Below are 72089 nucleotides of genomic sequence, written 5' to 3'. Positions count from 1 at the left end.
ATGAGAAAAGCTCTACTCATTGAATTAACTGTGTTTCAGTGAATGAATCAGTGCAGTTTGATTCATTGAATGAATGAACGCAGTTTGATTGACGAAATAAAAGTCTGGTTTATTTCATTGAATCAAAGAGTAGCGTTTGATTCATTGCATCAGTGATTGAAGTTTGATTTTACAAGGAATGAATGAAGTTTGTTTCATTGAATGGAAGCGTTAAGATCGAGACATTGAATAAATAAGAGAAGCTATACTCATTGAATTCGCAGGTGCAGTTTCATGGATTGAATGAGTTATGTTAGACACATTGAATGAATGAAAAGAGGTCAACTCACTGAATTAATATATGCAGTCTGTTTCAAACAATGAATGTGTGCAGTTTGTTTCATTGAATGAATGCATTAAACTCGTGGCAAGGAATGAATGACAGAAGCTTGAAGTGAACACTTACAGTTTGCTTGTTTGAAAGAATGAGTTAAGCTTGACACATTGAATGAATGAGAGATGTCTACTCTTTGAATTCACACGTAACATTTATTTCATTGAATGAATGTGTGCAGTTTGTTTCAATGAATAAAGGCGCTAAGCTCATAGCATTCAATGATTGGCAGAAACCATACTGTTTAGATTAGCACGTGCAGCGTGTTTCACTGAATGGATAAATGCAGTTTGCTTCATTGAATGAATGAATGTAGTTAGATTCACTAAATAAATGATTTAAGTTTGTTTCATTGAATCAATGATTGAAGTTTTATTCGATGAATGAATGAACGCTCTTTGTTTCATCGAATGAATGAGTTAAGCTGGACACATTGAATGAATCAGAAAAGCTCTACTCATTGAATTATTACGAGCAGTCTGTTTCCAAGAATGAATATGTGCAGTTTGTTCCATTGATTGAATGCGTTAAAGTCGTGGCAACGAATGAATGATAGAAGTTTGAAGTGAACACTTACAGTTTGCTTGATTGAAAGAATGAGTTAACCTTGACACATTGAAAGAATCAGAGATGTCTAGTCTTTGAATTCACACGTTACATTTATTTAATTGAATAAATGTGTGTAGTTTGTTTCATTGAAAAAATGCGTTAAGCTCATGGCATTCAATGATTGGCAGAAACCATACTGTTTACATTAGCACGTGCAGCGTGTTTCACTGAATGGATAAATGCAGTTTGCTTCATTAAATGAATGAATGCAGTCAGATTCACTAAATAAATGATTTAAGTTTGTTTCATTGAATCAATGATTGAAGTTTTGTTCAATGAACGAATGAACGCAGTTTGTTTCATTGACAGACATTTCCAAACATTGCTTCCCACAAGACAGCCACCGCCTGAGATGCAATTCAGGAGCTCATGACATATGATTAAATGTTATCATGTTAGAGGATAGTAAACCTGCTAAGTTGATTAAGGCAATGGAACAACACCGTAAGAGCTTTTAAATATACAATTCAGATGAATGAGATTGCAACTCAGGGTGGGTATTACACGGGCTACGATATCAGAATACAAACCTCTTATTTAACTGGGAAAACAGGAGAAATATCATCGTCAATTCTCAATAACTGTAGAGACTTACCAGGAACACCAATGACAGCAAGGATCATGTAGAAAACTTTCCTGGCTGTTTGAATTGGCAGGTGCATTTTCAGTTGAGATTGATTATCCTTCCATGTTGCAGCGAATACACAAGCATTAAACTCTGAGCTGTTATACTCTGTGTAATCTCCATGGAGACATTGATTGTGCGACATTGTGGGAGATGTTTTCTTTCTAAAACCTTTGAACTAATTGATGATGACAACTTTATGATTCTCAGTTGGTAGATTCTTACCACTGAAATTGAATTGTGAATAGGTCTGACCACAATGAGGAAAAAATCATTGTTAGAAGCTGCGTTGTTGTTGGATGCATTTCTGCAGGTATGTGTCTAGTTTCTATAGATATTTTACAAAAACAATCCGTTCAGAGTTGTAATTACACACCTGCGGAGCAGGTGAAACTTGAACGCAGGGCAATCGGCTCAGAGCCAGGAACACTACCACTGCACCAGTTTCTTCACTATACTTCATGGAACACTGCAACAATGCAACCAGCAACTTCAAGTCCAGATTCTGCAACTTCACGGACGTGGTCCATGTTTCATTAGAAAAATAAATCATGATGCTTGCCACTTTACGAATAAAGAGGCAACTTGTTATTGTGATAAAACTGCCTTATACTAAACATATTGTATTGCTTTCTAGTGTATCGATCTCATTTTTGTTTACTGCATCAGCTGTGGTTCCCTCTTCCTCAATCCACCACGTTATTCTAAGCTTGCTTTCTTACCGGTGTTGGACTTCTGTCCAGCAGCGTGTTGAGGCAACGCACCTCACACTGTATCAGTGATGTCAGTAATAACAGTTGTTCTATGAATCTCTGATATTAGTGAGCCCTCCACCATGGCTCTACCGTAGGCCATCATTAGCTTTGTCTCAAATAAATCATCATACTAGATTACTTGCAGCAAAGCAGTTGACCTTTCATTGGACCATACCCATCCAGCCTCTCTGTAGGAGAAAGTCAAGTCGTCTCATTGTCGCTCCTCTGAGATTGCACTCATTTGCTTTTCTCAGTTGCGAATTCAATACCGTTTTGCCATAACATGGTACCAAGGCAGTCTCAGATGGTTCATTTTAGCTCCTCGCAAAGCAGCCCGTGTGTTTTTGTTTTAATCATCTCATTCTACCATTTCTCCTTTTCACAATAATCAGACGACCCACCATTTTGAGGACACCTGTTAAAAACAATCACTGTCCACCGAAACAGAAATTCCAAACTTCTCGCAGTAATCAACATATTCTTTCATAGAATAATTCTTGGACATATGTGATACACCTGTCCAATGTTGACATGTAGTTTAGAAAGTTGATGATCATATCTAGACATGGCATGATTAGTTCGGCATATCCCCAAAAACTTCAGGATTCTAATTCATAAGCAGTTGCTGGCATCAGTATTGGCTCAGAAATGTTTGGCGGGTCAGGTCATATTGGGTGGGACCTATATGTTGCAAACCAGAAACCGAGAAACCAAAGAGACGGCACAGGGAGAAGCGGATAGCATTCAAACACATGATAAACGTAACAAGAAGGAGAAGCACTTGGTCAACAATTTGCACAGCAATGAGAAAGTTCACATGATTCTGCTTGGGAGACCAATTGGAATGGAGGAAATACCCTTCCACTGGCTCACATTCACATGCAACTGTGGCCTTTCAAGATGGAGACACTGTCAACGGGGCATGTATCTTTCGCCCTGAGTGTCTCCTCTCAAACTGCCATGGACAATATATCATGCTATTTGATATATTCATATCAGTGAGCCACTGCTAATTCTTTGGGAACACCATGAATTCACCCTGACTTTGTCTTAAAGCTGCTCAATATAACACTGTCTCTGTGTAATTAACAGATAACATTATTGTCACTCTGGCCAGAAAAAACCTTACTTTGTTGAAGAATTGTCATGATATGGTCTTCTTAAATTAAACAGTTTCTTTCAGTTCTAACTGTCTGCAGGAGCAGAGGAACTGTTACGACTGAAGGGGAAGTTGAGATTTGCAACAATCCACCTTAATTCAGAATGTTACAATTGTCATGGCACCGACAATGGGCGGCACGGTGGCACAGTGGTTAGCACTGCTACCTCACAGCGCCAGAGACCCGGGTTCAATTCCCGCCTCAGGCGACTGACTGTGTGGAGTTTGCACGTTCTCCCCGTGTCTGCGTGGGTTTCCTCCGGGTACTCCGGTTTCCTCCCACAGTCCAAAGATGTGCAGGTCAGGTGAATTGGCCATGCTAAATTGCCCGTAGTGTTAGGTAAGGGGTTGATTTAGATGTAGGGGTATGGGTGGGTACGCTTCGGCGGGGCGGTGTGGACTTGTTGGGCCGAAGGGCCTGTTTCCACACTGTAAGTAATCTAAATCTAAAATAATTCACACTGTGTTTGCGAAGGCTCAATGCAATGATAACCCGGCTAATTTCACTTCCTACCTTTCACTAAAACGGGAATTACGTCGTTCTAATTCCTGGTGATTTCCAATTTTACTTCCATGAATTAACCATTTTATGCTAAGAAAATTATAATGCAAATGTCACTATCTGACATATTGGGAGACAAATCCTTTTTCCACATTGACATTTTGTTCTTTTGCCAAGCGTGTCACACCAATGGCGTCTTGTTCCTGACGCTCCCCTAATTACAACAGTTTATCTCTCCTTACTCTGAATGAGGAAGGTGTGCCATGTAGGCTAAGATAAAAAGTAAGGAGGAAGGACTTGCGGGAGGGGTGTTGGGAATGCGATAGGTGGAAGTCGTTCTTCCACCTCCTTCCATCTATCGCATTCCCAAGTCCCTCCTCCCTACGTTTTATCTTAGCCTGCTTGGCAAACCTTCCTCATTCCTGAAGAAGGGCTTATGCCCGAATCGTCGATTCTCCTGCTCCTTAGATGTTGCCTGACCTGCTGTGCTTTTCCAGGAACACATTTCTCAGCTCTCCCTACTCTGGTCAAGCTCATCGTAATAGTGAGCATCTCCCTGAATACTCCTGGAAAAATTTGGATTCTCAGAAATTAACACATTTTAGGTTCTCCATTCCACAAAGATAACCGACAACTGACAAACCGGCCTACAATGTGTCCATATATTTTCTCCACCCTGTTTGAAGCATCTTAAACAGCCATGTTTAAACCAGATAACTGGCCTCAAAGAGGCAAAAACAGTATTTTGCGTTGTTTCATCCTTATGTCCTTTTGCTTCTGTTCTGTATCTTCAATTGTACCTACCAGGAGTCGACATGAAATGTAAACTACACAATTGTTCTCACTTGAAATCCCAAGTGATCAAAATGTCTTGGTTAATGTAACAATGAATTTGTTGCAGGGATAGAATTAGCGAATGCTGAAAATCTTGTACGCTTAAGAATGGACAGTGGTTCATATTATAGTCTCCCAGGTTAGTGTTGGAACTTTGCGTTATGAGAGCAAAATTAATGGCGTTCATATGCGTGTGGAATGAACAACTTAAAGAATTTTGGATTTCATGAAGCATAGAAGTGTGACATGGTAATATAATGAAAAAGCAAGAAGGTGTATTGGGGATTCGATAACGTATTCATCGCCACCCACGCCAAACAATATAACAGTGTTGTAGCTCATCTGACATGAGCTCATTTTAGTTTTCAGTTAGTCCTTACAAACTGGGTTGTGTGGTATTTTAACTTACAAATTGGTGTATGGATGAGAGGAAAGACTGGGACAATGTGTGTTACTATTGCAAATAGCAGTTGGCTACAGTTTAACTAGTTGACAGAAATAAAGTGAACTCAGCAAAATCTGCAAATCTTAAATGAAACTAAGTTTTATTGAATAGATCCCAATCACATCTGGTAGCAGTCGTTGAGCTGTGGAAAATATATTTCTATGCAGATTCCCTGATGTTTGTCTCAGATTATTCGTCAGAGGTATGGGCTAATTCGCTGGAACTGGTACAATGCAGTGACTGCATCTCATTTGATATTCCATAACACTCAAAGCACATTGTCCAGGTGACTGCCTCCCACAGATCCTGGCTACAGTTACATTGAGCTACAGTGAGATTATGTTGAGGAGTTCTGTAACTATACAACTGTAAACAGATGCAATTCCTGTTGATATCGGTGCTATCAGCATTTGAGCAGACCCACAGATTATGTGCTGCAAATAAATAGAATACCTGGAATGCACAGAATCCAAGTTTAACAACGTCTTCCTATAGCGAAAACACTAGAATTGAATGCAATATTTCAACAGTGGCCTAACCAATGTCCTATCAGCAACAGCATTACCTCTGAACTCCTGGACTCAATGTACTGAACAATAAAGGCAAACTTACCAAACTCCTTCTCCTCTATGCTGTTTACCTGGAACCTTGTATTGTGTATCAGAGTTATATCCAGTTACTTTCCTACCCCTGGAAATGTAATAGCAGCCGCTCCACACTCTTATTTTTCTCCCTCACACGTTCCGACACAAGCAAAATTTTGTTATTATTGTAATTTGTCTCCATCTCGCTGATCTGGGAACTTCACTGTACCCCAGGTTAGTGACCACTGCTGGCTGAAAGAAGGCACTGCGACCAACCCGGAGAAATGAGCAGAGTCTGTCGGGGCTCATGAGGCAGCGCCACGCTCAATTGGTACACTTTTAGATTGAGAAATAAAACAACCGATTATTTATTATTAATTAAAGTTTTTGGACGTTTGTGAATTTGTCCAGTTGTTATTTTATTCGATATTAGGAAGTATTTCACAAAAAAGTGAGTGAGTTTGAACTAGATGAAATACAGAAAACGTTAATGTAATGTAAGAATGGAATACTCTGGATCTCTGAGTATTTGGAGGCTGGGATTTATTTGAACCTTTTCATGAACCTGAGATGTTAAGCTTCCCTCTCCATCTCTGCAGAAGCTGATGAACCTGCTGAGCACTTGCAGCAACTTCCTGTGACTATTGGAGATGCCCAGTGTGAGCAGTCTCACACTGTCTGACTATGAAAGGAATCCTTGTGTAAGAGTCGATGTTGAGATGGGAAGTAACAGTGGGTAAAATTTCAAATAACACAGATATTCTGAGCATTGATTTCCCGGTTCCACACTGGAATTCTCAGATATCCGTCATTATGAAAAATAAGGAACAATTTGAATGTTCTGTTTTCCACAGAATGAAACCTTCATGCAATTGTAGATCAAGCAAGCAATCAAGTAACTTCAATCAGATTGGAGATTTTCTGGTGGTCGATTTAAAATTGAACCTTGCGATAGCTGGGAATCAACCCCACGTCAACGACCTGGAAAGCAGCTATAGTCCCCATTACATCCTCATCGCTCAGTAAAACTGTTGTGCAATCCCCAGACATTTTCAACCAGCTCCTCATCATAACACATTCAGAAGACCCGAAGGAAAAACAAAAATTGTTGTCAAGATGGAGTAGGACTCACAGCATCAGCTTCAGAATTCTTCAGTTACCAACAACAGACATTGACCTCTGCTTTCTCCCCACAAATGGTGCCAGACCTGCTGAGTTTCTCCAGCAATTTCTGTTTTTGTTGATAAATCCTGACGAAACGTTTGGAACCCAACTTCCCAATCACACAAAGACGAGTCCGTCCTTACTTTTCACCATGATCAATGTAACCTGTCAGTTTTTCTTGTTGAACACACCGTCAGACAGAGCCAGGGACTTGGAGACAGCACGGCAAGAAGCCACACAACGTTTCGAGTTTGTCTCTGTAAAGCCCAATCAACGTTTTGCCCAAAGGATGTTTGAACCAGCTTAGATATTCAGCCCAACCTCTCCTACACGATTTTTTTTTCAGACAAGCATATGCAACAGTATTCCTGTCACGAATTGATCTCCATCGCAAACAGTCCCTCTATCAATCTTATTCCTTCAAGGAAAACCACACAAATTGAGCAACGTGCAACCTTCACTTAAAATCTAAGCTGACTCTTCTGGATTAATCAACCACTCTTGAATAACCATTTACAGAATCTTGCAGAATTTTGCCAGCTCTGGAAGTGTAACAGCAGCTGATATCCCTTCGGAAAAATTGGAAAGTGTCTGAGAGATGAAATTCATTGATTTCATCTTAGAGTTTTCTGTTGAAAATTGTTTCAACAATTGAGAAGAGCGATGACCCAGAACAAGACCCAGGTTAGTTGCTTGGAAGGCAGACATGCTGCCCACTATACCCACATCACCCTGCCAGCTGGGTGCTCGCAATTCTCAAACACACTTAACAAGATCGTCTTCATCACCAATTGAATTGGGGCTGAAATAAAAACAGAAATAGCTGGCGAAGCTCAGCGCAGTTGGATTGGAGAATGTATCCTCTCACAGAAACAGGAACAGGGAGATGTCATTCTCTCCGAAATAAACACAGGTCTTGCTGAGAAATCTGGTAAGGTCACGCAGCTTTTATAGAGAGAAGAGAAAGATTAACACGTGTGTTATGAAGGTGGGGGAATTCAGCAGAGTGGGAGGATGTGAGAAAAGTAATGATTTCTGAGCAATTGGAATGGGGATAAAGCTGAAGAATGAATGAGATACTTTGTAATCGGGTGGAGGCTGGAGAGAGTTTAAGATAAACGGTTTCATGGCACCTCGAGACAAGAGGCATCGTTCTGTCCAAATTCATAACATGCTCAGAAGGGCATCAAAAGGCATCAAAGGGGATTGTGAATAAGCTCAGTGAACCTCTAAGAGCTCAGGAAATTTGAGCAGGAGTCGACTATACAGCCTATTTGAATTGTTCAGACTGTTCTGGCGGTTCAGTCTGGTCTGTTCTCCAAGACCGTGTTAGGGAACTGGAGCTGGAGTTGGATGAACTACGGATCATTCGGGAGGCAGACGTGGTAATAGATCAGTGCTTTAGGGAAGTAGTTACTCCGAAAGTTGTATACAGATGAGTGACAGTGAGGGGGACTGGGAGAAAGCAGCCAGTGCAGGGACCCCCTGTGGTCGTTCCCCTCAATGACAAGTATACCGTTTTGGATAGTTGTGGGGGGGACGACTTACCAGGGGTAAGCAACGAGATTCAGGCCTCTGGCACGGAGCATGTCCCCGTTGCTCAGAAGGGAAGGGCGAAGAAAGGTAGAGCGATAGTTATTGGGGACTCAATAGTGAGGGGCACAGATAGGCAGTTTTGCGGGGTCGACAGAGACTCACGTTTGGTATGTTGCCTCCCAGGTGCAAGGGTACGTGATGTCTCTGCTCGTGTTTTCCGGGTCTTTAAGGGAGAAGGGGAGCAGCCAAGGTCGTGGTCCACGTTGGCACCAACGACATAGGTAGGAAGAGGGGTGGGGATGTTAGGCAGGCTTTCAGGGAGCTAGGTTGGAAGCTCAGAGCTAGAACGAACAGAGTTGTTGTCTCTGGTCTGTTACCCGTGCCACGTGATAGAGAGTCATGGAATAGGGAGAGAGAACAGTTGAATGCGTGGCTACAGGGATGGTGCAGGAGGGAGGGATTCCAGTTTCTGGACAACTGGGGTTCTTTCTGGGGAAGGTGGGACCTCTATAAACAGGATGGTCTCCACCTGAACCTGAGGGGCACCAGCATCCTTGGGGGGAGGTTTGCTAGTGCTCTTTTGGAGGGTTTAAACTAGCTCTGCAGGGGCATGGGAACCTGGACTGTCGCTTTAGGGTACAGGACCTTGAGTGTAGGGAAGTTAGGAACAAGGCATCGAACTCGAAGGAGGGTGCCGGTAAACAGGAATGTGGCTTGAAGTGTGTATACTTCAATGCCAGAAGTATAAGAAATAAGGTAGGTGAAATTGCAGCGTGGGTTGGTACCTGGGAGTTCGATGTTGTGGCCATTACAGAGACGTGGGTAGAACAGGGACAGGAATGGCTATTGCAGGTTCCAGGGTTTAAATGTTTTAGGAGGGTCAGAGGTGGGGTTAAAAGAGGGGGAGGTGTGGCATTGCTTGTCAAGGCTAGTATTACAGCGGTTGAAAGGACGATGGAGGAAGACTTGCCATCTGAGGTAGTTTGGGCTGAGGTAAGAAATAGGAAAGGTGAGGTCACCCTGTCAGGAACATTCTATAGGCCTCCTAATAGTCCGAGAGACGTAGAGGAAAGTATTGCAAGGATGATTCAGGAGAAGAGTGAAAGTAATAGGGTGGTTGTTATGGGAAACTTTAACTTCCCAGATATTGACTGGGAAAGCTACAGCTCAAGTTCGTTAGATGGGTCGGTGTTTGTCCAATGTGAGCAGGAGCGTCTCCTGACACAATATGTAGACCGGCCAACAAGAGATAAGGCCATACTGGATTTGGTTCTAGGTAATGAACCAGGCCAGGTGTTAGACTTGGAGGTAGGTGAGTACTTCGGGGACAGTGACCACAACTCGGTGACTTTTACTCCAGTGATGGAGAGGGATAAGTGAGCACTGCAGGGCAGGAGTTATAGCTGGGGGCAGGGAAATTATGATGCGGTGAGGCATGACTTAGTATGCGTGGACTGGATAAATAGGCTTCAAGGGAAGGACACAAATGATATGTGGAGCTTGTTCAAGGAGCAGCTATTGGGTGTCCTTGATAAGTATGTACCAGTCAGGCAGGGACGAAAGGGTCTTGTGAGGGAGCCGTGGTTTAATAAGGAATTGGAATCCCTTGTAAAAGGAAAGAGGGCGGCCTATGTAAAGATGAGGCGTGAAGGTTCAGTTGGGGCAATTGAGAGTTATAAGGTAGCCAGGAAGGATCTGAAGAGAGAGCTAAGAGCAGCGAGAAGGGGACATGAAAAGTCCTTGGTTGGTAGGATTAGGGAAAACCCGAAGGCTTTCTATAGGTATGTCAGGAATAAAAGGATGACTAGGGTAGGTATCGGTCCAGTCAAGGATAGTAGTGGGAAGTTGTGCTTGGAGGCAGAGGAGATTGGAGACACACTAAATCAATACTTTTCATCAGTATTCACTCAGGAACAGGACGTTGTTGCTGATGTGAATATTGAGTCACAACTGATTAGAATGGATGGCTTTGAGGTATGTAGGGAAGAGGTCCGGGGAATACTGGAAAGGGTGAAAATAGATAAGTCCCCTGGGCCTGATGGCATTTATCCTAGGATCCTCTGGGAAGCTAGGGAAGAGATAGCGGAGCCATTGGCCTTGATTTTTATGTCGTCGTTGTCCACAGGAATAGTGCCAGAGGACTGGAAGATAGCGAATGTGGTCCCCTTGTTCAAGAAGTGGAGTAGGGACAGCCCTAGTAACTATAGGCCAGTGAGTCTCACTTCTGTTGTGGGCAAAGTCTTAGAGAGAATTGTAAGGGATAGGATTTATGAACATCTGGATAGGAATAAGGTGATCAAGGATAGTCAGCATGGTTTTGTGAAGGGCAGGTCGTGCCTCACAAACCTTATTGAGTTCTTTGAGAAGGTGACTAAGGAAGTGGACGAGGGTAAAGCAGGAGATGTGGTGTATATGGATTTTAGCAAGGCGTTCGATAAGGTACCCCATGGTAGGCTACTGCAAAAATTACGGAGGTATGGCATTGAGGGTGCATTAGAGGTTTCGATTAGGAATTGGCTGACTGGACGGAGACAGAGGGTAGTATTTGATGGTAAAGGTTCATCTTGGAGTGCAGTTACTAGCGGTGTTCCACGAGGATCTGTTTTGGGACCATTGTTGTTTGTCATTTTTATAAATGACCTGGAGGAGGGGCTTGAAGTTTGGGTGAGCAAGTTTGCCGATGATATGAAAGTCGGGGGAGTGGTGGACAGCGAAGATGGATGTGGCAGGTTACAGCGGGATATACATAAGTTGCAGAGCTGGGCAGAACGGTGGTAAATGGAGTTCAATGTAGCTAAGTATGAAGTCATTCACTTTGCTAGGAGTAACAAGAAGATGAATTACTGGGCTAATGGTAGGCTACTTGGTAGAGTGGATGAGCAGAGGGATCTTGTGTCCATGTACACAGATCGCTGAAAGTTGCCACCCAGGTAAATAGTGCTGTGAAGAAGGCATATGGCGTACTGGGCTATATTGGTAGAGGAATTGAGTTCCAGAATCCTGAGGTCATGTTGCAGTTGCATATGACTCTGGTGCGGCCTTATCTGGAGTATTGTGTGCAGTTTGGTCGCCATACTATAGGAAGGATGTGGAGGCACTGGAACGGGTGCAGAGGAGGTTTACCAGGATGTTGCCTGGCATGGTAGGAAGATCGTATGAGGAGAGGCTGAGGCACTTGGGGCTGTTCTCATTGGAGAAAAGAAGGTTTAGGGGCGATTTGATAGAGATGTACAAGATTATTAGGGGTTTAGATAGGGTTGACAGTGAGAACCTTTTTCCGCGTATGGATTCAGCTGTTACTAGGGGACACAGCTTTAAATTAAGGGGAGGTTGGTATAGCACAGATGTTAGGGTAGATTCTTTACTCAGCGGGTTGAGTTCATGGAATGCCCTGCCAGTATCAGTGGTGGGCTCTCCCTCTTTATGGTCATTTAAACGGGCATTGGATAAGCATATGGAGGTTATTGGGCTAGTGTAGGTTAGGTCGGCTTCGGTCGGCGCAACATCGAGGGCCGAAGGGCCTGTACTGCGCTGTATTGTTCTATGTTCGATGTTCTATGTCCTATGGTTAATCCAATCATAGCTGATTTTCGATTTCAAATCCGGTTTCCTATCCATTCCCCATATCCCCTGACGCCCTGAGACACCGGCAATCTGTCTATTCCAATCTGAAATGTACTCAGTGAGGGACCACCCACAATCCTCAGGGAGCGAGAATTTTAAAGACTCAGAGGCCTTAGAGGGAAGCGCTGTCTCCTCATTTCAGTCCCAAATAGCCTGCCCCTTACCCTGAGAGGGTGTCAATCAAAACCGAATGAACTGTGGATGCTGGGTAACATTAACACTGATTTCTCTGCACAGATGCTGCTAGACCTGGTGAGCTTTTCCAGCAACTCCTCAGACTGTGTTATCGTGTATCAGATTCACAGAGCCAAAGGATTAATTTCTCAGCATCTACCCTCTCAAGCCTCCTCACAATCTGATACACTCCAATGAAACCGCGTTTCAATTTTTTTGGAATAGAGTGCCAATTTATTCAGAAGCTCAGCATGGGGGCACGTGCGTGCCAAATAATGAGCTTTATTTCGTGATTCATTAATATGTTTGGGTCAGCACCGGCTGGGTCACCATGGATTGCTCAGTAACAATTGCTCTGCTGAGTTATCGTCTTGAACTGCTGCCATTCACTTGGGGCAGATAAACCCACAGTGATGTAAGAGAGGGAGTTCCAGGATTTCCAACCAATGGCACTTGTGGACCATTGCGTTTGGCAATGGGTGATGGTAGTACGGTGGTGAGCATTGCTGCCTTTCAAGCCGTTGACCTGCGTTATTGACAATAGACAATAGGTGCAGGAGTAGGCCATTCTGCCCTTCGAGCCTGCACCACCATTCAATATGATCATGGCTAATCATCCTAAATCAGCATCCTGTTCCTGTCTTAACTCCATAACCCTTGATTCCACTATCCTGGAGAGCTCTATCCAACTCTTTCATAAATGAATTCAGAGACTGGGCCTCCACTGCCCTCTGGGCAGAGCATTCCACACAGCCACCACTCTCTGGGTGAAGAAGTTTCTCCTCATCTCTGTCCTAAATGGTCTACCCCGTATTTTTAAGCTGTGTCCTCTGGTTCGGTACTCACCCATCAGCAGAAACATGTTTCTTGCCTCCAGAGTGTCCAATCCTTTAATAATCTTATATGTCTCAATCAGATCCCCTCTCAGTCTTCTAAACTCAGTGGTATACAAGCCCAGTCGCTCCAGTCTTTCAGCGTAAGATAGTCCCGCCATTCTGGGAATTGACCTCGTGAACCTACGCTGCACTCCCTCAATATCCAGAATGTCTTTCCTCAAATGTGGAGACCCGAACTGCACACCGTACTCCAGGTGTGGTCTCACCAGGGCCCTGCACAGCTGCAGAAGAACCTCTTTGCTTCGATTCTCAACATCACAATATCGTGGTTACAAAACTGACTCTTACTAGAAAGTCCCCGGGATAAAACCAGAACATGAACGTTTCAATTCTGTCGTAAAGAAGGAACGCCCAGATTGCTCCTGGCTTTTCCTGGCGATGGTTTCTGTGAATTGAAGTGTGGAACCGGGCAGCATTGCTCGGCATCTCGGAAACATTCCCCTCTGCTGCTTCCCATTTCTTACTTAAATATTGGTTGCCGCACAAGGATGGTTTGGTTTTGCTCGAAAAGTGAGAGACTGCTATCGTTAGGAACCCGAAATGATTACAGAAGCCGCTGTAAACACTGAACAGTTCCAACACTTTAGGAAATCAAAAATAGGAGTCTTAAAGTAAGGGGTTGGTTTGTTTCATATCATCCCCAATTTCATCAGTCCATGTCCCGACAGTCCTGAACAATAATGTTTACAGATTAGAGAGGGATACACAGACACATGAATCGATATTATCTTGGACAGGAGACATTTGGGAATGATATTCCGCAGACATGCAACTGTCAGCTCAGCCAAGGATAAAGCTCAGGAATCCGACAGAATTGGAAACAGCACATTTCCCGGGAGACTGAGAGATCGCTAACAGAGCGGGAGCTGGAGAGTCAGGAACACAACAACAGGGACAGTCCACTGACCCTTCACAACCTCAGTGAACCCAGTGCCAGGAATGAATGCTATTAGTCAGACTGACAGAATATTATCAGATGCACACTCTGTCCTTCCACATCATCAATCTCGCCCACTCATCTGTTCCTCTGCCAACTTCAGTATTTGAATCGAGGCAGCTTTAAGTGCCGTGCTTTGATCTGAGCTGTCTTAACTTCTCTACCCTCTCTCTAAACGGCTCCAATTCCCCCGATCCCTCTCCGGTTCAAGATGCTCCTTGACATCTGCCCCAATGAATGAGGTAGACTGTCACCTGACCCAATATCCCCTTCGGCTGGTCAACATCTAATGTATTCAAAACAACGAACAGCAGATACTGGAGAATTGACAGATAACACAGAAATTACTGGTGACATTGAGTAAGAGTGTACTCATTTGTGGGAAGAAATTAGACTGAACCTTTAGAGTCCAGGGATTGTTCTTCAGAACTGAAGGGATCTGATGCTAATGCTGTCAGACCTGCTGAGCTTCCCCAGCAGTTTCTGTTTGTATTTCAGTCCCAATCCAATTGATCATGATCTCGGCCTCGGGAATTGCTTGCAAATTACTGGGAAAGGGTTGGACATGTGTCCCCTGCCATCGCAGTGTTCCACTTTTAAAGCAATCTTCAACGGGGAAAACGCCGAGATAGAATGAATGAGATTTGACTCTCAGAAGTTTTCCAAATATGGCCACATCAGGGTAGGTTCGCCTGCTATTACATTCTCAGAGCTGGGAAAACGAGTTTTAAGTTCTCTGGTGGAACATGTAAATAATCATTTTAAGACTGATTGATTAACTCAGGCCAGTTAGCATGGATTTAACCAGGGAAAAGGGTGCCTGATGATCTTCACAGATACCCTTCAAAGAAAGGTGGTGACTGATGCAAAGAGTCCTTGTGATGGAGATCAACTGGATTACAGGATTAGTACTCATGTGCCTGACTGGAATAGTTCAGCTGAGTCAAGATGACTGTGGAAAATCCCCAATTTTCCTTCCAGAGCAGCTTCCAGTCCCACGGCGCTATCATGTGCAACACTGAGCATTGCAGATACATGGGGACACCAGCAGTTGACAATTCCACACCAAGCCGCTCCTCACCCTGGCTTGGAGAAACATCTCAGTTCCACAAGTGCCATTGGTTGAAAATCCTGGATATCCCTCTCTCACATCATTACGGGTTTATCTGCCCAAATTAATGACAGCAGTTCAAGACGATAACTCACCCAGAGCAATTATATCTGAGCAATACATGGTGACCCAGCCAGCAATGACCCAAACACATTAATTATCACTTAAAAGCGTTCACTATTTGGTATCCGCGTGTTCCAATGCTGAGTTTCTGAATAAATTGGGTCGACATTCCAGAAAATTGAAAGGCGATTTCTTTGAAAGGTGTCAGATTGTGAGGAGGCAGAGGCTTGAGAGGGTAGATGCTGAGAAAGTATTCCTGTATGTCTGGAAATCTGAAACACAAGTTCATAATCTCAGGAGTTGCTGAAAAAGCAGGTCTGACAGTATCTGTGAAGGGAAATCAAAGTTAACGTTTCCGGGCCGGGGATTGAAGGGTCACCAGACTCGAAATGTTAAATTTGGTTTATCTCCACAGACTTTGCCAGACCTGCTGAGTTTTTCCAGTGACTTCTGTTTTTGTTTCGGATTTCCAGCATCCGCAGTTCATTCGGTTTTTACTGACACACTCTCAGGGTCAAGGCATGTTATTTAGGACTGAGATGAGGAGACAGCGCTTCACTCTAAAGTCTCTGAGTCTTTAATATTCTCTCTCCCTGAGGATTGCTGATGTTTCTTCACTGAGTATACTTCAGATTGGAATAGACCGATTGCCGGTGTCTCAGGGCGTCACGGGATATGGGGAGTGGATAGGAAATCGGATTTGGAATCTAAAACCAGCTCTGATTGGATTGACTGCGAGAACAGACTGAATAGTTTAAACAGGCTGGATAGTCTCCTCCTGCTCAAATTTCCTGAACTCTTAGCTGTTTAATGAACCAATTGCCAATCCCTTTGGACTTGGTTCAGAAGTGAAGGATTCTGATTAGATTCGATTAGATTCCCTACAGTATAGAAACAGGCAGTTTAGCCCAACTAGTCCAAACCGACCCTCCGAAGGGTAACCCATCCAGCCCCTTTTCCCTCTGACTAATCACTATGGACAATTTAGCAAGGCCAAATCACCTAACCTGCACTTTTTGGACTGTTGAAGGAAACCGGAGCACCCAGAAGTAACCCATGGAAACACGGGGAGAATGTGCAAACTCCACACAGACAGTCGCCAGAAGCTGGAATTGGGACCCTGGTGCTAACCACTGAGCCACCCTCGCAATCTTGTGGTTTCTAAATCGACTTTTAAAGGAAAGCCACCTAGATAGAACTGGATCTGTCAGATGGTTCTTTGCTTTTCCTGGAGATGGTTTCTGTGAATTGCAGTGTCGAACCGGGTAGCATTGCGCGGCATCTCGGAAGCTTTCCCCTCTGCTGCTTCCCGTTTCTTATGTAAATAGTGCTTGCAGCACAAGGATGGTTTGGTTTTGCTCGAAAAGTGAGAGACTGCTCCCGTCAGGAACCTGAAATAATTATTGAGTAAGTGAAGTAAAGGATGCTGGCAGGGTTGGACGATTTGAGCTATAGGGAGAAGCTGAATACACTGGAGCTGTTTTCCCTGGAGCGTCGGAGCCTGCGGGGAGACCAGATCGAGGTTTATAAAATCGGGAGGGGCATGGACAGCATAAATAAACAATGTATTTTCCTGGGGGTGGTGGAGTCTAAAAACAGAGGGCATCCGTCAAAGGGAAAATATTTAAAAAGGACCTAAGGGACAACATTTCCATGCAGAGGGTAGCACGTGTATTGATTGAACTGCTTGCGGAAGTGGTGGAGGCTGATACAATCACGACATTTAAAAGGCATCCGGATGGATATATGAAGAGGAAGTGTTTAGAGGGATATGGGCCAAATCCTTGCAAATGGGACTGGATCAATTTAAGACATTTGATTGGCATGGACATGTTGGACCTAAGGGTTTGTTTCTGAGCTGTTCATCTCTATCACTCTATGACTAGAAGTTGATGCCTTTGGATGCAAAAGTCCCTCGGATGCAGGACAATGGTTCGTAAACTCATTACCTCCTTAAGAACATTGTACAGGAGCTTGGGTGAAGATATGCACTCAATTTAGGAGTCACTGACATGTTATTTTAATTAATCGAATTAGTATTTAATACATATTTTAATTAAATGTGGACACTCTAATGAGGTAATTGGCTTTTTAAAAATGAACTGCCATTATACATGCATGTGAAGCCTTTTAACAAACGAGCAACGTACCTGAAATGGACACCCTCACAAGTCGATAAATTGAAATTGAAAGAGGAAGGCCAGGGCTGATATTGCCGAGCTTGAGGACGTGTTGCACAATCAGGGGATACTGTCTTTTAGCTGAGTTGTTAAACTGGTCCGTGTCTCCCCTTGGATGGGCCTAACCAGTTAGTGGCAATGTTCTGCAGAAGAGCTCCACTCCACCACCCACCCCCGAGCCCGAGCTTAGAGAATCGCTCAAACCCTTCGATCCCTTAAAAATGCGAACCAAGTGCACAGGGTTGTTAAGAAAGAGTTTGGTGTTTTGGCTTTCATTTACAGGGTTATTGAGTTTAAGAGCCGTGAGATCTTCTTGCAGCTCTATAAAAGAACCAAATGTCTGGACGGTAATATTTTTAGGATCTTGCTGTGTACGAGCCAGTGTTTCCTACACAGCGTTAGTGCCTCTCAAAGAAAGGTACCTTATAGTCCTCAGCACATCCGTGATAGACCAGGTGAACGGGCCACACGGTGGCAGATGGAATTCAGTGTTAGCAAATGTGAGGTTATCCGTTACGGACCGATAAAGCATAGATCAGGACACTTTCTGGTTGGTTTGGAACTAAATACTGCAGCTATCCAAAGACACCTGGATGTTCAGGTGTGTTGGTCTTTAAACTGCCTTGAGCATTTGCAGAAAATAATTATGAAAACTAAGGACAGAGGGTGGTGCGTGTATGGAATGAGCTGCCAGAGGAAGTGGTGGAGGCTGGTACAATTGCAACATTTAAAAGGCATCTGGATGGGTGTATGAATAGGAAGGGTTTGGAAGGATATGGGTCGGGTGCTGGCAGGTGATACTACATTGGGTTGGGATCTCTGGTCGACATGGACGGGTTGGACAAAAGGGTCTGTTTCTGTGCTGTACATCTCTATGACTCTAAAACCGTGGTCCTATCACAGCCAGTATTACTGAGCAAGTGAAGTAAATACCTTAACCCTGTCCCAGTCAGTATTACTGAGGGATGCATAAAATAAGTGATGCATTTTGGAAGGTCGAACTTGAAAGCTGAGTACAGGATTAAAGACAGGATTCTTTGGAGGAACAGCGGGATCTTGGTGTGCAGGTACTTCGATCCCTTAAAATTGCCACCCAAGAGGACAGGGTTGTTAAGAAAGCATATGGTGTTTTGGCTTTCATTAACAGGGGGATTGAGTTTAAGGGCCATGAGATCTTTTGCAGCTCTATAAAACCTTGGTTAGATCACACTTGGAATACTGTGTCCTGTTCTGGTTGCCGTATTATACGAAAGATGTGGATGCTTTGGAGAGTGTTCAGAGGAGGTTTACCAGGATGCTGCCGAGAATGGAGGGCTTATCTTATGAGGAGAAATTGACTGAGCTCGGACTTTTTTCATTGGAAAAAAGGAGGAAGAGAGGGGACCTAATTGAGGTGTACAAGATACTGAGAGGCATAGAGACTTTTTCCAGGGCAAAAATTGTTAACAAGAGGGGTCATAGTTTTACGCTGTTTGGCAGAAAGTATGGAGGGGATGTCAGAGGCGGTTCTTTACGCAAAGAGGTGTGAGAGCATGGAATGCGTTGCGAGCAGCAGTTGTGGAAGCGAGGTCATTGGGGATATTTAAGAAACTGCTGGACATGCATATGGTCACAGAAATTTGAGGGTTCGTACATTAGGTTGACCTTACATGAGGATCAATGGTCGGCACAACATCGTGGGCTGAAGGGCCGGTTCTGTGTTGTTCTGTTCTATGTTCTATATTATCTCCCTTTCCCAGTCATTGGTACTGTGCAAGTGACTTAAAGACTGTGTCTCAGTTTCTGTCATCATTACAAACGTATTAAATTAGATACATTGACTCTGTCCTAGTCGGTGTTACTGAGTCAGTGAAAAATAGTGTCCCTGTCCCAGACCGTACTAATGAGTCAGGGAATTAAATGCTGTATCCCTGTCCCAGTCAATATAATACTGATAGAGTGAGTTAAATACTGTGTCCCCCTCCCAGTCAGTATTCCCAAGTTAGTGAATTAAATACTATGTCCCTGTCCCAGTCAGTATCACTCTCACGGAATTAAGTACTTTGTCCTGGTCCTTGTAAATGTTACTGAGTCAATGAATCTAAGACCAGGTCCCGGTGAGTATTACTGAGTTCCACAGATTCAACGCACTCTTTTTGATGAAATTCTCCCTTATCTGAATTCTGATGAGTTTTACCTTTACTCTGAGTCTGCGCCCTCGGCTCTTGGTCACTGTGACTTCTCCACTTCCACTCTATCGAGGCCTCTCAGTATTCTGCACATTTCAATGAAATCCGCCCGCCTCCTCCCCATCCTTCTAAACATCTTTGAGTACAGACTCAGAATCCTCAACCACTCTGATGACATCCTCTTCCTCAGCAGGTTCATCCTTTAGAATCTTCTCTGGATCTCCTACAAGGCCAGCAGTTGCTTTCTGAGGCCTTGAGACCAAATTTATTCACACCACTTCAAGTGTGGTCTGTTCAGAGCCTCAGCAGCCTTAACAGTACACCCCCGCTGTTGTGTAGAAGCCATCTCGAAGCAAATGCTACCACAGCATTTGTGTTCCTTTCTGTCACCTGCACCTGCATGCTAACATTTAGAGAATCCTGACCTAGGAGCCCTAAGTCCCTTTGTGCTTCAGATTTAGAACATAGAACATAGAAGAATACAGCGCAGTACAGGCCCTTCAGCCCTCGATGTTGCGCCGATCAAAGCCCACCTAACCTACACTAACCCACTATCCTCCATATACCTATCCAATGCCCGCTTAAATACCCATAAAGAGGGAGAGTCCACTACTGCTACTGGCAGGGCATTCCATGAACTTACGACTCGCTGAGTGAAGAACCTACCCCTAACATTTCTGAAACCTTTCCCCCTTTTCAAAATAGTTTGCGTCTCTACTCTTCCTCAAATGGTACTTAACATCACACGGCATTTCCAGGCTCTTAGCCTGACCTCCTCCTTCAGTAGCATCCCTGCTTACGCGACGCTATCTTTGTTTCACCTCCAAGCGAGCAGCAGGTTCCTCAGTTCCTTCATCCTCAGGTCAGAGAAATGCTTGTGCAAAATGCCCCCTTTCCCAGAAACGATATTCTCGAATGGAAAAATGGCTTGAAGTTGAACCTTCATTCTGTGGAATCCTTTGTGAGATTTGATTTCTTTTAATTATTTTATTCCAAGTAAATATTGAAGTATTTTCCATGGAGATATTAATACATTTTTCATCTCTTCTCTGAATTTACTCTGAGTCGCTGCATAAATACAAGGATTTTGAAAGCATCTTAAGAACAATAGGAAACGTCCAATTTCGGAAGCAATAAATACAGGACTTGTCTTGTCACCGTAGTAATAATTCGTCTCCGTCAACCTTGTAACCCCTAAGTTCACTGAATGTGTAAACCAAAGCAACATAAAGGTGACTGATACAGAGAACAACAAAGCAATGGATTTCCTTCGATTCTCCACCTCTGGATCTCTTTGATTCTCAGCGCTGTGGTTGTGGAATCGACTGCGGGTTCTATTGGACACCAAAATACGTCGGATGGTTAGGGAATTAAGCAAAAGAATCAGAGTAAAAGGAAGCCAAATGACCCAAACGCTGTAAAGCCAGATATACGCAATACCTAGAGGTGAAGTAAAAAAAGCAGGACTTGACCAGCAGCCCCACTGCACTTGATTAATGATTTGCTGAGGCTCATATGAAAACAAAAGTGGTATTTCCTTTGGAAAACTTAGGACAGTGAGCGTTGTTATAACTTATTGCTGTTCTTTCCGTACAGTATTTTGTTTTAAACTTCTGGCAACAGATCATTATGAATCGGTCAAACGTAAAGGAGACTAAGCACCAAACAGACAAGTCTAAAGCTACAGCACTCAGATATATGATGAGCTTACAAACGGGAGTGTGAGATAGGAATGAAAGTGGAAAGTGACAGGAGAAAATATAAAACACGATTATAGTCGTAATAATGACCAAGAGATCTCTGTTATTGCCATGGCAACCACGTAAACGGAGGTACACTTGGAAAGGCCACAGTTTCTTCGGAAGAGAATCACAACGGTCATCAGGTTTGCTGCATATAGGAGAGAAAGACATTTCAGATAGTTTCAGAATGGGCTGAGAAGTCGCAAGTAATATATGCAACAGACAAATGTTAGGAAATTACCATCCCTAATAAGAGACAACCAAATTATTGCCCATTGATATTCAATGGCATTATCATTCCCAGTATCAATGACCTGGGCGTTACCATTGACTACAAACTGTATTGGACTAGATTCGCCACATTATACAGTGTATAAACGAGGTCTAAAACTAGGAACACTGCAACGAATAATTAGACTCACTAATGTCCAAAACCTGTCCACAAGACACAAATCAGAAGTGTGATGGAATACTCGCCGCAACCACTTCCATCTAGAAGGACAAGAGTAGAAGATACATAGGAACACTTACACCTGCAAGTTCCTCTCCAAGCCACTTACAGTCCTGACTTGGAAATATATTACTGTCGTTTCACTGCTGCTGGGTAAAAATCCCAGAACTTCTTCCTTTCTAGCATTGTGGGTCTGTCTCCAGTGGTTCGAGATGGCAACTCAACACCACCTTCGAAAGGGCAAACTCGGGACATTTGACAAAATGCTGGTCCAGCCAGCAGCATCCACACTCATGGGCAAATTTAAAGGAAATGACAACCTGACTGAAATAGACTTGGAGATACCTGGTGAAAACAGTTGAACGTATTCAAGTGCAATTATCAACACACCCAGTGCTACCAGTGTACAGGAGATCATTCGCTAACTATCCATAATGGGATGCTGACATCAGGGATACACATTAGTAATTCACAGTGAGGTTATGAACAGAAGTTAACATGGAGACAACACATTCAGGTTTCAATGACTTACCTGAACTTTTTTTTTTGAGTGGGAGCAGCGGCCGAGTAAAAGCGAACCCGGGAGACTACTGCTAAGGTAAGACAGTTTGTTTTAAAATTACTTACCTGAAGCGGGCAGCGGTGTTTTTTTTTCTCTCTCTCTTCACAGAAAGAGCGGGAGCAGCAGAGGAAGTGACGGCAAGCAGAGGGGCAGCCGGGAAGGAGAACATTGAGTATAAATACTCACCCTTTAACACCAACGGTCATTTGAGTGGGAGCAGCGGCCGAGTAAAAGCGAACCCGGGAGACATTTCACGGCAAAGAGCGGCGCGAGCTGGGCGGAAGTGAGGTTGGAGCGCAGAGCTGGTCGGGAAGGTAAGTGATTAGTATTTGAGTGGGTGTGTCTAGACCCCAGGCCCTACTTCGTACCGTCCTCCTCTAACCTAACTTTAAAGTCCACAAGTCAGCGACTCAGTGTTATTGACTCAGTGTTCTTGTTTTGGAGACAAAGTGTACAGTCATGGCAGCGCAGGCGGTGGAATGTTCCTCCTGCAGGATGTTTGAGGTAGGGGTGACCACCGATACTCCTGCCGACTTCGTCTGCAGGAAATGTGGTCAGATCCTACTCCTCACCGAACGAGGTAGGGAACTGGAACTGGAACTGGAAAAAAAAAATTTTGGAAGAACAAATAAGAATGCGGAATACAGGGTTAATGGTAGGGTTCTTAGTCAGGTGGAGGAACAGAGGGATCTTGGGGTCTATGTACATAGATCTTTGAAAGTTGCCACTCAGGTGGATAGAGTTTGTAAGAAGGCCTATGGAGTATTAGCGTTCATTTGCAGAGGGATTGAATTCAAGAGTCGTGAAGTGATGTTGCAGCTGTACAGGACTTTGGTTAGGCCACAGTTGGAGTACTGTGTGCAGTTCTGGTCGCCTCACTTTAGGAAAGATGTGGAAGCATTGGAGAGGGTGCAGAGAAGATTTCCCAGGATGTTGCCTGGAATGGAGAATAGGTCGTACGAGGATAGGTTGAGAGTTGTAGGCCCTTTCTCGTTGGAACGGCGAAGGATGAGGGGTCACTTGATAGAGGTTTATAAGATGATCAGGGGAATAGATAGAGTAGACAGTCAGAAACTTTTTCCCCGGGTACAACAGAGTGTTACAAGGGGACATAAATTTAAAGTGAAGGGTGGAAGGTATAGGAGAGATGTCAGGGGTGGGTTCTTTACCCAGAGAGTGGTGGGGGCATGGAATGCGCTGCCCGTGGGAGTGGTAGAGTCAGAATCATTGGCGACTTTTAAGCGGCATTTGGATAGGTACATGGATGGGTGCTTAATCTAGGATAGAAGTTTGGCACAACATCGTGGGCAGAAGGGCCTGTTCTGTGCTGTATTGTTCTATGTTCTCTGTTCTATTTACCGGGAATAGCCACAACCACAAGTATCGGATCGTAAATCTCTTTCACCAGTACAATGACTGCTTCTGACATTTTCTGGGAGAGTGGATCACTTCTGTCGGAGATGAAAGATTTGGACTGCCTCTGAACCTTGCAATGGGTATATTTATTCACGTGCCAAATCACCGGAGGTTCAAGCAGATTAAAGTACCATTGGCATTAATTACAGTCAATTAACAAATTAAACACTCAGACAACTTATTTGATTTTTTTCTGACACTCAAAATTAAAAAAAAACATTAATACAAAACAACTCCATTCATAGAACATAGAACGTGGAACGTGGAACGTGGAACATGGAACATTACAGCACATAACAGGCCCTTCGGCCCACGATGTTGTGCCGAACATTTGGCCTAGCTTAACCACCCATCCATGTACCGATCCAATTGCCGCTTAAAGGTCGCCAATGATTGACTATGCCACTCCCACAGGCAGTGCATTCCATGCCCCCACCACTCTCTGGGTAAAGAACCTACCCCTGACATCCCCCCATACATTCCACCCTAATACACCATAGGCCTTCTTACAAGCTCTATCCACCTGAGTGGCAATTTTCAAAGATCTATGAACATAGACCCCAAGATCCCTCTGCTCCTCCACCTTACGAAGAACCCTACCATTAACCCTGTATTCCGCATTCTTATTTGTCCTTCCAAAATGGACCACCTCACACTTGACAGGGTTGAACTCCATCTGCCACTCCTCAGCCCAGCTCCGCATCATATCTAAGTCCCTTTGCAGCCAACAACAGCCCTCCTCACTATCCACAATTCCACCAATCTTCGTTTCATCTGCAAATTTACTGACCCACCCTTCGACTCCCTCTTCCAAGTCATTAATAAAAATTACAAACAGCAGAGGACTCAGAACTGATCCCTGCAGAACTTTTAGTTTTATTAAATATCTGAACTCTTCTCAGACAAATCGTCAGCTACTTACCAACATTGACAAATTAACTATTGATAAAAGAAGAAACAGCCTTGTCATATCCTTTGTAGTATTAATAGAAATTAACTCAATTTTAAAAATAATCTCGTGTTTAATAGTGTGATAACCTTCTGTGCAGTTTTATAATAAACCCATATCTATTTGTATAATAGATTTTTGACCATTTGTGAAATAAATGTATGTGAATTCGTCACTAAAATACGTTCATTTGTACAATAGATTTGTCTGCAATTGTATTGTCGATTGATCTTCATATCTCAGACTCATTAAAGCAAACTTGCATAATTTACTTGTTCAATTTAACCAAAAGTTCTAATGTGCAAAGGTTTGTGGTCATTTTAGTAGTAACTTGTAATTATTTATATGATAAACAATAATAATCATAAGCAAAATATGGTAAAGGAAAAGGCGTAGACCGTCAGCCACGATCCCATTGAATGATGGAACAGGCTCGAGGGGCTGAATGGCCTCCTCCTGTTCCTATATTCCAAAATAAAGATCCCCCTGCACTGTCCTCATCAAACACTCCCAGGGCAGAGACAGGATGGGTTTAGATACACAGTAAAGCTGCCTTTGCTGTATCCCCATCAACCCCTCGCAGGGCAGGGCCAACAGTGTTAGATGCAGAGTAAAGCTCCTCCACATATCCCGATCAGCTACTCCCGGGACTGTTTAATGGAGCTTTTATATTTGAACATGCTCATGTTATTTTGTCATTCCTTGTCCCTCAGGAACTCTGCGTGTGCGTGTGTGTGTGCGCGCGCGTGCGTGTGTGTGTGCGTGTGCATGACAGAGACCAGGACCCTGCATTATTGGGTCAGGTACTCCTGTACCCCAGTATCTATTCAATATTAAACATTATTTTCCAGATCCTTGTGCACAAATCACAGAAAGCCAATGTGATGGTGTCACCTAATATTAAGATTGTTTGCCAATTGTTACCAGGGAATGGGACGAGGGAAGTGAGAAAGCCAGGGGCGGTGAGTTATCAGGAAGGCAAAGGGCTTGTTGTTTTCATTCGTTCATGGGATGTGAACATCACTGGTTTGGCCCAGCATTTATCCCCCATTCCCATCAGCCCTTTCATAGGTGGGAGGGAGCTGCCTTATTGAACCGCGGCACTCCATCAAATTAATGTTTCTGGAGAAACACAATATAGCGGAAATTAAACCCCAGCATTCTCTGTTCCTGCTCCCAATTTAATATTCAACCCTTTAGTTTATACTGTGTTAGAGACTGGAGATTCACTTATGGTCTCAGCGTGTTTGTGAAGGAATAGGTATTAAAGGTCCAGATGATATTATTGCGTGTGATTTTGCAACAACGTGATACGTCTGACATGTTCGGCAAAATTTAACTGTGTCCTTGTGCAGTCCAAGGCAAAAAAAATGTTTTTGCATTTTAGCTTGAGTTTGCCTCACCCCTAACTGCTCCCCTACTAGAAGTTCATGCACCACTCGTAACGCCTCCTTTCTATAAACAAATGGCAATTCAAATTGATGAACTTTTGCCCATTTCTCATCTGTCTGAATATGTGATAGTCTCAATTTCCTCATTAAGACATTTTTTTTAAAGGTGGTAACATTCAGGGATATATTCAGATTATTTTTCTGTGTATGCCTTTTGATGAATTGCTTCAGATTGTCATCTTTCTGTTTTAACTTAGTTAATTTATCTAAGCTAAAACTGTTTGCTTTGTCATCTATCTGGTCTTGGTCCGTCTCAAACATCTGATCAAACAGAGTTTCTGCAAATTCCACTTCAATGTCCTTATCTGCACCCTTTGATCTCGCCTGTTTCAACTGGTGACTTTGTGACCTAATTACGACACAGTCAGGAAAAATCCCAGGATATGTGTCCTGCAACAGGTTCAGTTGCCTGAGTTTCCAATGGCTTTTCAACCATGGTAGGCAGTGCTCCTGTGAACCAGCTGTACAATTAGCAAGGACAAATTATCTTCCGGGAGCTAAGAGTTTGTCCAATACACCTACACGACTTCCCCACGCTTCACTGGACACTCTAACCTGATTCTACAATATCGACCGCTTCGTCTCTCACCATGAATTCCCGTTACCCTCAGCTTTTCTGGCAGTATTCCTTCAGAGTACATACCACCTCATCTTTCAATATCATAGATTGAGACAATCCTTTATCTCTTAATATTGTAACCCCTTTACCTGCTGCTCCTGGCCTAAATGAGTAAACTTTCCTTTGGTGATATGGTTTAAGAAGATCTGGCCCTTCTTCATTTACCAGCCTCCAACGGGTTGTACATTTTGGTGCAATTTTCTAGCCTCCTCTGTGCTATCTGTTATCACGCCACCAAAATTCACTGGCTTATTCCCACATGTGCCTTCCTATAGCTTTTCCTAACACCTCAACACTCTTATTTCATGTGGCCTACTTTATTCGAGTGAAACAATGGATTTTGAAAAACTTCTTTTTCCCTTCAACAGTTTCCTTTTTTACCCTGTGGTAAGCTATTCCTATAATTATCACAGAGATCCACCTTTCCCTTCCCTCAAGAAGTTCGCTTCTCCCCAATTTCTATTCCTCAAGGAACGAAATTGATTATGAAGCCAAACTTTGATTTATAGGCGATCTCACGATTATCAACCATTTCAGCTGATAATCTTGCAATTTTAACTCTCTGCTCTTCCATATGCGTTCTCGCTGCCTCACCAAGTGATTTTTTGATCTCCTCCAAAATAATTGTCTCTCTACAAGTAACATAGGTTTGCTCTATTTTAATGCTCCTATTCATCAATCAAAATAACTTTGCTTGAGCCTTAAAACTCAAGTTAATTTTGTTCAGGGTCCCTCTTTAGGTTCCTGAAACGTTGTCTGTAGGCTTCTGGCACAATCTCGTATGCATGTAAGGTGGCGTCCTTCACCTCCTCATCCGCCCCAGATATTTCCTCTGATCGTGATGCAAATACCTCACTACCTATACCTGCAAGTTTTGTTTTGATGATCAAAACCCACATAGTCACTGGCCATTGCATTTGTTTAGCCATCTTTTCAAACCTTTTCAAAGGTGAAAAAGCCTTCCACATCCTCCTCATTAAATTTAGGCAATGATTGAATCTCTTTGAAATGATTCTCACTCAGACTTACACTCCCATGGGTTTGCTTATCCTCACTCTCTTCCTCACTGAGCTTCCCTTTAACCTTCATTGCCATCCTTTTAAGATGACTTTCCTGTCTATGCACCAGTTTCTGAAGTTCAAACTCCCTCACTTTCTTCCTTTCCTCTCTCTCTCTCTCTTTCTCTCTCTTCGTTCTCTGTTTTCTCTGTCCATTTCCTCTGCTTTTAATCAGATTTCAAACTGTTTCATTTCTGCCGCCTTTCCTTGTGTTTTGCCTCTAATGTAATCTGTTTCATTTTGAATTGAATTCTAGCCATCTCCAAAGATTCTGATGGCATTTTCAAAAAAGTTTAAATGCTGATCTATCGTTGCAGTTATCTGTCTTTTCCTCACGGAAGGAGACAGTTCCAATCCGAGCTTGCCTGCTAATTTCAGCGGTTTAGCCTTAAGTACGTTTTGCAAAACCCCTAAAGTCACATCTTCTACCCCGAGAAAATGCTTAGTGACTGAAAGAGCCATTGCTATCCCAAAAACTGATTAAGCCAACCGAATTCAATACCTGGAACAAAAGCCACTGTCTTGGAGTCCAACTACCCTGATTCTAATTTGGAACGATAGAATAAATCCCGCAAACAGCCCGTCATCTGTTATGGACCAGGCCAGGTTTTCTTAAAACATTTCAAGAAAGTAGCCCAAACCCCAACTTTGCTTGTCATTTTAAGCAGGTATACAGCGGGTATTCCATGAGGGATGCAGTTGGTCAAACCACTTTACTTTTTCCAAGATTACGAAATGAAACACAAGCGAAAAAGAACAGAGTACAGAATACCAAACTCGCTGAAAACCCACAGACTATCTCAACTTAATAATGCTGTTGCCAATACGTACAACAATCCCCATAAACACGCCTTGGCACAAGGTAAAATCAAACACAGGATCTTACAGAAGAGAGGGTGATGGCACAGATACCGCATGGAACACCTTCTTCCACATTGCTGTTTCTTGGACCACTGGCCTCAAAACTGACTGCCGGCTTTCAGTGAACTGCCAGACTGCTTAAAAAAAATCCAAAGCAAACCAGAGTAAAGCTGAGCTGGGAGATCTGACCTCTCCCCTTTCATTGTACAAGTATTTTTTTAAATTGAAAGCCCTTTGTCTGAGGCAGTATATGTTAACTATAATCAAACAAGCTCTAAAACCCTTCAAACCTAGACTTTTTGGAATCGCTGCTTTTACAGCCTTTCAGAACGAAAATGCCAAGGACAGCATAACCTTATTGAGGGAGCAGCATCACTGAAGATGTCAGGACAGGTCAATCGGGTAGTTAGGTAGGCATGCAGGAGACATGTGTTTATCAGTAGAGGCATGAGTTACAGGAGCAGGGAGGTCTTATTGGTGCTGTACAGGACTTTGTTAGGCTGGAGTTTCAGAGGTGACATCAGGAAAACTCATCTTAAGTAGAGGATACTTGGTGCAAGCCAGAACTGCCAGAGAGGTAACTGAGCTGGGAATCCTCAAAGCCTTTAAAATGTACTCGAATGAGCACTTGAATGTCATTAGACTCAAGACAATGGACTAAGTGCACAGGACTGGTTCAAACATACTTTATAGGCAAATTTGGAGGCAACAACTCCAAATGGCACCCTCTATCAGATTAATCAAGTCTTTGGCGTATTCCGTAAGACCTAACTCGCAATGATATAAACTCACTAAAATAAACAAGCTGTCGTAATCTGTTTGTTCAAAATGATAAAAAAAATTGAAGGTGTAATCACAGCTTCCCCGTGGAGATACCACACAATATAATTTAAAGTCTCTGGAATTGTCCCATCTCCAATTATGAACAAATTATCCAATTCTAACAGTTCTCCAGCAGTAATGTGGCAGAGGTGGTTTTGCAAACAACAAAATGTATTTCACAAGGCAAATGGTCGCTCAAGTATACTATACCATCCTTGCCTTTATTGGTGTTCCTGGTAAGTCTTGTAACATCTTATGATGTGTAAATCTTTGGATCAAATCATACTTACTTCCACTCCATGAATGATAATTATTTTGTTTCTATTTAGCAAGGCAAATCCCAACAGTCGTGCCTTCACTTTCTGAGTTGAAATTGGATGGTTTGTCAATTTGGAGATTCCTCAGTAATGTGCAGCATTGTCTGTTTCTCTATACTGTGCAGAATGGATTTGTGTTCAGCTCTCTCTCTCTCTCTCTCTCCCTCTCTCTCCCTCTCTCTCTCTCTCTCTCCCTCTCCCTCTCCTCTCTCTCTCTCTCTCTCTCTCTCTCTCTCTCTCTCTCTCTCTCTCTCTCTCTCTCTCTCTCTCCCTCTCCCTCTCCCTCTCCCTCTCCCTCTCCCTCTCCCTCTCCCTCTCCCTCTCTCTCTCTCTCTCTCTCTCTCTCTCTCTCTCTCTCTCTCTCTCTCTCTCTCTCTCTCTCTCTGTGGTAGTTCAACGCCTGCTATTGGTCAGATGGATTTTCTAACATCTTAGTGACACTTTATGTTTTCGATCCTTCACATTTTATTTTTAGTATAGATAGTTTAATAATAAAGATATTTTTTATTGCTGGATCTCGCTCAGGCAGCTTGGTCCAAATGGGAGCCCAGATAAAATGTGGGCAATCGGTGGGTTGAGCAGGTCATTATGGTGTTATAAGTGAGGGTCAGCACAGATTTCACCAGTCAATGGTTGTGTGGGGACATGATATTTGTGAGGACAGATCGCTGCGAGGAGTGTTGAGCACTGCTTTCCAATTATAATGTTGAATTATTTAATTGTCAAAAGGATGCGTGAGTTGTGCTATTTGTAAAAAGATGCTCAGTACGGTATTGCAGGGTTTTAAATGAATAAAACAGAGATTGGGACCGTTGCGTCAGAAGCTCCCCCTCATAGGAACAAAACACTTTGCCCAACAGGACGTTTCCCAACCTGCCCTGTGTTGGTGTTATCCTTTGATGTTCCCCAAGTACTCATGGTTCATGTGAAGGTGCTTTTCTCTGTATTTTTTGGGATTGTGATTTTACTTTAGCTATCAATTTGCACCTGTACGTACACATGCTTATTTTATTACTTTATTAATACTAATATTTTTCAAGATGAATACTTTGGTTTAATCAGTAAATGCGCGTCAAACTATTGAGTTTGGCATGTTGCAGTTACCATGTGGTTGTGTTGGAAGGTAAAAGGCTGCAGATCAGAAAACAAGTGACAGACTTTTGATTCCTGGTAGAGTCAGAATTGTATTTCTTTGTCATTATCACAAAAAAAGACAGATGCTCATAATTCGGGAAATTGGATTTGTGAGCTTGTTAGTGACATAGATTATACAGATGCATATAAAAGACTTTGCAATCCAGTAATGAGAGACTCCACAAACTACCATTGATGAATATGGGACAATCATTAAGGTTTAGAGCAAATTGTAATGGGCGAACCTTGTATGGTTGTAATAAAATACCATGCTAAATATTCTGTAATCTTGACTGTTAATTCTATGTAATACTTTCCAACTTAATTCTTAACCACTTAAATTCTTAAAATATTGCAGACTTAGTTACTTGCTGAAACAGATTTTTTAATTCCTCATTAATGCAGTATAGAAAACAAATACAAACAAAGTTGATGCATGGCCATCATCAAAAGCTGTTCCACCCAAGATGGACACATCACAAAGCGAAGACCATTGATTACTGAAAAAAGAATTCTGAAAAGGTAATAAACATTACAGATTAAACAATTTTTCATCCAAATCTAATCAGATACAGACGTAACATAGTGTCAACATTTCCCAATTGATATCCATCCTTAATAATCTTCAGATAATAAATTAGTGCAGTCACATCCTAAGATTGCTGGAAGGTTAATTAGTGCCAAGAAAAAGTTATCATAATACGTCTGGAGGGCATTTTATTGAATTAACATTGGTGCTGTACCATTCCCCTTTTATGGAAAATATTATATCGGTTTATCTTCAGTGAGACAATTCACTTTGTAAATTCAGCATCAATCAGACCAAACCAGCTGCAAAGAAGTTTTGTATATTTACCAACTCCACTGACAGCTCCATCAGTGGACAGACAGAAATGAGGTATGGAATATAAATGAAGCACTGCACGATTCATATCCTTGTGGTCCTTGCTCCCAGTGGGACCGAATATTCCAGTTCATTCAGTTCCCCACAGTAGTGAAATTCTATCAATAGATTTCATCCTACTTACGCAAGACCAGTGGGGTAAGTTGTTCCCCTTTGGCTAGGATCCCACACTCAGTAAACCGCTAATGGAAAGATCCTCAATGAATCATATTAACACTGGAGCCAAGTGTTCCCCTTCGGCTGCTGATACACGGGCAATACAGTTCAATAGTAAAGATATGCCCAGTAACACCCACACTCGGTGTAATTTTGCTTTGAAGTGTAAATCAGAGGGTCCAGCCTGAATTTCATCATCCCCATTCAGTACAATTCCACCATCAGGTAATACCTTCACTCAGAGTGATTCCTGGAGAGATCCGGATCAATAGTACGCAGAATTCCAGTCGATCACTGGATAACGCAGAGTGCCTGTGAGCGAAAGACATAAGATTTTTGATTCTCTCATTTGAAGAATTGCATCATAGAGTTATTTTAGAAATGTTAACTGTGTATATTGATATCACACATGAGGAACTCGTACTGCCCTAGTCCAGTGCTCAGTAAATCAAGGTTTTAAAAACATCCATCATACACAGGACTGGAGCAGTATTCAGACAGCACCCCACCTCAGTGAGTCGGTTGTTCTGGGGAAGTAAAGACTGAACACCAAGAGAGGAATAAAAGATTCCAAGAGAATCCATTACAGAATGCTTGTATCGCAGAGACCTCAGTCTTCTGTGTTCTGCAATATGGCAGGAACAGATGTTCTCTGAATACCAAATTAAATTTTTGTGATATCTTGCCACCCAACATTCTCATCGACTGCATTTTTATTCAAGTCAAGTATTTTAGAATGGAAGAAACACGACGTTATTGTATCACAGAGGCTGATCCACTGTGTTACTCCCCTGATGTAAAACACACTGTGCCAGATGTGTCGCATCCAGCAGTGTCGATGGAGCAGCACTGACATTTACAATATACTGTGGGAATGTTTACCTCGGTATTATCGTTGCTGCAAACATTTATAAACTTCCAAGTGCTAGCTGGCAAAAATAAGCCCCTTCAATACTACCTCATTCCCAATCTGAAGGATGTGCTGCCCCACAATAGCTACAAAACAGCCTCAATGTGACCGCCATTACAGCGACCTGAACAGCATTAAACGAAATATCCAAGCAGGAGCAGCTGAAGACACTGAAATGCACTATGTGGGGTCAATTCCTGAACGGCCATCCTCATCCAGCACAGGGTCTAGTCATGAACACCTTCCCACAAAGTGAGCCCAGGCGATTGGTCATTCCTATTCATCCCACTTTCCAATCATTCAGCGTGCAAGGAAGGTATGAGAACATTTCTAAGAGGCAGATTCACTCAAACTGATCAGCGAGATCTTGAACTACATCGATTTATAACTACAAGTCACAAAATAACTGTAAGAATTTATATTAATCTGCCTCTGTGGTGTAAACTGTTTGGACAGACATCCCGTGTGACAATCAATACAATGATCCACATCATAAGGCAAAGACCATCATGATATCTCAGGATCAAAAAGATAAGAGACATTCTTTTAGCAGTATTCTGCTGATGGAGCATGAATTAACTGGTGTCCCTGATATAGTACCCAAATCACCAAGCCCCTCAATGGTGAACATCATTTCAAATGGAGGGCACAGCTATAGGCTGGAAATTCTTGATCCTGATTGAAGCGTCAGAGCCACACAAACCGTGCATCAGTAACCCCAAACTAACTTGACTTTCATCAGCAAAAAGTCCCTGTTGCACCTTTTAATCTCCACTGTTCTGAGCCGTCTGGACCAGGAACAAGCACAGAGTTTTCATAAAGTTGACGGAGTAACCATGGCGTAACGCTATAACCTTACACTGAATTGTTCTTCTGACTTGGAAACATATTATCATTCCATCACTGTTACTGGATAATAATTCTGAAGCCGTACCGCCCACCCACCTCCCAAAAAAACTGTCGTTTCCGGCATCCCAGGTAATACAGACATTCAGAAAAATCGATCTCCAGTGCCATCACAAAGGCGATCAGAGCTGGCAATGAATACTGGTCACTAAATCTCATGTTCCATGAGTACATTGAAAAATAATCACCATTTCCAAATCTGCAAGAAAATATCTCTGAATGCAAGTATGGGTAGTGTCCAAGGTAATATGGCAGAGAACAGCAGAAGTGCCCAAGGGGAAGGCTGACTGCTTGGTGCTCAGATTCTGCCTAATTCAGGACATCAGCTAACTCAGCAGATAATCGAATTTTAGTTTATTTTTCCAAGGCAAATTAGTTTCCCAATTCTTCATGGTCTCAAGTCAGAATGTGAAGATGCCAGTGTTGGACTGGGTTGGGCAAGGTCAAAACTCACAAGGCACCAGGTTACAGTACAAAAGGTTTTCGAGCTCCACTCCTTCTTCAGGTGCTACAGAGAGGGGGAGATCTTCGGCACAAGAATTTATAAGTGTAAGATCGAAGTGTTATATAATTGATGTGAACAAATTGAACACATACAAGGGCAAACATATAAATAGAAAGCAGGAGACAACAGCTTCGCTTCACTTCGCCACTGATGATGTTACCTAGCCAAGTAATGAAACGTCTGGATATCAAACCTACAGCTCAGCGAGCAAACATACACCATGATCACATACAAGATGGCTGTTAAAATTTTAATCAATTAGAATGGAGTTAAAGGTTTGATGGATTTATATGTAAACCCCGGTCACTGCCCCGATATAACCTAATGCATGACTAGTATAAAAGAGATGATACCTGAGGGCAGTCAATGCATTTCAGGCGCGAGGCCTTGTTTAGAGTCTTTCTGTGTCTTGACCCGGAGTCAGTCTGGTTTTATTTCCCAAGTAGGATTTTATAAAACTTACACCTACAACTTGTGTGCGCATTGTGGCCTAAAAAGGTAGTTGGTTGTGCATGGGGAACTACGTTTTCTTTAATTCATTGAGGTGATGTGAGTGTCGCTGGTTAGAATGTATCTGCAAGTATAAATCTGCAAATACAAATTCACCTCACAGCTTTATACGAGGGAGAGAGCGAGAGAAAGGGCAGTGTGTGTATGTGAGTGAGATAGTGCGCGTGTTGGAGAGATTAAGGGAGTACACGTATCCAAGTGTGTGTGCGTACAGGGAGAAAGAGAATGTGTGAGCGGGAGAGTGTGTGTTGCAGAGTGTCGGATAGGTGAGAGAGAGAGGCGGTGTGTATTTGAGACAGTGTCTGTGACTGTGAGGGGTATATGCATCTGAGAGAGTGAACACGTGAGTTTGTGTGTGTGAGAGCGAGAGGGAGAGGGTGTGTGTATGAAAGAGGGTCTGTGTGAGTGTGTTTGTGCGTAAGAGTGTGTGTATGTGTGAGAATGTATAGTGTGGCGGTACCTATAGAGCGACATGAACCAAAGATCGCGGTTGAGACTGTCCTCATGGCTACTGAACTTAGCTACCAGCCTCTGTTCAGTGACCTGGCGTTGTTGCTTATCCCGAGGTCCGCCTTGGAGGACGTTTAGCCGCAATCCAAGACCGAATATCCTTGACCCCAAAGTGTTTCAACTCTAAATAATTAAAGATTTAACAGTCATCTTAGCTGTGTTCAACTCATTCACATCAGTTATATCTTTTACTTACAAATCCTGAGTCTTGGGGTCTCACTCTCTCACTAGCACCTGAAGAAGGAGCGGAGCTCTGAAAGCTGGTGTATTCAAACAAACAGGTTTAACTGTCACCTCGTGTCACGTGATTTCTGTACTTGTCATATCCGGGACTCAGATCTTTTTGCCTCAGTTGTCTGCGCTGAGTGCTGGTCGATGTGTTGGTGTTCCCTACTCCAGGTAGCTGCACTGAAACAAGTGATAGATGTCTTATCTTCGAATGTGAATCAATTTTGGGAGACTCATGGTTGAGTCAATCGACTCAGTGTGGGAATATTCAAATACCAAGGAGTGGTCTAAAAAGGTAGTTGGTTGTGCATGGGGAACTACGTTTTCTTTAATTCATTGAGGTGATGTGAGTGTCGCTGGTTAGGCCAACGCATACAACCCTAGCCTAATTGCCCAGAGACAGTTAAGCAGCAACCAGGTTGTTGTAAATCGAGAGTCACAAGCAGGCCAGAACAGGTAGAGAAGACATTACACACCCTCACACGCCCAGCAAAAGATATTAGTGAATGAAGTGCGTTTTATTCCCAACAACTGTCATCGTTTGATATTGTAGTTATACCCACATTCACCACTTTATCAATCCACACACGATCCATGCTCAGTGTAAAGAAATTACCTGTTATACCTTGTATAAAATCTCTCTTGACTTGAAATTCCCAAGAAACTTGTCTCGGCGAAAAGACAAATATAAAATTATTAATACCTCTCGTTTTCTAATCTTCTCTCCGGTCACCTCTCAAACTCCTACGCTCCAGTGAAAACATGCACAGCCTATTTAGCCTTTCTTTATAACTCAGAGCTTTCATACACAGCAACATCCTGATAATTCTTTTCTGAACCCTCACCAGCTTAATAATATCCTTCCTATATCTGGGCAAAATGGACACAATATTCCAGAAGAGGCTTTACAAATGTCCTGTACAACCTTAACATAACATCTGATCTTCTTTACTCATAGGCCTGAACAATGAAGGCAAGCGTGCCAAATGCCCTTTTAACCATCTTGACTACGTGTAATGCAAACTTTAAACAACTATGCACCTGCAACTTGAGGGCCCTCTGTTATACATCAATACCTAAGGCTTTATCTTTAATTGCATAAGCTCTACCCTTGAGTGTTTGACAAAATTACAATACATCGCATTTATCCAGATTGAACTCTACTGGCGTGATTGCATCCCATTGACCCATTTGATAAAGATCCTTTTATAATCTTCACTGTCTACTATGATACCAAGTCTGTTTTTTTTATTCCGCAAACTTACTAACCACGCCTTTTATATTCAAACATAGAACAGTACAGCACAGTACAGGCCTTTCAGCCCTCAATGTTGTGCCGGCCTTTTATCCTCCGCTAAGATCAGACTAAACTACATACCATTTCTTGTATTACCATCCATATGCCTACCCAAGAGTTGTTTCAATGTCCCGAATGTATCTGACTGTACTCCTGTTGCTGGCAGTGCAGTCCACAGACCCACCACTCTCTGAGTAGTGCACCAAACTCTGACACCTCCCCTAAACCTTCGTCCAGTCATCTTAAAATTATGCCCTCTTGTGATAGGCATTTCCGCCATGGGAAAAAGTATCTGGATATCCACTCTATCTATGCATCTCACCATCTTGTACTCCTCTATCCTGACACATCTCTCATTCTTCTTCACTCCAAAGACAAAAGCCCGAGCTTCCTCAATCCTTCTTCATAAGACATGCCTTCCAGTCCAGGCAGCATCCTGGTAAATCTCCTTTGCATCCTTGCTAAAACTTCCACATTCTTCCTTTAATAGGGTGACCAGAACAGAACACAATATTCCTAGTGTGGTTTAACCAGGACTCTGTAGAGCTGCAGCATAATCTCACGGCTCTTCAACTCAATGTCCTGGCTAATGAAAGCCAACACACCATACACCTTCTTAACAACCCTATCAACATGGATGGCAACTTTGATGAATTGATGGACATGGACCCCAAGATTCCTCTGTTCCTCACTACAGCCAAGAACCCTGCCTTTAATCCTGTATTCTGCTTCACAATCAACCTTCCAAAGTAAATGATTTGATGCTATTCCAGATTGAACTCCATCTGTCAGCTTTTTGTGTATCCACTCAATGTCTCGTTGCAACCGACAACAGCCATCCACACTGTCCAAAAGTCCACCAACCTTTGTGTCATTGGCAAATCTGCTAACCCCACCGTTCCATTTCCTCATCACACTCATGTATAAAAATTGCAAAGAGCACAGAACAGATCTTTGCAGAACACCAATGGTCACCGAGATCCAGGCTGAATACTTTCCATCTGCCCACACCCAATGTTTTGTATGGGCCAGCCAATTCTGTATCCAGACAGACAGGTTTCCCTGTATCCAATCCCTAATTACTTCCTGAATGAGCCTATCATGAGGAACCGTAGGAAATGCCTTGCTAAAAGCCATATACAACACTATATTGCTCCACTTTCATCAATTTGTTTTGTCACATCCTCAGAAAGTTCAATAAGGTATCTGAGGCATGACCTGCCCCTCACAAAGCCATGCTCTAATCAATCTATGGTGTTCCAAGTAATCATAAATCTTGCCACTCAGAAACCCTAACAATAATTTGCACACCACTGACATAAGGCTGACTGGTCTGCAATTCCCAGGATTATCTCTATTCCCTTTCTTGACAAAGGGAATAACATCCATAACCAATTGGATGCAAATATCATAGCCAAAGGTGCAACAATCTCTTCCCTCTTTTCCTGTAGTAACATTGGGTATATCCCGTCTGGCCCAGGGGACTTATTTATCCTTATGATTTTTCAAAATTTTTAGCACACCCTCCTTCCGAACATCAACCTGTTCCAGCATATCAGTCTGTTTCGAGCTGTCCTCAGAAATGTGAAGGCGCCTCTCAGTAGTGAATACTGAAGCAAAGTAATGACCTGCCTTATCTCCTCTGACTCCAGGTGCATATTGTCTCTACTATCCCTGTTCGGCCCTACCTTCACTCTGGCCATCCTCTTGTTCCTTACGTAAGTGTAGAGTGTCTTTCATGCCCCCTTCTAGCTCTCCTAAGTCCATTATTCAGTTCCTTCCTGGCTACCTTGTAACCCTCAAAACCCTGCCTGATTCCTGAACCTTAAGTAAGCATCCTTCTTCCTCTTGACTAGATGTTCCACATCACTTGTGATCCAAGGTTGCTTCACCCTAGCATCCCGTCCTTGCCTCAGTGGGACAAACCTATCCAGCGCTATCAGCAGGTCTTCCCGAAACAACCTCCACACTTCTGTTGTGCATTTCCCTGAGAACATCTGTTCCCAATCTAGGCTCCCCAGTTCCTGCCTAATAGCATTGCCGTTCCCCCTGCCCCAATGAAATACTTTTCCATGCCATCTGCTCCTATCCCTCTCAATAAGTATAGTAAAGCCATGGAATTGTTGTCACTATCATCGAAATGCTCTCCCACTGAGAGATCTGACAGCTTTCATGTTTTGTTGCCAACCGCCACAGGCGACTGACTGTGTGGAGTTTGTACATTCTCCCCGTGTCTGCGTGGATTTCTTTCGAGTGCTCTGGTTTCCTCCCACAGTCCAAATATGTGCAGGCTAGGTGAATTGGCCATGCTAAATTGACCATAGTGTTAGGTGAAAGGGTAAATGTAGGTGAGAGGGCCTGGGTGGGTTGCACTTCGGAGGTTTGGTGTGGACTTGTTGGGCCGAAGGACCTGTTTACACACTGTAAGTAATCTAATCTAAAGTAATCTAATCTAATCAAACCGCCATATCCAATATGGCCGTTCCTCTAGTCAGCCAATTGCATCAGGAACCCTTCCTGGACACATCTTACAAAAGTTGCTCCATCCAAACCAATTGAACTAAGTAGGTTCCAATTATTATGAGAGAAGTTAAAGTCATCCATGACAACAACACTATTGGTTCTGCACTTTCCCAAAATCTGCCTCCCAATCTGCTCCTCGGTGTCAGTGTTGCTCTTGGGGGGCCTGCAGAAAACTCCTAATAAAGTGACTGCTCCTTTCCCGTTTCTGACTTCCACCGATACTGATTCTGCAGATAAACCTTCCTGGATGATCTCCCTTTCTGCAGCTCTAATACTATCCCTGATTAGCAATGCCACTCCCCCACCTTTTATCTTCTCCCCCATTCCTTTTGAAAAATCTAAACCCCGGATCATCCAACAATCATTCCTGTCCACGTGATATCCAAGTCTCTGTAATTGCCACAACATTGTAGATCCAAGTACTGATCCATGCTCTGAACTCGTCACCCTTATTCCTGATACATCTTGCATTAAAATAGTCACACTTCAACCCATCACACTGCCTGGAGCTTACCCCTATAAAGAGTCTTTTCCTCCTCACAGACTCTCTGTACCCTGTTTCTACCTATCCATCATCTGATCCATAGTTCAGGTTCCCACCCTCATATATCTCATTAATATGAAAGACAAACAAAGACCCAGAGCTAATCCCTGTGGAGCAGTTTTTGGTGCCAGGCCTTTAGTCTGAAAAGCAAACGTCCGTCATTACTCCCTGTCTCCTGCTGTTCAGCCAATTCTGTATCCAATTGGCAAGTTCACACTGAATCTAATCGGCAAGTTCACACCATGTGACCTGACACCATGTTGAAGGCTTCAGTAACATTCAAACTAACAACGTCAACTGCTCTTCTTTTGCTCTTAATATGCTTTTGGTGTCATTTTGGATTATCTTTAAACTTATTTGGCATGGCTATCTTAAGAATGCCCTTACACTCTTTATAGTCTTCACGAGATTCACTTGGTCCCAATTGTTGATATCTAACATATGGTTATTTTTCATTCTTCACTGGAACTTCACTGCCTTTCTTCATCTATTGTTCTGCAATCTTATGAGCCTTGCCTTTAACTCTACCTGGAGCACAATGCTTCTGAACTTTCGCAATCACACAAGCCTCCCAACTGTCAGTTGTCTCTTTATCTGTGCACAGTCTACTCCAAGAAACATTTGAACATTCTTGTTTCATACTCTTAAGACTTGCCTTACTCCAGTTAAGAACTTTAACTTATATGAAACTAATCCTTTCACCATAAACTTTTTTAAAACTACGAGTACTCTGATCACAGGTTCCAAACTTCCCCTACTAAACATTCAGTCACTTTCCCTGCCTTATTTCCCAAAACAATACCAAGTATTGATCCTCCTCGAGTTAAAACATTTACATATTGAGAAAGAAAATTTTCTTGAAATTTAACAAATTCTTCATCACAAACTTTCAACACTATGGAAGTCCCACTCAATGTTTGGAAAATTAGAATTCACAACTATTACACCCTTATTGTTCTTCCTTATATTTGAAGTCACCATATATTTGCTTATCAATTGCCGTCTTCCGATTGGGTGCCTTTAGCACAATCCCATGAAGGTGATTATCCCTTTCTTATTTCTAATTTCAACTGATACATTTTCACTAAATGGTCCCTCAGAAATACCTCCTTTAATAATAGCAGTAATCTTTTCGTTAATCAAAAATACTACTCCCTTTCCTCGCTTGGCCACTCTTTAATTTCTTCTTATGACGTTGAAAAGCCAGAAAATTGAGCTGCCAATCTGTCCATCTCTCAGCCAGGTTTCTGCCAGAGTTCACACATCCCAGTTCCATGTTCCCATAAATAGCCTGAGTCCATAAGACTTTTGGAGTGAAATAAACGTAGTTTCATTCTTCACAGTTACTTTGTTCCCTGACTCAGTCTTATCTATCTTTCAAACTAACTTGCTCTTTTCTGATTCAGAACCAACCTCATCTTTCTGTCTATTTTCACTGTTAATTTGGAACCCCCATCTCTCATCTCTAAAACTTTAGTGTCTCAAAGTAGGAATACCAAATCTCCCCGCCAGGATATTCGTCCGTTTCCACTTCAGGTTAAACCCTTCCTAGTTGAACAGGTTTTTTCTGTTGCAGAAGCGAATGCAATGATTCAAGAAACTCAATCCCTGCACATTCCAGCACGTCTTCAGACATTGATTAATCCGACATATCCTTTTATTACTTCGCTCATTAGAACCTGGCACCGGAAGTAAACCAGATAGTATTAATTGTGATGCTCTGTTTACTAAACCTCCACCTAACCTGTTACACTCTCAATGCAAAGATTTAACCTTTTCCCTGATGAATGTATCCAATTTCCACTTTCTCACGCTCCCTTCTGACAACAGACTTCAAACGTTTGGAGATGTCGTTCACCAGAAAAACACCATCTTATCCGATATTCCCACCCATTGTCACAGAATCTGTCTGTACCCCATACAGGAGACGCTCCAGTAACAGTTTCATTTTACATCTTGACAGAATCTGTTGGCACTCATTACAGGAGAGGCCCCAGTAACAGGTATTATTTTAAATCTTGACAGAATCTGTCTGTGCCCCTTACAGGAGAGGCTCTGTAACAGTTATTAGAACATAAAACATTGAAGCGTACAGCACAGAACAGGCCCTTTTGCCCACAATGTTGTATCTAGTTTAATCCTAATGTAAAATATAATAACTTAACCTACGCACCCCTCAACTCACTGCTCTCCATGTGCCTGTCCAGCAGTCACTTAAATGTCCCTAATGACTCTGCTTCTACCACCACCACTGGCTACGCATTCCATGCATTCACAACACTCTGCATAAACAAGCTACCTCTGATGTCTCCTCTATACATTTCCCCTAATATCTTAAATCTATGACTTTTCGTACCCGTCAATCCTGCCCTAGGGAAAGTCTCTGGCTTATTGACTCTATCTATTCCTCTCATTATCTTGTATACCTCGATCAGGTCTCCTCTCTTCCTCCTTCTCTCCAGAAGAAAGTCCGAGCTCATTGACCATTTCTTCAAAAGGCAAGCCCTCCAGTCCAGGCAGCACTCTCCAAAGCCTCTGTATTTTTCCTATACTAGGTTGGTCAGAGCTGGACACAATATTCCAAGTGTGGTCACACCAGGGACTTGGAGAGCTGTAGCAAAACCTTGCAGCTCTTAAACTTGATCCTCCTGTAAATGAATTCCAAAACGCCATGTGCTTTATTAACAACCCTATCCATTTTGATGGCAACTTTGAGGGATCTACGTACTTGCACACCCAGATCCCTCTGTCCCTCCACACTTTCAAGAATCCTGTCTTTTATCCTAGATTCAGCATTCGAGTTCGACCAACCAAAATGCATCACTTCGCATTCATCCAGGTTGAACTCCATCTGCCATTTCTCAGCCCAGCTCTGCATACTGTCTATGTCATACTGTAGTCTGAAATAGCCCTCGATACTATGGACGGCAAAACCAACCTTTGTGTAATCTGCAAACCTACCAACCTACCCCTCAACCTACTAATACAGTCATTTATAAAAACTACAAAGAGCAAGACCCCAAGAACGGAACCCTGCAGGATCCCTCTCAAACGGACATCCAGACAGAATACATTCCATCATTTTAAATCTTGACAGAATCTGTCTGTACCCCTTACAGGACAGGCCCCACTAACACGTTTTTGCTGTAAATCTTATCAGAATCTGTCTGTACTCATTACAGGCAGTCCCAGTAACAGTTATTATTGCAACTCTTGACGGAATTGGTCTGCACTCCTGACAGGACAGTACCTAGTCATATTTATTATTTTAAATCTTGGCAGAATCTGTCTGTATCACTTACAGGACAGTCCAGAGTAACAGTTATTCTTTTAAATCTTGAGAGAATCTGTCTGTACTCCTAAAAGGATGTGCCCCAGTAACAGTTATTATTGTAAATCTTGACAGATTCTGTCTCTGCCCCTTACAGGACAGTGCCAAGTAACCGTTAGTATTTTAAATCTTGACAGAATCAGTCCGTGCACTTTGCAGAACAGTCCCCAGTAGCAGTTATAATTTTACATCTTGACAGAGTCTGCCTGAGCCCCCTTACAGGAGAACCCGCAGTAACAGTTATTGACAGAATCTGTCTGTTCCCCACATCGGGGACTCCACAGTAACACTTATTGACAGAATCTGTCTGTGCAAAGTACAGGAGATACCCCAGTAATAGTTATTATTCTAAACCTTGTCAGAATCAGTTTGTGCCCCTTACAGGACATTTCGCAGTAACAGTTATTCACAGAATCTGTCTGCACAGCTTACAGATGAGACCCCAGGAACAGTTATTATTTTAAAGCTTGACAAAATCTCTCTGTAATATTTACAGGAGAGGCTGCAGAAACAGTTGTTATTTTAAATTGTGACAGAATCTATCTGTGTCCCTTACAGGAGAGGCCCCAGTAACAGACATTATTTAAAATCTTGATAGAATCAGTCTGTGCCCCTTACAGGACAGGTACCAGTAATAGTTATCATTTTAAATCTTGACAGAATCTGTCTGTGTGCATTACAGTAGCACCCCCAGTAACAGGTAGTGACAAAATCTGTCTGTGCAGCTTCCAAGAGATGCTCCAGTAACAGTTATTATGCCAAATCGTGACAGAATCTGTCAGTGTCCCTTACAGGATAGGCCCCACGAACAGTTATTATTGTAAATGTCGACAGAATCTGTCTGTACTCCTAACAGGACAGTCTCCAGTAAGAATTATTATTTTCAATCTTGACAGAATCTGTCTGTACTCCTTACAGGACATGGCCCAGTAACAGTTATTATTTTAAGTCGTGACAAAATCTGTCTGTACTCTTTAAAGGAGCGGCCGCAGAAACTGGTGGTATTTTAAATCTTGACAGATTCTGTCTGTGTACATTACAGTAGCGCCCCCAGTAACAGGTATTGACAAAATCTGTCTGTGCAGCTTACAAGATATGCTCCAGTAACAGTTATTATGGCAAATCATGTTAATATCTGTCAGTGTCCCTTACAGGAGAGGCCCTGGGAAAAATTATTAATTTAAATCTTAATAGAATGTGCCAGTTCCCCTTATACAACAGTCCACAATAACAGTTTTTATTTTAAATCTTGACAGAATCTGTCTGTACCCCTGACTGGACAGCACCCAGTAACAGTTATTATTTTAAATCTTGACAGAATCTGTCTGTACTCCTTACAGGACATGGCCCAGTAACAGTTATTATTTTAAGTCGTGACAAAATCTTTCTGTACTCTTTAAAGGAGCGGCCGCAGAAACTGGTGGTATTTTAAATCTTGACAGATTCTGTCTGTGTACATTACAGTAGCGCCCCCAGTAACAGGTATTGACAAAATCTGTCTGTGCAGCTTACAAGATATGCTCCAGTAACAGTTATTATGGCAAATCATGTTAATATCTGTCAGTGTCCCTTACAGGAGAGGTCCTGGGAACAATTATTAATTTAAATCTTAATAGAATGTGCCAGTTCCCCTTATACAACAGTCCACAATAACAGTTTTTATTTTAAATCTTGACAGAATCTGTCTGTACCCCTGACTGGACAGCACCCAGTAACAGTTATTATTTTAAATCTTGACAGAATCTGTCTGTACCCCTGACTGGACAGCACCCAGTAACAGTTATTATTTTAAATCTTGACAAAGTCTGTCGGTACCCCTTACAGGAGAGGCACCAGTAACAGGTATTATTTGAAATCGAGACTGAATCTGTCTCTACCCCGAACAGGATAGGCCCCATGAACAGTTATTATTGTAAATCTTTACAGAACCTCTCTGTACTCCTTACAGGACAGTCTCCAGTAAGAATTATTACTTTAAATCTTCACAGAATCTCTCTGTACGGCTGACAGAACAGCACCCAGGAACAGTTATTATTTTAAATCTTGAAAGAATCTGGCTGTACCCCTTGCAGGACAGTGCCCAGTAACTGTTATGTTTTTAAATCTTGACAGAATCTGTCTGTGCACTTGTAGGACAGTCCCCAGTAACAGTTATTATTTTAAACCCTGACAGAAACTGTCTGTCCCTTGCAGGAGTACTCCCAGTAACCGTTATTGACAGTATCTGACAATGCAGCTTACAGAAGGTGGCCCAATAAGAGTTATTATTTTAAATGTCGACAGAATCTGTCTGTTCCCCTTACAGTAGAGGCTCCAGTAACAGTTATTATTTTAAATCTTGACAGAATCTGTCTGTACTCTTTCCAGGAGAAGACTGCAGAAACAGTTAGTCTTTTAAATCTTGACAGAATCTCCCTTTTCCTCTTACAGGAGAGTCCCCAGTAACAGTTATTTTTGTAAACCTTGACAGAATCTGTCTGTGCCCCTTACACGACATTCCCCAATAACAATGACTATTTTAACTCTTCAAAGAATCTGCCTGTACCCTTGACAGGACAGCAACCAGTAACAGTTATGATTTGAAATCTTGAAAGAATCTGTCTGTACCCCATACAGGACAGTACCCAGTAACAAATGTAATTTTCAATCCTGAAATAATCTGTCTCTACCCCATACAGGACAGTCGTCAGTAACAGTTGTTATTTTAAATCTTGACAGAATCGGTCTGTACTCCTTGCAGGACAGGCCCCTTTAATAATTACTACTCTGCAATCTTGACAGAATCTGTCTGTACCCCTTACGGGACAGTGAAAAGTAACAGTTCGTATGTTTAATCTTGACAGAATCAGTCTGTGCACCTTGCAGCAGAGGTCCCAGTAACAGTTCTTATTTTAATTATTGACAGAACATGCCAGTACCCTATGTAGGACAGTCCTCTGCACCCGTTATTATTTAAAATCTTGGCAGAATCTGTCTGTGCCCCTTACGGGAGAGCCCATAGTTACAGTTATTCACAGAATCTGCCTGTGCAGCTGACAGAAGAGACCCCAGTTTATATTTTAAAAACCTGACAGAACCTGGCAGTATCCCTTGCAGAAGCGCCCCCGCCCCTAACATTTAGAACATAGAACATAGAACATAGAACATAGAACAATACAGCACAGAACAGGCCCTTCGGCCCACGATGTTGTGCCGAACTTCTAACCTAGATTAAGCACCCATCCATGTACCTATCCAAATGCCGCTTAAAGGTCGACAATGATTCTAACTCAAACACTCCCACGGGCAGCGCATTCCATGCCCCCACCACTCTCTGGGTAAAGAACCCAACCCTGACATCTCCCCTATACCTTCCACCCTTCACCTTAAATTTATGTCCCGTTGTAACACTCTGTTGTACCCGGGGGAAATGTTTCTGACTGTCTAAACTATCTGTTCCTCTGATCATCTTATAAACCTCTATCAAGTCACCCCTCATCCTTCGCCGTTCCAACGAGAAAAGGCCTATCCTCGTACGACCTACTCTCCATTCCAGGCAACATCCTGGTAAATCTTCTCTGCACCCTCTCCAAAGCTTCCACATCTTTCCTAAAGTGAGGCGACCAGAACTGCACACAGTACTCCAACTGTGGCCGAACCAAAGCCCAGTAAAGCTGCAACATCACTTCACGACTCTTGAATTCAATCCCTCTGCTAATGAACGATAATACTCCATAGGCCCTCTCACAAACTCTATCCACCTGAGTGGCAACCTTCAAAGATCTATGTACATAGACCCCAAGATCCCTCTGTTCCTCCACCTGACTAAGAACCCTACCATTAACCCTGTATTCCGCATTCTTATTTGTTCTTCCAAAATGGACAATCTCACACTTGGCAGGATTGAACTCCATCTGCCACTCCTCAGCCCAGCTCTGCATCATATCTAAGTCCCTCTGCAGTCGACAACAGCCCTCCTCACTGTCCACAACTCCACCTATCTTCGTATCATCTGCAAATTTACTGACCCACCCTTCGACTCCCTCATCGAAGTCATTAATAAAAGTTACAAAGGGCAGAGGACCCAGAACTGATCCCTGCGGAACTCCACTTGTAACTGGGCTCCAGGCTGAATATTTACCATCTACCACCACTCTCTGCCTTCGACCGGTTAGCCAGTTTTCTATCCAATTGTCCAAATTTCCCTCTATCCCATGCCTCCTGACTTTCCGCATAAGCCTACCATGGGGAACCTTATCAAATGCCTTACGAAAATCCATGTACACTACATCCACTGCTCTACCTTCATCCACATGCTTGGTCACCTCCTCGAAGAATTCAATAAGACTTGTAAGGCAAGAACTACCCTTCACAAATCTGTGCTGGCTGTCCCTAATCAAGCAGTGTCTTTCCAGATACTCGTAAATCCTATCCCTCAGTACCCTTTCCATTACTTTGCCTACCACAGAAGTAAGACTAACTGGCCTGTAATTCCCGGGGTTATCCCTATTCCCTTTTTTGAACAGGGGCACAACATTCGCTACTCTCCAGTGCCCTGGTACCACCCCCGTTGCCAGTGAAGACGAGAAGATCTTTGCCAACGGTACTGCAATTTCCTCTCTTGCTTCCCACATAATCCTAGGGTATATCCCGTCAGGCCCGGGGGACTTGTCTATCCTCAAGTTGTTCAAAATGTCCAACACATCTTCCTTCCTAACAGGTATCTCTTCTAGCTTAACAGTCCGTTTCACACTCTCCTCTTCAACAATACGGTCCCTCTCGTTCGTAAACACTGAAGAGAAGTACTTGTTCAAGACCTCTCCTATCTCTTCCGACTCAATACACAGTCTCCCACTACTGTCCTTGATCGGACCTACCCTCGTTCTCGTCATTCTCAGGTTTCTCACATACGCATAAAATGCCTTGGGGTTATCCTTGATCCTATCCGCCAAGGATTTTTCATGCCCTCTCTTAGCTCTCCTAATCCCTTTCTTCAGGTCCCTTCTGGCTATCCTGTATCCCTCCACTGCTCTGTCTGAACCCTGTTTCCTCAACCTTATGTAAGCCTTCTTCTTCCTCTTTACTAGACATTCAACCTCCCTCATCAACCAAGGCTGCATCACACGACCATTTCTTTCCTGCCTGATAGGTACATACATATCATGGACACGTCGTATCTGCTCTTTGAAAAAGTTCTACATTTCCACCACATCCTTCCCTGACAGCCTATGCTCCCAACGTATGCTCCTCAAATCCTGTCTTACAGCATCTTAATTTCCCTTCCCCCAATTATAAAATCTACCTTGTTGTGCGCACCTATCTCTCTCCAAAACCAAGGTGAAAGTCACAGAATTGTGGTCACCATCACCAAAATGTTCACCCACTAACAAGCCCACCACTTGTCCCGGTTCATTACCGAGTACCAAATCCAATATGGCCTCCCCTCTGGTTGGACAATCTACATACTGCGTTCGAAAAGCTTCCTGGACACACTGCACAAACAACGACCCCTCCAATCTACTTGATCTAAAGAGCTTCCAATCAATATTTGGGAAGTTGAAGTCGCCCATGACGACGACCCTGTGGCTTCTGCACCTTTCCAAAATCTGTTTCCCAATCTGTTTCTCCACATCTCTGCTGCTATTGGGGGGCCTATAGTAAACACCCAACAAGGTGACTGCACCTTTCCTATTTCTGACTTCAGCCCATACTACCTCCAGAGGCAGATCCCCCTCAAACTTCCTTTCTGCAGCCGTTATACCATTTCTAATTAGCAATGCCACCCCCCCTCCTTTTTTACCACCCTCCCTAATCTTACTGAAACATCTGTAACCAGGAACCTCCAACAGCCATTCCTGTCCCTCATCTATCCATGTTTCCGTGATGGCCACAACATCGTAGTCCCAGGTACCGATCCACGCCTTAAGTTCACCCACCTTATTTCTGATACTCCTTGCATTGAAGGATACGCACTTGAGCCCATCTCTGTGTCCACAAGTAGTCCCTGTCAGTGCTACCTTCTCCACAGCCTCCCTACAGTCTTGGGCATCCTGACACACAGCTAGCTTACTTGCTGGACTACAAGTCCGGATCCCATCCCCCTGCCAAATTAATTTAAACCCCCCTGAAGAGTGCTAGCAAACCTACCCCCCAGGATAATGGTGCCCTTCTGGTTCAGGTGCAACCCGTCCTGTTTGTACAGGTCCCACCTTCCCCAGAATGCAGTCCAATTGTCCAAATATCTGAAGCCCTCCCTCCTACACCATCCTTGCAGCCACGTATTCAACTGCACTCTCTCCCTATACTTTGCCTCACTGGCACGTGGCACCGGCAACAACCCAGAGATGACGACTCTGTCTGTCCTAGCTTTTAGCTTCCAGGCTAACTCCTTGAACTCTTGAATGACCTCCCCACCCCTCTTCCTACCTATGTCGTTGGTGCCAATGTGTTCCACGACTTCTGGCTGCACCCTTAAGGATTCTGAAGACACGGTCCGAGACGTCTCGGACCCTAGCACCCGGGAGGCAACAAACCATCCGAGAGTCTCGCCCATGTCCACAGAACCGCCTGTCCGTCCCTCTAACTAGAGAGTCCCCTATAACTAGCGCTTTCCTCCTCTCCCCCTTTCCCTTCTGAGTCTCAGAGCCACAGACCCCTTCACTGCAGCTTACACCTGCAAGGCTGTCCCCCCCAACAGTTTCCAAAGCTGTATACGTATTTTTTAGGGGAACGACCACAGGCGAATCCTGCACTGCCTGCTTCTTCCCCTTCCCACCTCTAACTGTTACCCAGCTACCTCTGTTCTCCGGCGTAACTATGTCCCTGTAGCTTCTATCAATCACCCTCTCAGCCTCTCGAATAATCCTCAGTTCATCCAACTCCAGTTCCAGTTCCCTAACTCGTTCGATGAGGATCAGGATCTGACTGCATTTCCTGCAGACGAAGTCGGCAGGAGTATCGGTGGTCACCCCTACCTCAAACATCCTGCAGGAGGAACATTCCACCGCCTGAGCTGTCATGACTGTCCACTTTGTCTCCAAAAACAAGAACACTGAGTCAATAACACTGAGTCACTTACCTGTGGACTTTGAAGTTAGGTTAGAGGAGGCCCTACGAAAGTAGGACCTGGGGTCCAGAACACACCCACTCAAATACTAAAATTTATTGACAGAATTTGACAATGCAGCTTACAGAAGAGGCCCCGGTAACAGTTATTAATTTAAATGTGGACAGAATCTGTCCGTTATCCTCACAGGAGAGCCCTTAGTAATCGTTACTGACGGAATCTGTCTGTGGAGCTTACAGGATAGGCCTCAGTAACAGTTATTAATCTAAATCTTGACAGAATGTGCCAGTACACTATGCAGGACAGTCCTCTGTACCTGTTATTATTTTAAATCTTGACGGAATCTGTCTATGCCACTGAGAGGAGAGGAGAAAGTGAGGACTGCAGATGCTGGAGGTTAGAGCTGATAATGTATTGCTGGAAAAGTGCAGCAGGTCAGGCAGCATCCAAGGAGCAGGAGAATCGATGTTTCGGGCATGAGCCTTCCTGAAGAAGGGCTCATGCCAGAAACGTCGATTCTCCTGCTCCTTGGACGCTGCCTGACCTGCTGCGCTTTTCCAGCAACACATTTTCACCTTAGAGGAGAGGCCCCAGGAACAGTTATTATTTTAAATGTTGACAGAATCTGTCCGGACCCTTTACAGAAGAAGGCCATGGAAACAGTTAGTAGTTTAAATCTTGCCAGAATCTGCCTGTACCCCATGCAGAAGAGACCCCAGTAATAGTTATTATTTTAAAGCTTGACAGAATCTGTCTGTGCACCTTGCAGGACAGATCCCAGTAACAGTTATTGACAGTATCTGATAATGCAGCTTACAGAAGAGGCCACAATGACAGTTATTATTTTAAATGTCGACTGAATCTGTCTGTTCCCCTTACAGGAGAGCCCTCAGTAATAGTTACTGACAGAACCTGTCGGTGCAGCTTACAGGAGAGGTCCCAGTAATAGGTATTATTTTAAAAGTGACAGAATCTGTCTGTACTCCTTACTGGGCACCTCAGGAAGATTTAATATTTTAAATCTTGGCAGAATCTGTTGGTACCCTTTACAGGTCAGCCCCCCGTAACAGTTATTATTTTAAATCTTCACAGATTCTCTCTGCCCCCCTGACAGGACAGTCGTCAGTAACAGTTCTTATTTTAAACCTTGACAGAATCTTTCTGTGTCCCTTACAGGACTGGCCCCCGTAACAGTTATTGGCAAAATCTGACTGCAGTTTACAGGCAAAAGCAGTTTACAGGCGAGGCCCCAGTAAAAGTTATTATTTTAAATCTTGACAGAATCTGTCAGAACTCTTTACAGGAGAAGGCTGCAGAAACAATTAGTATTTCAAATCTTGACAGAATCTGTCTATACCGCTTACACGACATTCCCCAACAACAATGGTTGTTTTAAATCTTCACAAATCTGTCTGTACCCCTAACAGTACAGCACCCAGTAACAGTTATGATTTTAAATCTTGAGATAATCTGTCTGTACCCCATAGAGGACAGTACCCAGTAACAGTTATTATTTTAAAACTTGACAGAATCTCTCTGTACCTCTTATAGGAGAGGCTACAGTAACAGTTATTATTTTAAATGTTGACAGAATCTGTCTGTGCCCCTGACACAACGTTTCCTATTATCAATGATTATTTTAAATCTTGACAGAACCTGCCTCTATCCCTGACAGGACAGCAGCCAGTCACAGTTATGATTTTAAATCTTGAAAGAATCTGTCTGTACCCCACACAGGACAGTACCCAGTAACAGGTGTTATTTTAAATCTTGAAAGAATTTGTTTGTACCCCATACAGGACAGTCGTCAGTAACAGTTACTATTTTAAATCTTGACAGAATCTGTCTGTGCCTTTAACAGAATCGGCCCCAGTAACAGTTATTATTGTAAATCTTGACAGAATCTGTCTGTACTCTTTACAGGTGAGTCCACAGAAACAGTTAGTATTTTAAATCTTGACAGCATCGGTTTGTGCCCCTTACAGGAGAGCCCACAGTAACAGTTATTCACAGAATCTGTCTGTGCAGCTCACAGAAGAGACCCCAGTTACAGTTATTATTTTAAACCCTGACAAGAATCTATCCCTTGCAGGAGTGACCCCAGTAACAGGTACTTTGTAAATCTTGACAGAATCTGTCTGTACCCCTCACAGGATAGGCCTCAGTAACAGTTATTATTGTAAATCTTAACAGAATTTGTCTGTACTTTTTACAGGACACCCCAGTAAGATTTATCATTTTAAATCTTGACAGAATCTATCAATACCCCTTACAGTGAGGCACCAGTAACAGGTATTATTGGAAATCTTGAAAGTATCTGTTTGTATTCCTAACTGGATAGGCCCCAGTAACAGTTATTACTTTAAATCTTCACAGATTCTCTCTGTCCCCCTGACAGGACAGTCGTCAGTAACAGTTGTTATTTTAAATCGTGACAGAATCTGTCTGCGCCTCGAACAGGATAGGCCGCAGAAACAGTTATTATTTTAAATCTTGACAGAATCAGTCTGTACTCCTTACAGGTGAGGCCGTAGAAACAGTTCGTATTTTAAATCTTGACAGAATCTCTCTGTTTCCCTTACAGAAGTGCCCCCAGTAACAGTTATTATTATAAATCTTGACAAAATCAGTCTGTACTCCTTACAGGACAGTCCACAGTAACAGTTATTAATTTAAACCTTTACAGAATCTTTCTGAGTCCCTCACAGGAGCGGCCCCCATAACAGTTATTGGCAGAATCTGTCTGCGCAGCTAACAGGAAAGGCCCCAGTAACAGTTATTACTTTAAATCTTGATAGAATCTCTTTGTACCGCTTACAGGTGAGGCACCAGTAACAGGTATTATTGGAAATCTTGAAAGTATCTGTTTGTATTCCTAACTGGATAGGCCCCAATAACAGTTATTAATGTAAATCTTGGCAGAACCTGTCTGTATCCCCGCATCCCCCCTGCCCCCTTTACAGGACAGTGTACAGTAACAGTTATTATTTTAAATCTTGACAAAATCTGTCTGTAGTCTTTACAGGGGAGGCCCCAGTAGCAGTTATTATTTTTACCTTGTCAGACTCTGCCTGTGCCCTTACAGGAGACCCCGCAGTAACAGTTACTGACAGAATCTGTCTGTGCAGATTACAGGAGAGGCCCCAGTAACGGTTATTATTTTAAATCTTGACAGAACCTGTGTGTACCCCTTACAGGAGAGGCCCCACGAACAGGTATTATTTTGAATCTGTCAGTACCCAAACAGGATAGGCCCCAGTTAGAATTTTTATTTTAAATCTTGACAGAATCTGTCTGCACCCCTTACAGGACAGTCCCTGTAACAGTTTTTATTTTACACCTTGACAGGAACTGTCTGTGCCCCTCACATGACTGTCCTCAGTAACAGCTATTATTTCAAATCATGACAGAATTTGTCAGTGCCCCTTACAGGAGATGCCCCTGCAATAGCTATTATTATTTAAATCTTGACAGAATCTGTCTGTGTTAATTATATGAGCGCCCCCAGTAATAAACGTTGACAAAACCTGTCTGTTCAGCTTTCAAGAGAGGCCCCAGTAACAGTTATTAGGGTAAATCATGACAGAATCTGTCTCTCCCCCTTACAGAACAGTCTCCAGTAAAAGGTATTATATTTAATCTTGACAGAATCTGTCTGTACTCCTTACAGGACAGACCCCAGTAAGAGTTATTATATTATACTTTGACAGAATCTGTCTGTACCCCTTACAGGAGATGCTCCAGTAACAGGCATTACTTAAGTCTTGACAGATTCTGTCTGTACCCCGAAATGGATAGGCCCCAATAACAGTTATTATTGCAAATCTGTCCGTATCATTTACAGGACAGTCCCCTGAAACAGTTCTTAATTTATTTCTTCACAGGAACTGTCTGTGCCCCTCACACAACAGTTCCCAGTGACAGTTATTACTTTAAACTTGACAGAATCTGTCTGTACCCCTTACAAGACAGTCCCCAGTAACAGTTATTATTTCAAATCTTGACAGTAACTGTATGTGCCTCTCACACGACAGTACCCAGTAACAGTAGTTATTGTAAATCTTGACAGAATCTGTTTGTACCCCTTACAGGACAGTCCCCAGTAACAGTTGTTATTTTACATCTTGACAGAATATGTCAGTGCCCCTCACACAACAGAGCGCAGTAACAGCTGTTATTTTAAATTTTGACAGAATCTGTCTGAACACCTTACAGCGGAGGCCCCAGGAAGTTATTACTTTAAATCTTGACAGAATCTATCTGTGCCCCTTGCAGCAGAGGCCCCAGTAACATGTATGATTTTAAATCTTGACAGAATATATCTTTTCCCCTTACAGGAGAGGCCCCAGTAACAGTTACTGACAGAATCTTTCTGTGCAGCTTACAGGAGAGGCTCTAGTAACAAGTTTTATTGTAAATCTTGACAGAATCTGTCTGTCCCCCTTACAGGACAGTGCACATTAACAGTTATCATTTTAAATCTTGACAAGATCTGTCTGTACCCTTTGCAAGACAGTCCCAGTAACAGTTATTATGTAATTCTTGAAAGTGGCTGCAGAAACAGTTAGTATTTTAAATCTTGACAGAAACTGTCTGTAACCCGAACAGGACAGGCCCCAGTAACAGTTATCATTGTAAATCTTGACAGAATCTGTCTCTACTCATTGCAGGACAGTCCCAGTAAGAATTATTATTTTATATCTTGGCAGTCTCTGTCTGTACCCCTTACAGGACAGAACCCAGTCGCAGTTATTATTTTAAATCTTGACAGAAACTGTCCGTACAGGACTGTCCACAGTAACAGGTATTCATTTAAATCTTGAAATAATCTGTCTGTGTCCCTTACAGGAACGCTCCCAGTAACAGTTATTGACAGAATCTGAGCAGCTTACAGAAGAGGCCCCAGTAACAGGTATTATTTAAATCTTGACAGAATCTGTCTGTACTCCATATGGCAGTCCCCAGTAAGAATTATTATTTTAAATCTTGGCCGAATCTGTCTGTACCACTTGCAGGACCGCCCGCAGTAACAATTATTGTAAATCTTGACAGAATCTTTCTGTGTCCCTTACACAGCAGTCCCCAGTATCAGTGATTATTTTAAATCTTCACGGAATCTCTGTGTAACTCTGACAGGACAGTTATTATTTTAAATCTTGACAGACGCTGTCTGTACCCCGTACAGGACAGTCCACAGTAACAGTAATTATATTAAATCTTGACAGAATCTGTCTGTGCGCCGAACAGGTTAGGCCCCAGTAACAGTTATTATTGTAAATCCTGACAGAATCTGTCTGTACATCTCACAGGTCAGTGCTCAGTAACAGCTATTACATTAAATCTTGACAGAATCTGTCTTACTCCATACGACAGTCCCCAGTAAGAATTATTATTTTGAATCTTGACCGAATCTGTCTATACCATTTACAGGACAGCCCGCAGTAACAGTTATTATTGTAAATCTTGACAGAATCTTTCTGTATCCCTTACACAACAGTCCCCAATTTACAGTGATTAATTTAAATCTTCACAGAATCTCTCTGTACCCCTGACAGGACAGCATCAAGTAACAGTTATTAATTTAAATCTTGGCAGAAGCTGTCTGTACCCCATAGAGGACAGTCCACAGTAACAGTAATTATATTAAATCTGGACAGAATCTGTCTGTGCCCTGAACAGGTTAGGCCCCAGTAACAGTTATTATTTTAAATCTTGACAGAATTTGTCTGTGTCCCTTACAGGAGCGCACCCCCCACGAAAAGGTATTGACCGAATCTGACTGTGCAGCTTACAGAACAAGCCCAAGTAACAGTTACTATCTTAAATCTTGACAGAATCTGCCTGTACCCTTCGCTGGTCAGAGCCATGAACAGTTATTACATTAAATCTCGACTGAATCGGTCTGTGTACATTGCAGAACGGTCCCCAGCAACAGTTATTATTTAAAATCTTGACAGAATGTGTCTGTACACAATGCAGAACATTACTGTGTACCCATTATGGTTTTAAATCATGACAGAATCTGCCTGTGCCCCTTACAGGAGAGGCCACAGAAACAGTTATTATTTTTAAGCCTGTTAGAATCTGTCTGTGTCCCTAACAGGATAGGCCCCAGTAAGAATTATTATTATCAATCTTGACAGAATCTGTCTGTGCCCCTTACAGGACCGTGCCCAGTAACAGTCATTATTTTATATCTTGACAAAATCTGTCTGTACTCTTGACAGGAGAGGCCGCTGAAACTGTTAGTATTTTAAATCTTGTCAGAATCTGTCTGTACCCCTTACAGGAGAGACCCCTGTAACTGTTATTATTTTAAACCTTGTCAGAATCTAACGGTGCCCCTAAAAGGACAGTCACCAGTAAGAATTATTATTTTCAATCTTGAAATTCAATTTGCCTGTACCCCTTACAGGAGAGGCCCCGGTAACAGGCATAATTTAAAATCTTGACAGAATCTGTCTGTGCCCCTCGCAGGAGAGTCCCCACTAATAGTTATTAGATTAGATTACATTACATTATTTTAAATCTTGCCACGATCTGTCTGTGTCCATTGCAGGAGTGCCCCAGTAACAGGTATTGACAAAATCTGTCTGTGCAGCTTACAAGAGAGACTTCACTAACAGTTATTATGGTAAATCATGTCAGAAACATCTGTACCCCTTACAGGACAGTCTCCTGTAACAAGTATTATTTGAGATCTTGGCAGAACCTGTCAGTGCTCCCTACAGGAGAGGCCCCAGTAACAGTTATTAATTTAAATCTTGGCAGAATGTGCCTGTTCCCCTTACTCGGCAGACCCCCAGGAACAATGATTATTTTAAATCTTGGCAGAATCTGTCTGTACTCCTTACAGGACAGCCCCCAGTAACAGTTATTACTGTAAATCTTGGCAGAATCTGTCTGTACCCCTTACAGGAGAGGCCCCAGTGACAGTTATTATTTTACATCTTCACAGAATCTCTCTGTACCCCTGACAGGAGAGTCTGCAGAAACAGTTATTATTGTAAATCTTGACAGAATCTGAATGTGCCCCTTACATGACTGTCCCCAGTAGCAGTGATTATTTTAAATCTTGACAGAATCTGTCTATGCCCCTTTACAGGAGAGGCCGCAGGATTATTTGGGAAGCCAGGGAGCACGTTGCAGAGCCTTTGACTTTGATCTTTATGGCATCATTTTCTACAGGAATAGTGCCAGAAGACTGGAGGACAGCAAATGTTGTCCCCTTGTACAAGAAGGGGAGTAGAGACAATCCTGGTAATTATGGACCATTGAACATTATTTTGTTAGTGGGTAAAGTGCTGGTTAAAAGTTATAAGCGATTTATAATCATCTAGAAAGGAATAAGTTGATTAGGGATAGTCAATACGGTTTTGGGAAGTGTAGGTGGTGCCTCACAAACCTTATTGAGTTCTTTGAGAAGGTGACCAGACAAATGAATGGAAGTAAAGAGATTGATGTGGTATATGTGGATTTGAGTAAGGTGTTTGATAATGTTCCACATAGTAATCTATTGTACAAAATGCAGAGGCATGAGATTGAGTGTAATTTAGTGGTTTGGATCAGAAATTCACTAGCTGAAAGAAGACAGAGTTTCGTGGTTGATGGGAAATGATCATCCTGGAGTTCAGTTACTCGTGGTGTACCACAAGGATCTGTTTTGCGGCAACTGCTGTTTGTCATTTTTATAAAGGGCAAAGTATATATCCCATATATCAGGGCATAGAAGGATGTGTTAACAAATTTGCAGATGACACTAAGGTCAGTGAAGTTGTGGACAGTGGGGAACGATGTTATGTTTCACAAAGGTACATAGCTGAGCTGTAGAGCTGGGCTGAGGGCTGGCAAATGGAATTTAATGCAGCCAAGTGTGAGGTGATTTGCTTTGGAAGGGGCACACAGGAATAAAGACTACTGGGCTAATGTTAAGCTTCTTGGTATTGTCGGTTAGCAGAGACACCTCCGTGTCCACGTACAGACTTCCCTGAAAGTTACCAACCAAATTGATAGTGTTGTTAAGAAAGCATACAGTGTGTTAGCTTTTATTTGTAAAGGAACTGAGTTTCACAACCATGAAGTCATGCTTCTGCTTACAAAATTTGAGTTGTACGTGCAGTTCTGCTCACCACATGATAGGAAGGATTTGGAAGTTTTGGAAAGGATTGAGAGGAGATTTAAAAGGATGTTGCCGAATATGGAGCAAAGGTCTTATGAGGAAAGGCTGAGGGACTGCAGGCAGTTTTCGTTAGAGAGAATAGGTTGTGAGGTGACTTAACTGAGACATACAAGATAATCAGAGAGTTAGAAGGGCTGGCCAGAGACAGCCTTTTTCCTCTGATGGTGATGGCTAGCACGAGGGGACATAGCTTTAAATTGAGGGGTGATAGGTTAGAACACATGACAGAGGTAGTTTCTTTACTCAGAGAGTAGTCGGGGAGTGGAACAAAGTGCCTGCAACATGAGTAGATTCGACAACTTTAAGGGAATTTAAATGGTCACTGGTTAAATGTATGGATGAATATGGAATGGGGTAGGGTAGATGGCCTTCAGATTAGTTTCACGGGTCAGTGCAACATCGAAGGCCGAAGGGCCTGTACTGCGCTGTAATGTTCGTACATCCATGTTCTATATCTTGCTCTTTCTTAAAAACATTCAATATTAAGACCTTACTTGCTTTCTGTGGCAGAGAATTCCCCTGGCTGACCACCGTTTGGGTGAAGATGCTTCTTAGCTCTGTGTTCAATGGCCCATCCCATATACTTCCAATGTGTCCTGGGAACATGTTGTATTTAACCTTTCTGCTTCTGTTATAATCGTTTAGGTTTCTTTCAGATGTCCAGCTCATTGTTTTAAACTCCAATGACTATTGTCCTGACTGATCCAGCTTTTCTTCAGACAGTGATCATTTCAGTTCTTTGGAAGTTAGATATCCATTCTTCATAACAAAGATCAGTCCCTTTTCAGTTTCATTGAACCATGGCGCCTCTCTCGCTTCCCATACTTATCTCGTTCTACTTTAGTTCAAAATTATCAATGGTTTATTTTGCTGTTACCCGTTATTCAGCATGACCATGTCTTTCAATCATAAAGTCGATGAACATAGATTCATCGGATCATGATACACAAATGTTGCTCTTGACCCCATCGAGTTTGTTGTCACCTCCCTCCACCAATCTCTTCGTGTGTGTGCGTGAGAGAGAGGGAGAGAGGGAGAGAGAGAGAAAGAGAGTAACCAAAGATATCATAATAATTTAAACGAAACAGAATATCTGACCTACAGAGATTCCAGACAGTAAGATGACCTCACAGTTCTAATACCCTCTCCTAGCTTTAACTGTCAGTGCGTTATTTGTCCTCCCCAGTGCTTGATTTACGATCATGTCGACTTTCTGACACCACCAGTACCCCCAGGCATTAATATTTCGAAATTTGTCAGCATTTTACACCCGAAGTTCTGTTTTTTTTTCATATTCTTGCTACAAACGTTGGTATCATTTCATCATTTATATTCCATCTGAATACGCTTTAAATACATTTCCCACGAACCACACACCAAAGTAAATGATGTAATGAAATGTGGTGAACTCTGCTACACTCAGTCTTCATGTTGCAATGTTGTAATAGCCAATCAGAAAACTGCCCTCCCTCAGAGACAGATCGTCATTGGGCCTGGATACATTGACCAGGCAGGGAACAGGGATTTCAATCTGTCACTGACATTTGTCCACGTTATTTTCCATCCGCCAATTGCATGACAAGTCAGTGAAGCTGTCCATATTGGTTTACAGCCGCTGTGAATGATTCACCACCATCTGCTGCTTTGCAGCTTGTGTGTGTCTCAGTGTCAGAAACGGTACATGTCTCCTCAGATATCTGATCCTCTCTTTCTCAGCTCTTTGTCTCACTTACCCCAGTCTCATTTTCTCACGGAGGGCGGATGGCAGAGGAGGAAAAGTGGAATGTCAGCACACAAGCATCAAGTTCCTCTGCGGACCAATCAATGTGATATACTTCACTTATTTTTTGGAACATTAAGAATCATAGATGAATTATTTTGCAGAGAAATCAGACAAGACGAAATGTACGTTTAAAACTCATCGTGAGCTATGAGGAGAAATTAGCAAAATCTCACTCACCGAATTATTTTTTTGTGGGGAAAGAAAGGCAAGCTGTTTGTGGAGGTGGAGCTAATTGCAGAGGCGATTGTGGTTATAGTAACTGTGATAGAGTAATCACAGAGACCACACGATGTCACAGAGAAATGTAGGGGCTTTTATCCATTGTAGAATAGAGTATGGTGGCTGGTATTGCACACAGTTCACCAGATGTGGCCTCACCGCCGTTATAATCTTTGTCACGACTGATAAACGCAAGTGTCCTCTTTGCCTTCTTAACCACATGATTAACCTGTACTGTTACAATCAGGGATCTCTGGACAAGCATTTCCGACACTTTTAAAATAAAATATAAAATAATGGTTTTCAAGGAGTAAAATCACAGCTCGGATTGCAGGCCAGTTCAATTTGTTTACTTAAATAATCTAAGAATTAAGTAAAATGGATACATTAGTCCATTCTTTAATTCCTCTCTGAATTTGGTCTGGGTCAGTGCATAAGTGCATGTGTTCGTACAAGAACTTAGAAGGCGCAGCATGAATCCCATTTCTTGAAAGATAAATAGTGGATCACTAAATGTCTTGTCTTCATAATTATGATTTACATCCTGCCGATACAAAGAATGTGCTACATTCGTCATCCACAGCACTATAAAATTAGCAGACAAAGCGAATAGCAAAATTATGGATTTTCTTCGGTTTACAATTTCTGGATCAATTCTATTCTCTCCATTTCCATAACAGCGGAGATGCTGGCGGACTCGATTGACTCCGATTATATCCCTGACAGTGAGCACTTTGAACACTAGAATCAATATAATTGGAAGCAAAGGTGTAATAATACTGTCAATACACTCATAGGCTGTCCAGAAGAATGTGGTATAATATTCTGGTATTATGATGCAAAACCATGGTACATTATCAATAATGAAGGAAGGGATAAATACAAAGTACAAGGGAATTGAGCATAAACAACTGACAATGCTCACAGTTACTATAACCACAATCGCCGTTCTCTTGATGCAATATCTTGACTTTAGTTTCTGACAACCAAACTGCTATAAACCGATCGAATGTGAAAGCGACTGTGAACCAAACAGAGCAGTCCAGGGCTGCAAGAAACAGAACAACTCTGAGAGCGCATACAGGAGTGATGAACAAGAATGTAACTGGGAAATGAATATTATTGATTCGGTTCAGCAAGACATTGAAAATGACAAGTATCAGATCTGCTGCTGACATCGCCAACAAGTAGCAAGTGATACATTTTGAGAGGCCACAATTTCCTCGACTCAGGATTACAATAACCAGAATATTGACTAAAAAAAAGAAAAATCACCATCTATCTTTGGTTCCCAGCACTAAGAAACATCAACTTAATATGATTACAAAATCAGAGCAATTGCTATGATCAATATAAAGCATGTTATTGAGGTAATTACTTCATACCTGCCATGAAATTAACAACTAAAATCAAGGAAACAAAATAAATGTCAATGTAGAATCAGACAAAAAATATGCCAAAGGAAGTGAATAACGTACATAATGATTTGTTTTTTTTTGTTGGAGCAAATCAAGGAGCCAGATTTATAAGAGATGTAACAAGATCCTCCACGAAGTGATCAACGCTGGTGCATTCTCATTGGTTCACAAGTCCAAATTTGAGATGTAACAAAAAAAACTAGTCCAATTTCTAAAAATGTATTGAACACGTCTATATAATTGCCATTGTGAATATAAAATCTGGGAACAAACGTTTAACTGTACACATTGAACAAACAAACTGTTCTGGCTCAGGAATGTAAAAATGAAGCTTCTCTTTGTATACTCCTCCAGCAAGCCTGATTACCAGATTTTTCAATTTTTCAATTTTGCTTCACACCAACTGCGATTTCGAATTTGACTTGTTGAACCCTGTTTCCATGAGAGCCAGGACATCTTTGTCTGTAAGAATTGAATCATATTTAAAATAATGGATTGTAGATACAAATACGTAAAAACAATACAATCACTGAACTTCTTGGAGTTTAGGTGATTTTTGAAAGTACAAATTAATGTTGAGTGAACATCATGCCCAAAATTAAAATTACCAAATGAAAGGAACAGTGCAATGCATGGACAAAACTGACTGTGATAGATAGGTTAGCAATTAGTTTCAATTAATTTTTGAAAGTATCATTCTCTGGTTTTGCTGAGGCATTTTTCTTTCTAGTTTTCAAGTTTCTTTTTTGGAGCCAGATTTATAAGAGATGTAACAAGATCCTCCACGAAGTGATCAATGCTGGTGCATTCTCAATTTTGTGTTTGTTTACTTCCGGGGCAAATGACTGTTAACAATTGAAAAAAAAAATGGAGGAACACAGAGGCCTTGATAAATCAAAGTAAAGTTGCTTCTTAAGAGATAGCTATGACTCTGAAAATATGGGAAGTAAAAGATTTACTCCAAATCTTATGTTATGTTTCACAAGTCTATGTTCACTCAACTAATTCTGTAAAGGGAATTAACTTTAATTTTATATTAGTATAAAATCATCGTATGGTGTGATGTTGAGGGTGTTTATTCACTGAATGTGCCTTGTGTTTATTATAGAGGGGGAAATAGCAGAAGTTTCTTTCATACAGGCGGAACACTAAGGGATGCTGAATGACAGTAAACGCTCCTGTGAACTGTTCAGCCTCATGTATACGCAGAGCCTTCAAACTTACCAATAATTAAAATCTGAGATGTATGTCAGAAATGTACACAACCACCCACAGACTCAACACCTTCTCAATCCATCGGGAGCTAATTCTAATATTCATATTGCAGAATTACATTGTACATCTCCACAGATTTTTGTGGAGTGAATAATTATACAAGATAATTATTTTATCACTAATTTTACCAGGAGAAAGTGCTGCAGTTGCTGGAGATCAGAGCTGAAAATGTGTTGCTGGAACACACTAACTTTACCAGCAATGAACGAAAAGAAAAGTAACGTGTCTGATCGTTTTAATCTTAATTTCCTCCATGTCACAGTTTAGGGCGATACAGTACATGATGGTAAAATTTGACTTTCAGTGCGCTCAGATTTCAATCAGTCAAAACTCCACTAAATGAGAACAAGTTCGTTGGATCAGAAAGAATCACGGAAGTATGCTGACATATTGTAATCACTTCACATAAAAGATGCCATTATCAAGAAAAGATATTTTTGACATCTAATCATCTCCTGCATGCAATTCCAATGAAAACTTCATAAGCTCCTTCAAGGATATTTCTCACTTAATTCAAATATTTTCTTGACCAATACATGCCACACTATTCACCACATGGAAGAATTCGGAACACTGTTGCATTTTGGAATGAATACTGTCGAGAAACTTTATGAATCTAGTTGCTTCAGCAAAACAAAATCCCTTCGTTTCAGCCTCTGGCAGGAGTGCAGCTTGAAAGCGAATAAAGCCAGGCAACTATCTTAAAATTCAAACAGAAGCGCGAGAATAGTGAAATATTCTTCGAGATGAAAGGCACTGTAGTAATAGCCTTACCAATAATACCAACAAGTGCAAGAACAGGGTAGTAAATCCGCTCTATTTATAAGATTATCGGGACCTCCATTTTCACAAGTGAACTTGGATGCTTTCGAGTCAACTATGCTGACTGCCGTCATATCTTCAACGCAGGTCCCTTTTATATGGAATTAAAGCTCCTGTGAGACTGGAAACCTAGTTGAGAAACAAATTATTTATTTACATTTACCTGGGCAGCAGACAACCGAATATATTGATATGATGCATGAACAGTTTTATTTTTATTTTAGTAATGTCATTAAAATAATTGGTCTTATACTTGTATAGAAGACTCTTCAGAAGACAGAACTAATATCAGCATCGAATAAAGGAACAGGAGTAGGCCATTCTAGGCGAACATGACTGATCACCTTACTCGGTACACGGTCCCCGCTTTCTTCTTGTTCCCTTTAACTCAAAAAACAACCCCGTCATCTTCCTTGCAATGCTTTAATGCTTTGGAACTGACCGTTTTCAGTACCAGAGCATTGCACAAGCTCACCACTCCCGGGTGAAGACATTTCTCCTCATCTTAATCCGAATTGGCATATTCCAAGTGTTTAAACTGTGACTCCTGGTCCTAGACTGTCCAGTCATGGGGAACGTCATTCCTGCATCCACTCCGCCTCGTCCTGTTAAACTTTTATGGGTTTTTATTTTGAGAAACACCTGCCCATCCTATTCTCATTAACTCCAGTGATCCTTACTGATTTAATCTATCTTCATACACGAGTCCTGCCATTTCAGGATTATAACTCATATGGTGGTGTGCAAATTGAAATGAATGGCAATGCACTTGGCCCAATTTGTACTCAGACAATCCTGCACAGGTTTTAAGTTCAATCACCAAGAATGTTTTATTTTAACTGGAGTCTCTGCTATAATGGAAAGAATTGTACACAACATGCACACAACACGATGCTGACAAAAGAAGTGTGATAATAAGCAGATTATCTTTTTGTCTTCTCGTTGATGTTCTCTTGTGTTGGTGGTTGACAGAAAAAAGATTAGCCAGGACATCAAAATAGGTAACACCCACATTTCCTGAAGTGCTGCAGGCATTAAATTGCTGCATTGATCTGACTGAATCTCCATGAATCTGTTGACTGAAGAACTCGCATCACCTCTTTGTTAGTAATTTAAGATTCCTAAGAATACAGCCTTTGGGAATACTCATGGCCAGTATATTCATGTTGAAAAGGGTATGGACAGAGTTTTAGACAATTGTTACTTTTTTACATTTTACTCCAACTCTCCCCGTGCCCTTCCAGCACTCAGCAAAACAGGTATTGCGTCTGGAAGCAACCTCATTATTTCGTGTATCATGTTCCAAATTCAAGACGTACTGAGTAAAATCTCCATCAAACACTCACAGCCAAGTGGAGTGTAAGTTTTCATAAATAATAATTTTCGTTCTTTAATATCCATCGAATCTATCCACAGCTATACACGTGATTCTCTTCCACATCAGTTTCACCCCTGCCTCGCAACTCCTGCAATTCCAACTGTGCATTTCCCCAGAACTCAAATGACAGTCAGTCACGAGAATCTGAGGTCAGAGTCAATGGGAGGTGGTCTTAATGATGAGACCAGAGAGGAAAGGAAGGGGACATTCATGACCATCAAAGTGTTTTGGAGGTGTAGATCGTGAACAATTGATCCGGAGTGATTATTCAGAAACTGGTTCTGCTGTTGATGACAATGAAACGTAAGATTTTTTTTTCTGTGTTCTTTGAGCAGGGAAGCATACTGTACACCTGACACTGTATCCGGCAGTGATCACGTAACTGTACCACTGAGACAGGGAAAGGTTGAACAGAAATTCATGCTCCAACTCAGCAAATGTGTTGAAAATTGCATTTGATTTTTTTTTGAGGTCAGATAAATTATATACCATTAGTAAATTTTGTTGTCTGTTGGCTTATGATAAAATTGAACCCGCTTTGCAGGTTCCTTTTGTACATACATAGGCCAAGGAAAACGGCAGTCAGATACGAAACACGTTCATCCAGCACTCTCCAACAAAGCAATCTGGCACAGTGTGGTCTGGTCACAGAGTAAAGCTCCATCTGCACTATCACTAATAGACATTCCCAGGACAGGTGCAGGACAGGGTCATAGACAGTGGAAGTCTCTTCAGGTTTGAAGTACTCACCATTGCCAAGGCAGGCACTGGCTCTAAACTTTGCAAATGACATGCAGTGATGTTCATCAAGTAAAATAAAGCCTCGAGGCTGTGTCATCAAAGCGGTGATCTCACAGAGAGTGAGTTGGTGATTGGTGTATTGGGTGAACGTGGGAACTAAATAGTATTCTCCGATTTTTATTTACTTTCTTTGAGTAGACAACATTCTTGGTTCCTAATATGGTGTAGCAGAAGGAGATTGTTTGGGACTAACTGGTCAGTATCTTTAACAAAATAAAGGCAGCTCCTCCATGAGGAAACAGTCAGCCTGTGCTATGTAGGATAGTTGGACGCTCGATGTGTCAAAGAAAAGCCTATCGAGGAAATGACACAGACTGCATAAACAAAGCTGCATTTCTGGAACGGGAGTAACTGTGAGCCTGGGGAAGCGGCGAATATCACATGTATGGAGCTGGCCACACCACAGTTTAGCCAACTCGTCCAGAACTCTCCTGAGAATATCTTGATCACACGCCGGTTTCCTGCTTTGGAAACATGCGATGAAGAGGAATCGTCAGAAGAATGCAGAGAGTCACATCAGTGGCAGCATGTAAGGCTCAGCTGGACAGGAAAGTAGGAAGGAGAAGAGAGAACATATTTCTGACAGTGGGCTCGTTCGTTAGGGGATCAGGGTGGAGTTTCTACAACTCTGAACATATCTTCAGTATGCTATGATAACCTCCCTGCTGCCAGAGTCAAGGATATCACAGAGCAGCTGCAGAAATTTCGGATGTAGCAGGATCAAAGTCAAAGACAGTGCTCCCTGTTGGTGACAAAGACCTGAGTAGAAAGGCGGGGGTGCGATCCATAAAATAGATTTCAGGCAGCTAGTCATCTCTCCACCCTTCAGATACTCTGCCTGTATTCCTGTATTCGGCTTTTGCCCGAAACGTCGATTTTCCTGCTTCTTGGATGCTGTCTGTACTGCTGTGCTTTTCCAGCACCACTCTAATCCAGAATCTGGTTTCCAGCATCTGCAGTCATTGCTTTTACCTAGGCAGCTCGGAAGAAAATTGAAAGGCAACACCAGTAGCGCAGTAATCTCAGAATCATTGCCATTCCCATGAGCTGGTGAGAAAAGAAACAGAAACATTGAGCCATTGAAATGTGGCTGTAAAACAGGTTTAGGAAGGCAGCTTGTTTTAGATTGTTTCTGAAAGTTAAAACAAGGGAAGTCAAGAAAGACAACTGTGTCAATGAAGCAGAAAACTCAAAAAGGGATCATGCTGTAAGGTTGAGTGAAATAGGAGTTGATGGGAAGGGTGAGGGCAGTAACAAATTAAAAATACTATATATGAATGCACGAAGCATTAGAAATAAGATGGATGAGCTTGAGGCTCTTTTGAAAATCGGCAGATATGATATTGTGGGGAAAACTGAGACGTGGCTTCAAGTGGACAGGGCTTAGGAAATGAATATTCAAGGCTACACGTGCTATCGTAAGGACAGACTGACGGGCAGAGGGGGTGGGATGGCTATGTTGGTAAGGACCTAGAATCAGGGGATGTAGAGTCAGTATTGGTCGAGCTGAGAAATTCTAAGGGTAAAAAGATCCTCTTGGGAGTTATCTACAGTAGTCTGGATGTCGGATATAAGTTGAATCAGGAGCTGAAATTGGCCTGTCGCAAAGATGTTACTACAGTTGTTATGGGGGATTTCAACATGCAGGTAGACTGGGAGAATCAGGATGGTATTCGACCTCAAGAAAGAGACTTTGTGGAGTGCCTCCGAGATGGATTCTTAGAACAGCTGGTGCTGGAGCCTACCAGGGAGAAGGCAATTCTGGACCTGGTATTGTGTAACGAACCAGAATTGATCAGGGACCTCGAAGTAAAGGACCCATTGGGAAGTAGTGACCATAATACAATAAGCTTCAATCTGCAATTTGATAGGGAGAGGGTACAATCAGAAGTGACAATATTTCAATATTTTTGATGAATAAAGGGAACTATGGAGCTAGGAGGGAGTAGCTGGCCAAAGTTCAATGGTGCAATACCTTAGCAGGGATGACAGTGGAGGAACAATGACAGATATTTCTGTGTATTTTGCAGAAGATGCAGGATCAGTTCATTCCAAGAAGGAAGAAAGATCCTCGGAGGAAGCATGGGTGGCCGTGGCTGACGAGGGAAGTTAAGAAACACATAAAGTTAAAAGAGAAAAAGTATAACATAGCAAAGATAAGTGGGAAAATGGAGGATTGGGAAGCTTTTAACGAACAACAGAAGATTACTAAGAAGGAAATATGTAGAGAAAAAATGAGGCACGAAGGTAAACTGGCCAATAATATAAAGGAGGATAGTTAAAGCTTTTTTCGGTATGTGAAAGGCAAAAAAATGGTTAAGACTAAAATTGGGCCCTTGAAGACAGAAACAGGGTAATATATTACTAGGAACAAAGAAATGGGAGAAGAATTGAATTGGTACTTCAGATCTATGTTCACTGGGGCAGACACAAGCAATCTCCCTGAGGTAACAGTAGCTGAAGGACCTGAACTTAATTTGCCTGGAATGATATAGAAGATGGTATTAGTAATAACATTAGCAAATTTGCTGATGATACTAAGCTGGGCGGCAGGGTGAAATGTGAGGAGGATGTTAGGAGATTACAGGGTGTCCTGGACAGGTTTGGTGAGTGATCAGATGCATGGCAGGTGCAGTTTAATGTGGATAAATGTATGAATATCCACTTTGGTGACAAGAATAGGAAGCAGATTACTACCTAAATGGAATCAATTTAGGTAAAGGGGCAGTACAAAGAGATCTGGGTGTTCTTGTACACCAGTCAATGAAGGTAAGCATGCAGGTACAGCAGATAGTTATGAAGGCTAATAGCATGCTGGCCTTCATAACAAAGGGATTGAGTATAGAAGCAAAAGGGTTCCTCTGCATCTGTACAGGGCCCTGGTGAGACAACACCTGGAGTATTGTGTGCAATTATGGTCTCCAAATATGAGGAAAGACATTCTGGCTATTGAGGGAGTGCAGCGGAGGTTCACGAGGTCAGTTCCTGGAATGGCAGGACTACCTTACGCTGAAAGACTGGAGCGACTGGGCTTGTATATCCTTGCGTTTAGAAGACTGAGAGGGGATCTGATTGAGACATATAAAATTATTAAAGGATTGGACACTCTGGAGGCAGGAAACATGATTCTGCTGATGGATGAGTGCCGAACCAGAGGACACAGCTTAAAAATACGGGGTGGACCATTTAGGACAGAGATGAGGAGAAACCTCTTCACCCAGAGAGTGGTGGCTGTGTGGAATGCTCTGCCCCAGAGGGCAGTGGAGGGCCAGTCTCTGGATTCATTTAAGAAAGAGTTGGATAGACCGCTCAAGGAGAGTGGAATCAAGGGTTATGGAGATAAGGCAGGAACAGGATACTGATTAAGGATGATCTGCCATGATCATATTGAATGGTGGTGCAGGCTCGAAGGGCAGAATGGCCTACTCCTGCAACTATTGTCTGTTGTCCTGCTGTGTTTTTCCAGCACCACATTTTTCAAATATGGTCTCCAGCATCTGCAGTCCTCACTTTCTCCTCTTGCGTTTACCAAATGATCGAGGAATCTAGAGATTTGTTGGGATATGCAAACTAGAAAGACAGAAAAAATTGGACAAAGTAAATGCATGGGGTATGTCATGAGGTGCCAGGCCGATATGGCGCTGTAATACAAGGATCCAGAGGCGACAATGGAATGGATGACTGATTAATCTATTATGAGCTGAGCTGGGGATTTAGAAGCTTTTTTGCAGAACGAAGCAATTCTTCATGATGCTGTAAATATCTGTTTGCATTTACCTCACTTTTCATTATGAAGCCACAATGGAAACAGGATTCACCCAGAGTCAGTTCCCACTGAGCTGGATGGGGTCATTGAGAGCCAAAAAAAATTCGTTAAAACACGGAGGATGTCGGCTCATTTCCCTCATCCGACCCCAGTCCCAAGATACGGATCCCGTCTGTAACCTCGGCGCCTTCTGATTGGGCTTTTGGTTCCCCCATCAACCCAAGATGATTCGCAGAAAGGTAGTGATATAAGCATCAAGGCAGGGGGAATTGGGTGGAAACAGATAAAGTAAAGAATTGTTAAAATACATATGTAATCAAAAGGCAGATTTTAAATAGTATATTATTTAATCTTTATAACAGGGAACTGCTCATGTTTCTTTGAACTTTTGTCCATACGTGTGGATCAGAGAATTATAGAAGGAAGAGTGCTCAGGAGCCTGTCGCTGCAAAACCCTCTCTGGCCTGCAGTGAGCAATGTTAGATTCCTCCAGGTCCTTTATTTTGGCATTTGCTTCACTCACTGAGAACGGGTTACTTGGGATGAATGTATCTTTCGTGCATATCTGATTCCTCTTTCGGTTATAAATTGTTGTTCAGCTTTTTACTAACTGTTGCTTATTGCTGACAGCAGTTTACACTACTTTACTCCGCCGGTTTCTTTCATTTTGCTACTCCTCCTTCTCCATTCGATCCATTCCACGGGAGGACTCCTTGTTCCATTATCTGCAGTATTTAATGTTGCTCTCAGTTACTTGGATTTATTCATCAATTGAATTATTTTGTTAACTGGAAATTTCAGGGCATATGCTGACTGTGTCTAAAACTGTTCTCGGTCACCACATAAATAAGTGCATTGTGGAGCAGCTGAGATTCTACAGCATTAATGTGACCTGTAGAAAGAGATGAAAGGCAGTGTAATGCAAGGAATCACTGACATGAAAGAAGTATAAACTATACATCAACCAGAGAAGTATGAACCTGGTAGATATGACAAAGAGTAAAATCATAGAATTCCGTCTGCTCTCTAACTTTGTGCCCCTCTCTGTTTTTCTGTGACTCCTCAGTTCCTTCGACACCTCTATGGCCTCAGAAATGTGTCTGACAGAACGCTCAGAATGTTCAAAAAACTTTAAACTTGCCCACTGATGGCTATTTTAATACCTAGACCTAGTCTGGCAGTACCATGGAACATTGTTGATGATTCTTGCAGAGTTATGTCGAAAGTAGTTGGGAATATTCTTTAAAGAAGAGAAAATACAGATTGTTGCTAGAACTCGGCATCACAGTTTTCTATGTGAAATACATAGTTTTCTTCTGATGAAATTAAATGCTGATAAATCGTTTAGAAGTAAAAACAACAGTGAACCAGCCAGCATAATCAATGGTTCAGCAGTTCAGGGCAGAGAAAACAAAACAAGCAGGAGTCATGCCCAGGACGCACTGTGCAAACTAACGATACCGAAATCGATGAAGCACAACCTCAAAACAATCAACAGTCAATCAGATGTTGCCCTAGCCACCAGATAATGAGTAGTGCATCTAGAAAGTCCACACATGCCCTGAGCCAAGAATGAAATCATCACTACAGAGAGAGAAAAAAAAGTGGAAGGAAAAGAGATTTGAAACTACTGATCAATCATTTCGATACTTAATCCAAGACTGCAAGTGTTCGATTTTGATAATTGTTGTTTCATGTCAGATGAAGTTCAAAGAATATCAACTCTTCAAATTGATCATTTGCATTGTTAAAAGCCATAAGGAGGAAAATATGCCGTTGGTCACTCGCAGAAACGCATTCATATATGCAAAGTTTTCTTGGGGTTGGTGGCGGTTGATTTCAGCTGCTTTACAGTTTACTTTGTTTCCCATAAGTGCATAATGCTTCCATCAGTAAAATAAAGAATGGGAGATATCTAACTCAAACACAGTTTACAAAATTCCTGTTTTTGATTTTGA

The sequence above is a fragment of the Chiloscyllium punctatum genome, chromosome 28, assembly GCF_047496795.1.
Source record: "Chiloscyllium punctatum isolate Juve2018m chromosome 28, sChiPun1.3, whole genome shotgun sequence".
NCBI lineage: Eukaryota > Metazoa > Chordata > Chondrichthyes > Orectolobiformes > Hemiscylliidae > Chiloscyllium > Chiloscyllium punctatum.
This window is presented reverse-complemented; position numbering follows the sequence as displayed.